The following is a 72,089-nucleotide window of genomic DNA, read 5'->3' as shown; positions in this document are numbered from 1 at the left end:
TCTGTTGACTATGTGGATGTATCCCAGGGGCGGTTTCCTCCGGTCATACTGTGGGTTGCCCTTTCTCATTCCCTCTGTGTGTATTGTCTTGACCCATGGATAAATTGCCCCTTAAATTCCTAGTTTCCATCAAATATTCTTTAACTATGTTGCTAGAGTCAACACAAAAGGCCAGATTCTCATGTTGGTAAAATCTAGTGTGTGGATGTTGGTTTATAGATATTGGTCCTGTTCTATCACATAAATCTTCCCTTTGTCTTGTTTGTTTCCATGACCAATTTTATTAATTTATTTAATTTCCCATTTAAATTATAGTCCAAACGACTTATGCAGTCCCGTAACTGAGTGATTTCATTCTTAAAGGATTGTATCAGTTAAAAAGGGGGAATACTCTCTCTATTGGGGTGATGCCTAGGCGTGGCAGTATCTGCCTCAATGTGCTCCATGGTGTTCAATACTCCCTATCAATTGGAGCATTCCACAGTGTTAATTAAAGATGTTATAGCTGTACCTTGCTCAGACACGCAATCAGAAGCTAACATTTCATGGGATGTCAAATTGAGCAGTGGGGGACATGTTCCTGCTTGATTGGACCTTGCTGTTAGAGTACCTCACATTTTTGGTTTAATGAAGAAAGGGCGTAATGTCCTTATGGGGCAGCCCTTTGCTTTTAGCCTTGGAAGCAGACCCGTTACCTAGCTTCCAATAGTGATTGTCTTTATGAACAGGTAGCCCCTCCACTTCCTCGATTAGCTCATCAATCTCAGCCAAAGTACAATTCTCTGCTGCATGTTGAGGGATTTTCTTCACACTTCCTTGCCTTGAGGGTCCATCTGTTGCTTTCCAGTTTACCATGGTAATTCCCTTCCCTTATAGCAACTGCACTCTAGTTATCAATGTGGCATGTGTGATTGGATACAGATAACCTCTTGGTTTTATCTATGAAAGCTTATACAATAAAATTCTAAATATCTGTGCAAAATCTAAAAAAGCACTCCGGACTATTGTATTAGCTTGTTTCAGTTGCACTGGACACTCCAGGCCAGTGGTAAGAGGCCCCATATGTCAGGCTGGGCATGTACTTCAGTTGTGGTAGGATTGGATTGGTTAGCATGCGCATAGACGCCCAAGATCATGAGGCTTCCGAGCCTTTGGTCAGGGGGGCTGGGGGACAACCAACCAAGGGGGGTGGCCCTGCCCTGGCTCTTCCTGATGATGATGGGTGCGGCCGGTGCTGCGTGAGTGAAAAGCCCACTATCTAGTGCCAACAACACAGCACAGGTGAGTTGGAACCTTAAGCCACCTCCAGGGACCCAAGAAGAATGCTGGGACCTGTAGTCCCTCCGCTGCCTCCCGATGTCTCACTGTCCCACGCTGCAGGAGTAAAGAGCATGCTATATAGTCCCAGCAACACAGCACAGGTGAGTTGGAGCCTTGGGCCCCCTCCAGGGACCCAAAAAGAATGCTGGGACCTGTAGTCCCACTGCTGCCTCCCAATGTCTCAGTGTCCTGCATTCATCTGTTATTGTTGTTATTCTGCATTGTGGTTCTTGAATGTTTAATGATAAATATTCTGTCCAGATTGAGATTCTTCCGATGATTTGGCCAGCCTGTATTGTTCTCGTATCTCTAGCACTTGTTTTTGTGTTTGATTTAGAAAATCTTAGCATTGTTAATCTAAAGGGCAATAGATATTTGAACTTTTGTAACTGGTGTGGTGATTCATGGTCACATAGATCATGGTGCATATAAATTACTGACTCCAAAATTGAAATTTGATCTCTATTGATTTGATATTGTCAATGTTGATTGCTAGGATGCTATCACACTCCTATCTGAGTCATAAGGTTCAGGCTGACCTCTAAGGTAATAGATAGTTACCCTATACATGTCACCTTATGAATAAAATATCAAAATAAGTACAAGGCTAGACACGCCCACACCTGCTAGACAAAAAAAAGGAAGCATAGGCACAGAATGGAGACAGGCATTGTCTCTCAAATCTCCTTGAAGTGATTTTGTGGGGTTAGGGGGGCTTCTTCAATTCACACTGGTCCAACTCCAACCCAGCCATACATGCGCCTCAGACGGTTTCAGTTCATTAGTCATTTAGACAGAAACAAACAATATAAAATAATAAAGTTCTCCCAGCTAGCTATATTCTTTTTTTTCCCTCAAAGCAGTTTTTCAAAAGAAGGAAGTAGAAAGTTCTATGGTGCCCCTGAGCTAGTCAGGGAAGTATAGTTTGTCCTCAAACTCAGGTGGTTCACCCAGAAGTTGGTCAGCTAACACTACCATGACCTGAGTCTGACCAATTACCCTCATCCGTCACCTACTGTACTTCAGGTATGCTGCAATTCAGGGGTATAAAGTGCTGATTCATTTTGATCATGGTCAATCTCTCGACATTTTGGAGTGAGAGACTGGTCATACTCACTAAGACAACCACATAAGCTGCACTGAACACACGCTCAGCAGGCACACTGGCTACAGGGCAACCCAGATACTTTATTCCCAGCCTACTGAACACTAGCCAATAGCACCTCTTCCCATACCGATACACCAATGGGTTTTGATCCAGATAGGCCTCTGTTGGGTCATCCTGGTAGGCCCGGACCATCCTCCCAATAGTCATTGGTACTCCACCTTGCTTGACCCCTTTTGCCTTCACCTCAGTGGACTTAAGCCCTGCCTTTAGAAACCAATCTAATGCAGATTTTAGGGCTACTGCTCCTGTTGTTGTTGCTGGTGTTGATTTTGGCTGCTGTGAGCCAACAGCACTGTCCACAGGCTCTATTGAAGTTGTAGGCTGCACCCCAGAATGTCTACCAATGAGTGGGCCTGTAGTTTCCAGCTATTCTTTTAATAAGTCTCTGGCTTGCTCAGAAATTCATGTTTGATAGGGTGAAACATCCCAGTCTGAAAAAGGAATGAAAGTGATATGTAATTGCTTTTACAGTGGGTCCAGAATTGTGACACAGATGTAATCTTTGGATTAAACAATGTCTCTTTGCAGCCTTGTATTAACAGGTAAGTTAAGGATTAAGGTCTCCTCCAACTCCTGCACATCTGTTTTTTCACCACACCTGCGTACATTTCAGATACCTCCGTTAGCTGTTGCTGCAGCATATGCACCAATGGGATAGCTCGGCCAAATGGTACAGTCCTCCTTGCTAACTTCCTGTTTGAAAATTTCATAAGGAAGCAGCATCTGTATCAGGCATTTTACCAGACCCCATTGGTCTATCTCAATGATCATGCATTTCACAGTTGCAGCCCCTCTTTTGCAAGACATTCATTGATTGGTCTGTACTGCTCAAACACATGTTGCAACATGCAATAAGTTAAATTCCAACACGTTGGACACCCTATATGAGGGCGGTAAGTGTCATTCTGATATCACTCTGGATAATCCCCAACAGCTTGTGGGCTTTAAAAGAATGGCTAAAATGAGTGCAAAATCTTCTACATGTGGATAGTAAGTTGCAGACTCAGGGTTCTTTTTTGAGAAAGTCCTATACAATGATGTTAATGTAGTGCGCCAAACACAGGACACTGAAATTGTCACCATCTGACATGGCCTTAACTATAGTACTGCCATTGTCCGTGGCAACAAATCCAATGCTAAGCCCTCTGGGGCGCAACCATTCAAATACCTTGTTGAAGTCATCCAAGATGTTTGCAGCTGTATGGGATTTCTCCATGGCAAACATAGCTACAGTTGCATGCTTCCGACCACAATTAAAAATGCCAAGTGTCAACACCTGCAGCTATTATTTCTCTAACCCCCACAAGAGAGATGCAGTGATGCACATGTAATCAGTGGCTTGGCAACTGGTCCACATGTCTGTCGTCAGGTGGATTGTGTGGACAGCACTCTGCTGCAAAGCTTGTCCAACCAATTTCATCACATCGTGATGTAACGTTTGAGCAGCAACTCTTGCAAAATAGGTCTGGCTAGGAAGCTCCCATTTTGGGCACGTGGGCAGCACAAATTCTAGAAAGCCCACTCCTTCCACAAAAGAAAAAGTAAGGAAGTCCAACAACAGCATTTTAGCCAGCTTCCCGTTGTACAAATGTGCCATTGACGGGTTGCATTCGTACTGCCCCTCCTGCCTAAACATGGAAGTAACCTGGATATTTTTTCCTCACTGGTGCCACTGATGCAGGCAACTTCAAAGCAGAAGGTGGTGGTAGGCTCAATGTGCGTCTCAGGGGGGCAGCCACTGTATGTTCCTGCCTTGGTGTTTTGACCTGAGTCTGAGTCTTCCTGTGCCATTACAAAGTTGCTAATGTGGGTGACGATACTACTGCACTGCTGGGGTCAGGCCTGATTTGTTTAATGAAAATATCATCCTCTTCTTCACTTTCCACCAGGATTGGATCAGAATCCCTGCTTTCAACACCAACACCAGATGCAGCGTTTTTGCTGCTAAGGTGCGCCTCCCAGTGGATTGCGTGGTGTTTTCTCAAATGGGTTGTTTGGCCTCCAGTTCCACAGTTTGTACCAAGCTTTCCATGACTAACACTTGCTCAGAAAATGGAGCCTTAACCTTAAAGAAGTCCCAAACTGGGGAGGTCAACTTTGTAACACTGAGACCACTGCCAGTGTCTGAAGAAGTAGCGGTAGGTGAATGTTGTTTTGATGACATTTGCCTCTCTGCATTGACTATTTCTACTGAGGTAGCTGTGGATGTAGGTCGCAGCTGGGGCCTTGTAAATATGGAAGCTGGTGGAGGTGGTAGTATCTGTGCCACATCCCTCAGAGCAGGTTGAGAAAATGGGGTAATTTTGGATTCTACTGGGGCTGGGCTAACATCCATGATGACTTCCTCATCAGATTTATCATCCTCCTCTTCTTCATACATAACTAAGGCTTTCAGGAACCTTCCTTTTCACTCCTTGCCTTTCCTGGCATGTCTCAGACTGAGGTGGCATCCAAGTGGAGTCTTGATCATCAGAAGGAGGGCTTGAAAAAGAAGATGGAGGCGTTCTGGAAGACAGTGGATCTTGTGAAAGAGGGGCTTTTTCAGCTTCCTCAGCATGAAGCTCAATATCCTGATGTGCTCCTACTTTGGGAGAAACTGCTATTGCTGGCTGTGGCTGTTGTTGTCCACTGGTCTGAGTTTCCAGCAATGAGTGTTTACTATTTTGAGAAAGAGATAAGTCTAATTCAACATCACTGCCTCTGTGCCAGACATGGGCTTGGGCCTAGTTTTGAGTGGGGTCGTTGATGCAGGAGTGCTGCTCCAGGCTCGGTCCCCAGTGGCTGGTGCAGCAGGCCCACGTTTTTGCCCAAAAATGTCTGGGATGACATACTAGTGGTGGGAAACTCCTTCTTATCACTGGCCGCTTTCTTAGTAGCACCTCTCTTTGGGGCCATCTTCAAGCTGTCAGTTGTCAGTAGCACTTAGTTTCACAAGCTGGAGGGATATCCGTGTGGTCACGCGTCACTTCGTGCACAGGCCTCCTTACTGGCAGCACTGTGGGTGATGTCTTTCTCTTTGTGCACCTAAAAGCAAACATACAAGAAGGATATCAGTGAAATGTGTCATTGTTGCAGTTGCATTAATAGTAGAAACAATATAATTTAATGGTTACTTAACTTATACATAATTATGAAATAATACAGTGTATCCATTCGTAAAACCACACCAACATTAACTTTAACTATCATGGACGCTCAAGAAAGATAAGAAAGAGCAATAACTACAACATACAGAATGTAACTGTTAGCTGTATGTGCATCAATTTGGCATGTGGCACTCAGGGAGGTGCTGGTGACATTATTCAAGGCATAATCCTTGAATAATGTCATGTAGTGCAACAATACACCTAGATCAGACATAGGGCTAATGGGGAATTTGGAAACAAAAATATTTAAAAATTAAAATAAAAAAACATTTTTTTATTTATATTAAAAAATCTAAAAACAAGAATTATTAAATATCATTATATTAAAATTAAATTAAAATAAATAAAGTTTGTCAAATAAATTAAAAAGAAAAAGAATAAAATGTAAACAAGATTGAATTCAATTGCTGATGTAATAGGAGAAGGGGACTACCATGAAAAACCCCAGGGATTTGTGAGACAAGGAGCGGTGGAGGTGAAAAATCCCCAAAAAAGTATATAATAAAATATAAAACACTGCTCATACAGTACATTTAGTAATAAGCATTGACCTACTAGGCCACCAGCCACATGGTCAAACAACAACCAGCAAGGAAGCATGACCATCACAACAAAGAAGAACACATTCAGGCCTACTGGCCGCCTACACAAAATGGTCAGCAGCCACATGGACAAACTACGAGAAGGATGAATAGAAAACAAAAAAAAACATATGGATATAGGGCTGTAATTGACTAGACAAAAATGGCCTCTGGCCACACGGCATGGGGAACAAAGACAAATGGTGGCCTATAACAAACACTCTCACACACTGGCCAGACAAAGAAGGCATTGGTACAGGAGAGAAAAAATAAGCATTAAGTCAGAAAATACAAAAACAAAAATTAAAGGAGCTAAAACTTTTACAACAACACACATCATACAAAGCCATTGAGTATTACCCCACCATATACTCTTTGCAGAACAAAAAAACATGAAATACCACCTAACAACATTTTGTTCTAGTTAATCCAATTCCATCAATGCTGTTTCAGTTAAACAGACACCACAAACAGTTGTTTCATCATGCCCCCATGACTAGTACTGAGCCTATAGCTGGAAGGCCTATTCCATTAGCAGACTGTGCCACTTAACATAATGAAATAAATTAACATTGCAAATTTACAAAACATGGAGAAAATGCACTGCACTGTAAAACATTTTTCCTTTATAGAACAAAAATTACAAGTAAAATCATAAATAAGCCCCAAATGCAGGCCACCCACCACAATAAATTTAAAAAATTGAATAAAAGTACAAATATATCCTGGTGCATTCCCTCTATCAAACATACAAGTTATACAACAACCTTATACAAGTGTTTTTTAAACTTACTTGTGAAATCTCAAATTATCCTTAAATCCAATAATACATCCAGGAGACAGAAAAGCTTGCACTCCAAGTGAAAATTGACCAGGAGGTGGACCAAGCACTGGGAGGAGCCTGCTGGACAGGAACAGGAAGTTGGAGTCTCTGGAGCACTTCCTGTTGTTGGGGGATAAAAAACAACGCAAACAGTCCATTAGAGAAGATTTTTAACTCAAAGTTGTCCCTTTGAGGATATTTTGGCTGCTTGAGCTTAACCAGGTTGCAGCTGTGGTCGACCACGCTCGCCTACGTTACAGAAGACGTGCCAGAAGACACAGCTCTAAATCTTGCGGGCAGGTAAAATAAAATCTTTTTTGTACTTGCGAGTGACCGGAAGTATCTCGTCTCACTTCCCTCATGTGCAAAATGACATTAAGTGTGCGCCAAAGGGGGAAAACAGAAAAAAAGCTCCACTACGTTGCAGAGTGAGGAGTCAATCAGTAACTCCGCATTCTCTGCGGAACATGGAGTTGCCAAATTCCATAAACTCCACCAGTGGAGCAGAGTTTTTTTTACAAAAACAAGACACACTGTTCCAAAGAGAAAAAGGAAATGAAGAACAACACAGGGCAACCCTCTTGCTAGAAGCAAATGCCCTCACACATCAAATTGGATGTGTGAGGGCATTTGCTTCTAGCAAGAGTGTTGCCCTGTGTCGTTCTTCATTTCCTTTCACTTCCTTTCCTTTTTCTGTTTGTGAGGATTATGAGGCTGTACACTGGACCATTAATCTCCCTGCCCCTTGTTTGGAGTATGTAGAGTTTTTTTTATCCAGGCCTAGCTGTAATGTCAGGTGCAATGTGGTGGAACAGCCGTATAATAGACTCCCACTTTAGATGGTACAGTCTGATTACCTCTTCCTCACTGAGGCCAAGGATGGATACACACATGTGGAAGATTCTCTCCCTCCTTCTCCGCTGCCTTTGTGACTGCAGTTGTGGTGGTTGAGGTTGCTGCAGTGGTGCTGGTGGCACTTGGCATTGTCGTCATTGCTTTTGTCTTCTCTGGGTGCCAAGCTCTAGGAGTAACAGGCCCACGTTGTCCAGTTGCTTGCCAGGGTTATATACTTGTGGCTGGGCCTCTTTTTAAAACCTGGTCTTACCAGGAGTTACATTTTTGATGCTTATTGGAATTTGTGTACTTTTTGGGCCCGATCCTAGACGTCCTTTGTTTTTCCGTCAGCTTGTAGATATGGTGCTAGTGGGCTAGCGTCATTTTTTTTTTTTAGGAGGGAACCCTTACCTTGCAAATCATTGTTGTTAAACGACGCAAGGTGAGGAGGCGCTCCTAAAAAATGATGCAAAGTCAGGAAATTTGTTGCTAGACTGCTCTAGTGACAATATTTAAATATGGTGCAGGTTAGCACCACTTTTGCATTAAACAAAATTGGGCAAAGACGGCGCTAACGTTTCTTAAATTTGGGCCTAAATATACGGGAACCACATGAGATGGTCACTGCGTTTATGCAGACCTTGTTTTTCCTCTTTAAACCAGTAACTCTGCTATGGCATCATCAAGAATTCTGGGCACCTGATCCTGAAGCCCATCATGCTCATTTATCTGTAAAATGCCCAGCCATACACTTTGTTTTGTGTTACAAGGCTAAAATAATAAAAGGAAACATTCTATAAACGTTCTTGATTTCTGCCTAAATGTCTGCCTTACCTCCTGTTTCCCTCTCCAAATTAATCCTGAAAACTTAAAACTCTCAGTCACCGAGTCAGTTTTGCAGGCGAAACACACCATTGGCATTCGGGTATCAGATTAGGAAGTGAGTGCATTATTTTATGATTTAACACACCCACCAAAAGGAATGGACATATAAAAAGTCATCCAACAGACTCATTTCTCCTAATCCTCACTTGTAGCTGGAGTAAAGGTGAATCATATCGGACCAGAAGCTGAAGGATAAAGAAGTGACAGATCACAGCTTATAAGGACCATGAAAAGGCACTATCTGCAATTCAAACAAGGGCTTAGTGGAGAAGAGTTGTTGATTGACCAATTTTGTAGGAATCTGCAGTTTCTACAAAGGTCTAACCATGATACGGCTAATTGGTCAAAAACTATTAAGATGCACCCTCAGGGGGGTAGCTTCCATTGGCACAGCAGGGGCAGTTGTACCGGGTCACCAAGGCCTGGGGGCACTTTGAACCGTAATTATTGCTGTATTTCACAGTTTAACCAGTGGTTAAGGGCCCATTTATTCCTTCACTAGGGAGCTTTGCAGAGAATTTTGAGTAAGGAAAGTGGTGACATCCACACAGGTCACATTACCTAGCACTCCCATGGTGTTTGTGTTTAGAAATGTTGTATGATTGGCAGGTTTCTCTAGGTTCTGGGAGAACCCAGGTCCATATGTGTGTTTCTGTGCCCTAGCAAGAAGCCAGACACTGTTTGGATACTTTTAGGAAAAGTTAGTAAGGACTGTCACACGGGACTACAGTGAGGCTCTTTGTACTAAGCCCGCACATTTTGTGGCTTGCTCTCGTATTAAAACATGTTTTTAAAATATAAAACAGAAGGGCTGACCTGTTTGCTCTTAATACAGCTAACATGGTAGCACCTCTGGAATGCACCACATACAAGCATGTCTTCCTTTTTACATACGGCTTTTTGGATCACAAACCTAAGGGAGGCCTCACAAAGAGTTTGGTCCCAGTACCAGGGAAAGCTTTTGACATGCTTGGCTTGGGCATAGCCCTCAGTGAATGTGCCCCAGAAGAGAGAGACACTGTTTGGATTTTTTCCTAAGGAAAAAATAGCTAAATAGTGTCTGTCTCTTTGTTGGAGCACAGAAACACAACTCCTTCGTTTCACAATGCTCCTCTTGCACAGAGATTACTGGAAGAAAGGATGCTGGGCCAATGTAAAGGTTCAAGTCATAGGCCCAGGTCATTGATAAAAGTAAAGCAATGCAATTATTACTTACAATATGATCTGTGTTAACTTACCACACCAGATTTATGAATAATAATGTGGCTTTTATCCACATACTCTTAAACTCATAGATTTGTTACTTAATGGACCAAAATTCACAACAAGGTGACTAGATGCAAAAAATATATCAATAAGTAATTAATTATGCAATTATTTACAGACAACAGTGCCAATTATCCATGAACCTTGTTATGTGACAATAAGGTACCATCACCTGTGATCAGAGAAGTGAACATAAATGAACTGACATCTTTATTTAAGTTTAGAAGTCCATATTAAAGACATAGGTACAAAGAAAATGCAGTCTGTTTTATAGATATATCCTGGAACTATGAACAAGATTGTTTAAGGCTCCCTCTTAGATACTTGTTTCAGGGTCATGCAATATGAGCAGACATGGTAATTTTCCAATCCAGTTTAAGTCCCCATTGGTCATTTCTCCATAATAACTTCTGAATGAGTCTCGATTCTTTGGTAAACAACACGTTTCACCCTAGAGATACTTGGAGGGTCTTGTCAGGACTTTGAATGACCTAATGAGAAAAGGTGAGAAATAGAGAAAGAATTCACGTACACAGAATGGTGATAAGGTGGAATGCTCCTCTTGCTGGATAATGCACACATAACTTTGTCTTTGTAAATGCAATAAATAACAAAGCAATTTCAAATTACTGACATAAAAACAGGGAGTTAACTGGTAACAAATCTTATCTGGGATTCAAAAAGCTTCACCTTTTTTTATCCAAATGGTCGTGTAGGAGCTAAAATAGCACCTGATGTTTTCCTGTTATGACGACATAGGCTGTCATCTTCCAATGCGTTCCATGCTGGCTGTATTAGTTCATTCTGTACGGCACCCCCACACAAATGCTAACTTGACCGTGACTGACTTGCGGATCGGCTCGATAGCAGGGTGGTACCTTGTGGTGTTCCCTGAGAGGTGATGCTGCTGAGGTTAAAATAATGCTGCGGCTAGGGGCGTGGTCTAAGCACATGTAAAATGGCTGCCTAGTTTGGTGGCTCTGCTCCGTGCCCTGCATATTTACAGATACAGGCTACCGAAACACTGGAATAATGCATGCTATCAAGCCAATATAACAGGGACATTCATGCATTTCTGCGTATCAGGTGAAGAAAGCAAGCGCTGACAAGATTGATGGAGATTACTGTCCGGACACTAACATCGCGGCTGGAAAGATGGCAGCAACCTGAATAATATCGCGGGCAGACTTCAACTACTGTAAGTCACAGATTAACCTGCGCTAATGTTACAACACTGGGCCAACAACCTACCAAAGAAAGTTGTTTTACCAAGACTACCAATGCTCATATAATTGCCAGCAACCAAGCGCCACTTTCTCTACGCCTAGGCCCTTCAGCGACACCAATATAATACGTTCCGACCCCCGCGAAACACACTTCCATCTGCCAGTAGTAGCACTAGATGGCTCGACGTTTCGTTGGAATCCCTCGCCGTTTTGGTGGCTAAGACTGTAGAGGGTGGCGCTGAAAATACCGGGAGAGGCCAGTGCACATCCTTGAGTGCCCCGGCAGTGACGGGTTGATCACGGCAATGGTTAAGTGCCCTAATGTGTGTCAAATTGCACTTTCTGCACAGTCACTGTTGGCTCATCTATCTTAAGTCCCTAGACACCTGAAAAACCTGACCAAGAATATCCGCTGCACAGGTATGCCTCCCGCAGCCGAAGTTTCTTAACAACGAGGATACACAACTCTATGGGCCTTCACACACACGAGCTTTGGTGCTTACGCCCGGATCATCCCTCAAACCTCTTCGAACTACATTGATACCGCATACCACATATGGACCAGGACATGCACTTAGTGGGCAGATAGTAAGCAAGCATTAACCTAGGGATGAGCATGTAGTCCTGGCAGAGCACAAACGCTGTCAGAATTCGGCAGAATGCACGAATTGTTTTACAGGAGAATCTGGGAGAAAGAATACGTGAGGAGGTCCATGAGTTGAGAAATGTGAGCAGGGGTACATGAGAGTATCAGGAGAATTGTGAGACAGTAATGTCAATTAGAGTAACAGCCAATTTGAGGACGATACCCCTGCACAATACCCAACCCCAGTCTACAATCCTCAAACAATAGGACACCTCCCTCTTTGCACTGATGTTACTCACTCCATAGAACCAGGAACAGTTTGAAATTTGTGGTAAACCAGCTACCATTCTCTTGGGATGACACCTACTGTATCTATCCACATACCTCAAAGGGGTACAGCACGATGGCTGACCACAGGAATAAAGAAGCAAAGGACTTCCGAGACAATAAAACGTTCTTAAAAGGCTCGAAGGCTGATCCACGGCTACCAGATTTGCCTGTCAAAACAAAAGCATATTTCAAATGCCCGTATGGAGATGATCATACAGTGTCTCAATGCTATGCATGAACTTGTGCAAGACACTAAGAAAAACATTTAGGCCCTACACCTGGATATACAGGCTTTAAGGAATGACTTCCAGAATATGTCCAGCAAGGTCTCAGAGGGAGAAACCGGAATTGGATTGTTGGAGGACTCTGCATCAAATGAAAAAAAAACCAACAAACTCTAACTGGATAAAGCTACTTGCAAGATCAAAGCTCTCACAAGACACATTACAGAATTGGAAGATCGTAGCTGCAGAGGAAATCTGCGTATCTTTGGACTACCTGAAAAATCTGAGGATAACGCAAACTTGTGTCGAGTTCCTGGAGGCATGGCTACCTCGCACGCTCAGCATCAAATTCAACAAGGACTTTGAAATAGAACGGGCACATAGTGTACGTATGGATAAACCTCACTCCAAATCTCTACACCTACATCCCTGAGCAATGATTTTTAGACCATTACTTTATCGTCATACGGAAATCATGTGCAGACTTCTTGCATACCAAGTGTGGGGTGGTGGGTGGGTAAATAAGGGGTTTGTTGATTGTGTTATATTCTTTTCTCAAGTTTCTGTTCCGCTGGTCTATTATTTCTCTGTGCTCACCACAACCTTTTCTATAACCTCTTCTTTCTATAACTTTTTTCTCTCTTTGGTATGGCTTCTTGGACATACTTTCCTCACCTCCTCCCTAAACACAATAATTTACATATGCTGGAAAGCTATCGTAATACAGATTATGGACACAGTATGGAAACCCACTGACAATATGTTTCCTCTTTACACCATCCTCTCACAAGGCCCAAAACTTATTTAGCATTAGATGCCATCTTCCAATAGTCTGAGAAAATATAATTTTACAGCATGTCACACACTCTAAATATTCTCTCACTGAACACAAAATGCATCAATTAGGCAGTCAAACATAAAGTTATAGGCGATTACTGTAATAAAGTAAAGGGCATTAAAAGGGCATTAAAGGGCATTCCAACTAACCTTGTCAGTGCACTACTTCCTTTTTCTGTGCAGTTCCACCTGGTAGCTTCTGTCCCCTTCACGGATTCTGACCCTCTGGTCTGTGTTTGAGGCCCTCCTCCACCCCAGGCTCCCACCTGTGCCTCATCCCTGGTGGTCCAGTGGAAGAGCTTCCTTGCTCTGCCCTCTGCTCTGCCTTTTCTCTTTGCTGTTCTTTCTCTTTTTTCATCTTTTTCCCTCTGCCCTTTTGCCTCTTTCCCGCCGCCTTTGGCATTTTTTCTCTACCACTTCTCTGCCCCTATGATTCCCCCAACCCCGCTCCCCTTCAGGACCGCTTTCCTGCTTTTTCTGCTCCCCGTGTTTCCCACCTCCCATCTGTCTAGCCCACTCGCACACTATTTAATGACTGTCGCTGCGCAATGAAGTGGCATTCTAACTGACCTGATCAGTGGACTTCTCCCTTTCCCTGCCCAGCTCTGCCTGATAGCTGCTGTCCCCCTCACTAATTCTGACCCTCTGGTCAGTGTAAGATGCTCTCCTTCACCCACAGGCTCCCACCTGTGCCTCATCCCTGGTGGTCCAGTGGAAGGACTTCCTTAATCTGCTCTGCCTTTTCTCTTTGTTTTTCTTTATCTTTTTTCTTTTTTCCCCTCTGCTTTCTTGCCTCTTCCCTTGCACCTTTGGCATTTTTTCTAGCCCCCTGTGATCCCCCGTGGCCCTGTCTCCATCCAGCACTGCTTTCCCACTTTTGCCGCTCCCCGCATTTCCCACATTTCCCACCTTCCAGCTGCCCAGCCTGCCCTGAATACTACTTAATGGTGGGTGCTGCGCAGCTGGACGTGCCACTGGTGCACCAAAGACAAGCCTGTCAGTGCCTGTCTGTGCCTGGACCACACCCAGCACCACGGACTCTGGCCCTCTGACTCCCCACCGCTATGATGCTAGCACCCTCCACACCCTCAACCCTGAATGCCATACCACCTGCTGCCTCGCGACACAAAACAACACCCAGGGCCCTGTTTCGTGCTGACACTGCCACTGCACCTTCTCCAACCACCACTTTCCACACCTCCCACCTCTTGTACGACAAAGACCGGACCCAACTGCTTCGCTGTATCCTGCTCAACACCCACTCCCTCCACAAACATGCCATAGAAATCTGGGACCTTTAAGGCACCGTCTCCCCCAACATTAAATTTCTCACAGAAACCTGGATGAATCCCAGTAGCCGCACACCATCTCCTCATCAAAACAACTAAGAAAATGATCCTTCAATAGAGGATCTATGCCAATATACACAACAGCAAAGAACTCTTTGCAGTGGTCAAAGAATTCACCAAACCCAACAGAGACAACAGACATCCCACCTTCCCAAGTCCTCTGCAACAGGTTGAGCACCTTCTTCCACCCCAAGAGCAAGTAGATCCATGACAGTTTTGACACCCAAGACCCCTCCTCACCACCCGCGATCACCACACCAAACGACACTGGACCCCACCAGATCATGCTAAAATAGACCCCCCTCATCACAGTCAACATTCTCAAGATCATGAATAGCATCCACTACTGATTCCCCTTGGACTTTGCCCGCCTCACATCTTCCACAGAGCTGCCACGACCATTGCCACCAAGCTCCGCCTCACCATCAACTGCTGCAATGAGACTGCCACCTTCCCTGAAGGCTGGAAACTCACTGAGGTTAACCCCTTGCTGAAAAAGCCCTCTGCCGACCCAACGGACCTCAAGAACATATGTCATAGCTCTTTCCGCGGCAAGTTCAGTATCCATCAGGAGTATAGCCCCTGTGAAGTTTGTCAGCATGTTATCCACAATAGTAGACAACTTTTGAATCTTTATGGAGTTTAAGATAACCCCTACTGAAGGAATTATGGCTCCAAATATGTCACCAACGACAGCAGCTGCTATCTCTCTCTTTTGTCTAGCATGTTGTAATTCAGACATTTTAGGTATTTGTTCTAACAACATTTTGTTCTAGTTAATCCAATTCCATCAATGCTGTTTCAGTTAAACAGACACCACAAACAGTTGTTTCATCATGCCCCCATGACTAGTACTGAGCCTATAGCTGGAAGGCCTATTCCATTAGCAGACTGTGCCACTTAACATAATGAAATAAATTAACATTGCAAATTTACAAAACATGGAGAAAATGCACTGCACTGTAAAACATTTTTCCTTTATAGAACAAAAATTACAAGTAAAATCATAAATAAGCCCCAAATGCAGGCCACCCACCACAATAAATTTAAAAAATTGAATAAAAGTACAAATATATCCTGGTGCATTCCCTCTATCAAACATACAAGTTATACAACACCCTTATACAAGTGTTTTTTAAACTTACTTGTGAAATCTCAAATTATCCTTAAATCCAATAATACATCCAGGAGACAGAAAAGCTTGCACTCCAAGTGAAAAATGACCAGGAGGTGGACCAAGCACTGGGAGGAGCCTGCTGGACAGGAACAGGAAGTTGGAGTCTCTGGAGCACTTCCTGTTGTTGGGGGATAAAAAACAACGCAAACAGTCCATTAGAGAAGATTTTTAACTCAAAGTTGTCCCTTTGAGGATATTTTGGCTGCTTGAGCTTCACCAGGTTGCAGCTGTGGTCGACCACGCTCGCCTACGTTACAGAAGACGTGCCAGAAGACACAGCTCTAAATCTTGCGGGCAGGTAAAATAAAATCTTTTTTGTACTTGCGAGTGACCGGAAGTATCTCGTCTCACTTCCCTCATGTGCAAAATGACATTAAGTGTGCGCCAAAGGGGGAAAACAGAAAAAAAGCTCCACTACGTTGCAGAGTGAGGAGTCAATCAGTAACTCTGCATTCTCTGCGGAACATGGAGTTGCCAAATTCCATAAACTCCACCAGTGGAGCAGAGTTTTTTTTACAAAAACAAGATACACTGTTCCAAAGAGAAAAAGGAAATGAAGAACAACACAGGGCAACCCTCTTGCTAGAAGCAAATGCCCTCACACATCAAATTGGATGTGTGAGGGCATTTGCTTCTGTGGTTCTAAAAATTCTGGACCCATGTAATTTACTTTGCCACAGCAGTACGATTTTAGTATCAAAAGACCGATAATGACTAGTACACTAAGCATGAGCATTTTCGCTCAATTCCAGCAGCGTTTTCACCTCGAAATCGCCATTTTCGTCCTGCACTCGTGGCTCCCATTTTATACACGGCAGCCATTTTAAAAGTTGCCCTCACATAGGCTTATAATACAGTCATATTTGATTCCAAGGACACGTACACCTTGATTGACTTTTCTCTCACCTGGGCAAGCTGGAACCATTGCCTCAGGCCAAACCTGTTTGGTCAGTCCCTCTCCCAGTGGCCGAATCAGATAGCATCAAGGCACACCAGGCCATAAAACCCTTATTATCGCTCACACACCCTGCCTAACTTGCTCACACCTGCACCTGCTCTTTTCTTCTTCTTACTTTACGAGGGGGAGGTTCCCGTTTTTATTAGGGGTCCACACTTATCTGATGTAAAATACTAGGCCTTGCCGGGTAATTTATTATGGGTTGGATGACATGAAATATGAGGTTTCATCATGACACTGTTTTTTCCTTTGTAGTGAAAAACATGTGAATGACCAACCAAAATGTCAAGAATGTTTGCCTGAAGCTTAAAAAACTGTATATAAGGAAACCTGACTTTGCATTGAAACACAGTCTCCTGAGAACATACAAATCGTGCTGTTGTACTTCTAGGACACTTGTCAATTGGTTGCAGCCAATAAATTCGATCTTTGACTTCACCTAGAAGACTCTGAGTTTCTGTAGTCTGAATCAGGAAAGTACCCGAGGTCTTTGGGTGTACCCTGGCACCGCTGGGTTACCGCATCAGTACCGGTTCTGAAAAACCCAGTACCTCAATTGGCGCCCAAACGTGGGGCGATACCAGCGGTACCGGTCCAAGCCTGAGGTCCGTGGGGAGCTTCGTGTGAAAATTCTGGAGGAAGGCCGCCACTTCATCGACCCCTGCATGTCGACGTGGTCCGAAAGTCTTTGTTGCGAGGTTCCCCGCTTCCCGACGGCTATGAAGGACTGCTGCCCTGGCTATCGCCCTGATTTGGACCCTTGATTTTTGGTAGAGCGAAACGATAAGACGAGTCTTCTGGTGACGTCATTGATATTTTCAGTTAAGTATAAGTGGAGCGTCTCCCAGTCCTTAGTTGGACACTTGGTTTGGTCCTTAGTTGGACACTTGGTTTGGTCCTTAGTTGGACATTTGGTTTGGTATCCCTTTGGGATTACTTTGATTTGGAACTTGCAAGTACCAAAGCCGAAGGACTCGTGTATTCACGAGACTATCGTAAACGATAATCCTTTGAAGTTTGAAGCTAGACTAGTGAGCGAAGATGCCTGGTCTTAGCAGACTTGGAAATTTGTTTTGTCTTGGTTGTAAAAGGGACTCCCGGTTGGAGGACTCATGTCCGGTTCCTCCGATTGGAACTCCAACCTATGAACTATATGTGAAGCACGGAGTGGGCCCCATCACGTTTAATAAAGTATGGGTCCGCTATTCTTGGAAATAATTGAGAAAAGTTTTCTTTTTTTTCTTGTAAATATGACTTACAACTAGGATCTGCAAACGGTTCTGTAAGTAAATTGCGACGGCGCTATTTATGAAAAATGGCTAAAGCGCGCTGTATTATGTGTACTGAGTGTTTTCTGTTTATATCTGAAATTAGTTCAATGTGTGTTTGTGGGTCTTCTTGATGTTTACAGTTTGTTAAGTAAAATGTTGGTTAATTAATATTAAGTAGAAACTTAGAAAAAATCCAGAAATGAACCATGTGATGAGCTAACATAGCTATATGTTGCTCTTTAATTTATAGAATGAGCAATTGTGCACATATACAAAACTGCCGTTAAATGCTTAATAAATTAGAAAACACATTCAATAGATATAAATAGGGCCCCCCCCCAAAAAAAAAACGAAATTATCTATTTTCAATTCAGCCAGCACTTTCCCAGTTAAACATGGGTGGAATTTTGCATAACCTTCCTTTTAAATGAAAGTGGCGCAAAAATGTGACGCTTTCAAGTTAGGCTTATGCGCTTAGGCTTGTGAGTTAATGTATCCCAAATAATAGGCAAGGGATGCAGCTTGCTTTTATATGTGGAATTATCACAAAAAAAAGAATAATTGGGTTTTTATTTTTTTTTAAAGAAAATTATTAATTATGGAAAAATTATTTAAAAAAATAAGTGCCTTTCAAAATCGTTTTTTAATATTTATAAAGCTTAATACCTATACTATGACCTCCTAACATTAAAATTTAATTCAAGTTATGTTGCACCACTAAAATGACATTTGTGTGTGCAATTTTCCCTTGGCGCAGGAGCAAACAAGCTCATTTCTATAAAGTATATGTTAATATTTTCAATGGCTGACTCATGGATTGTGTAATAGATATTCTGGTAATGCATATTATGCAAGAAAATTGTAGGATATTGATTTTTTAATGCCTAAAATATCAAAGTCGATTTTGGGCAAAAGCACTGTTTAAACTGCATTTTCTTTCATTCAGAGTACTTTTTAAAGTGTCTCAGGCTTCAGTAAATGCATACATTTAGGTTTGATATATATTTGCAGGTTGTGCCTTCTTATGATTCAATGAGTCAATGTGCCAGTACAAAGGCTTGTTTTAATATCAAGGTTGAAGGTTCTAACTTCAGCTGGGCCTACTGAGACGTTCATTCATTCGAGGTTGATGAAATATGTACCATTGCATGGGATTGCAACAAGCATTTATTCTAACAACTGGTATGTGTGTTATTAAGGTTTGTGAATTATTCACAGTAAATGTAGTTTAATAATCTGGAAATAGAGATAGTTTTTTTTTAAGCGCCTAAAAAGGAAAAAAAATGTTTTTAAATAGAGTGAATTATTGCAGGTTAGAAGGAAAATAGAAAGGCCTACTGTCTTTGACAGATTCAGAGTGGCAGAAGCTAGGAGAGCTACAGAGGCTGGCTCAAGTCATGCTGCTGAGATGCTATCTTTAATTTTCCCATAGACAATGGAGGAGGCGGTCGTGTTGACACTTGTGACCTTTTAAATTAGGGCCTTGTCTCTGTAAAAGGCAGAATGACCCTACGGGCCTCTAAAAGTGGGATTTCTGGTTTCTCCAGAAGAACATCAATACAATTAAAGAACTTAATTCCAAAGGGAAAATATAAAAAAAAGGGGTTTCTTCGAAAGTCCCAACATCATGTTAAATGCTCTGCAGAACTGATACACTTGTGTCTCCGCTCTAAAAAAATAAAACGATGCCTGCTAGTTGCTTTTATTTGACAGAAAACGAAGTGTTGCATTAAGTCTTAGACAGAAAATAAGATGCAGCCCTTTTCTCAAATTTTGAAGGCTACATGCCTTAATGAGAACGATTTGCTAATTAAGACTTATTTTTCACAGTGGAAATTGTAGGTGCCAAATTAATATGGAGTGTCAGTGTAACAATTTTTACTTTTAGAAAGGTAAAACTAAGGTGGCTTGATGTTGCGAAGTAACTGACAAGAGGGTAACAGTTAAGTAATGGAAATTTATTTTCATGTATTTGGTCCTATCATGAATTGTTCTTGCTGGTCCTGTATGTTAGAAGAGAAACAGTAAAGTTATATTTGACAGCAGATTTCCATTGCCTGGTGATCTACTGTCAAAAGGAGGGTAAGGATTTTAAACCTGACAAATTAAACAGGCCCAAATATTGGGTTTTGGGCTGCAGGTTTACAGTGCATAAAGTACATGACATGGTGTTGTGTGTCACCGCTTATTCACACATGCTATTGTTTTGTCTATGCCTTTTGTGCTTGATACACAGCAAGTATATCTGATGGCTTGACGTTTTGTGCGTTTTTATTATTTTTTATTTGTTTTTTGCATGTTTGTTGCTGCTTTTGATACTATTACAAGCTCCCCTGTGTTGTGAGGGGATGGTCATGACGATGCCCATCGCTACGCAACAGTTGGTTGAACTTGTTCTGGTTACTAAATTCCACAGATAATGATATTTCATGCTGTGAACATAAAAGACAACACTTCACCAGTGAATGTCTATTTGGCTATAATGGTATTGAAGGAAAATAAAAAGAGATATACAGGATCAAAGTGTGTCACCTGCAGTTAGTCACGTTACTGCCCCTTCCCTTAAAGGAACAGGCAGCCCTACATTTATGTATCCTTGATTGGACCTAAGGATGAAATTATAGATCTGTGACTCAAGGTGGCCTAATTTCTATATTACATTAGTTAATGATGTTGTGTTTCCTAAGTAGCATATGGCTTTCGTTCCTTAAAAGAAAACCAGGTTTTCATTTTTTCCTGAAGAAGGAACTGAAACATTAGCTAAGAGTACCGTATATGTTGTAGTCGCCAACGGTAGAGTTAAAATTTGTGTAACTTTGGCCTTTGTGTATCACCCGTACTCTCGGTGTTGTGTCACATGCCTGACTATCACCCAAATAATTTTTTTTTGTTCTTCCTATAGATTTTTTCTTTTGTTACTTCCCCTGACCAATGTCGCATCATGCTTAGTTATTGAGATTTTAGCTATGTCCTAGTCCCATTTCTCTTTTTCGAATTCCTTTCACCAGTCAGCCCTTTTATTATTATTGATGTATTGTTCAGGTTCACATTTCCAGACTGCAGTGATATACCAGGGACCCCCATGTTATGTATAATTCCCTTTGGTATGACCAGACTGGTTTTCAAGAATTTGCCTTAGGCCTGCTTCAATGTTTTCCAGCCTGACTGTCAGGGTAGCGATAGACTGGTTAACTGACTCAATATTATAGTAAGACAAGTTTTCCATCTCAATAGGAGATATCTTATGTTTACCTTTTTGAACATGACGAATTTTCAATGTCTATTTTAATTTGGTTTTCGGTTCCCTTCTGTTCCTGCTACTTTAATTTTTTGTGGGATCAGATGTGTCCTAATCATGCAAATATCAGGACCCTCTAGTTCTGGTCTTTTTGTTTGCACATTTGACTATTAGCCTGTGTATTGCATAGTGCACCTGATGCACAGTTTTTAAAGGAAGGTTTCTACATGTCCCTGATAATCGGTATCATGTGATTTCTCTATTGAGATGTTCTAAGGTAAGGAGGAACACCTAGACTTAATCATTGAGGCAAATATGTGTTTACCCCATTATACAATGCCACTGTGTGAGGAAATCCATTCAGATAGAATTCTCATGTAGCTATAGATGGCAGAGAATAATGGAGAGAACTGAATTAAAGATGCTACAGACCCTGTTTTGCCCTTCTGCCTTTGTCTTTGTATTTTATGCCCATGGTGTATGGCTACTCCTTTGAAGATTGCAGACCACCTGCTTGCAGTCCCCTTGTTAAAAACCATGAACTGTTTTTGTACTAAATTGAAGGAAACTAACAGCTGTGGCACACTTCCTACGTCACTAGATTCTGCAGGTATCAAGTCATAATAACCTGCAGGACATTGATTTAAGCCTAATTCCCATCAGTGACAGCTACAGATGAAAGACGGACGTCTTGGCCCTACAGTCTCAGCACCCAGGAAGTAGCAAAGCTGGACAGCGATCGCCAGCGCATGGTATCGTACTTGCTCCATCAGACGGCGTTGGACATCACAAAACCAAAGTTTCAGTGTAAAAGAGCTAAAGAGAAGGATTCCTGTTGTTGATGGCAGAGCTGTTTTGAGGTTTCATTTCTCTACCTGTCATGTGCTGGTAACCTCTGACAGTGTGCAATCCCTTGAGCCCCTTGGCCTGAGTTTTGGCCACACCCCCCCTTTTCTTTGCTCCAACGGAAGAAGGGCAGTGCACCGGAGATTTCAAGTTTGGAAAAAGGCACTATATTTTGGTGCCCATGAAAGAGCAGCTTGAGCGTCCTCTGACACTAAATAATGAGTGTTGGAGTCTGAAAGTGCTGCTGAGCTTGAGCTATTTCCCAATTAATGGTGCTTGGGTCTGCACAAGATGATTTGTGCCCTTGATCAATGAAGAGCACATTGTTTGTAGTATCTGCCACAGAGGAGAGACACTGGTGCATTGCTTTAAGACATTGAGACTTTCGAGTGAGCTGTGGGTGTTTGCCAGGAGGGCACTCCAACTAAGCAGTACTTTTCTCACGAAGAGGCCTGAATTGAGAGGCCCATGCGAAAGAAAACAACAAAAGAGAATTTGATGGACAATAGAAGCCTGCCAGAGAGGCTTTTTGAACGGACTCTGGGCATAGTTGGTTTCACAAGAGGTTTCCGTGTGATTGTATAGACTAGGTGTTAGGAGACTGATTGTTTTGCTGGCATTGTTTTAAAGTACTATTCTGTTTAGTAAAAGCAGAATAAAGTCCATTTTCTGTGGAAAGAGTACCCCCTTTTCACCTTAAAGCATTGATGAGAGTCACCACTGTTCCAACTGAACATACAAAAATTACTGAAATGCAGAGGAGCCCTAAAAATGTTACTAGATAATTTTAGGATTTGCTTTTTGGTTAGGGTTGTGAAAAATTATTATTTCATTTGTAAATAGTGGTCACTACTTTCTCCCGTTGTCTATATGTTCTTAATAACGTGTTTTCTAGTGTCTTTTAAACATGACGTTGTCATTTATGGGTGGGATTGTTTTTCTCTACTCAATTGACTTCTGCACCCACTTCCCAACCTATGTCTTTTCCTACTATTGTTTCTTTGCACTCTTTTCACCCTTTTCCTGAACATGAGCAGGTTAGAAGATCAGAATTTGTAAGCAATTCTTTTGTACAGCAACACTAGTTAGTAGTGAACATCACTAATTGTTGGGTGTGTGATCTTATGCCACCTAGCGCAGATAGAGGTATTCCTTATTTTGTCCTGCCATATGTGGCCTTTTGTGCTACTTCATGTTCGAGGAGACCTGTCCAGAGAGAGTTACCAAGTACTAGAATTTTGCTCCAGCAACATCTCCATGGCCTTATAAACATAGACCTGGACTCAGATTAGCATGAGAATAGGTTTATTGCCTATGTAAGGGCAAAAGGAGGGTTTGTGGTTCTAAAAATTCTGGACCCATGTAATTTACTTTGCCACAGCAGTACGATTTTAGTATCAAAAGACCGATAATGACTAGTACACTAAGCATGAGCATTTTCGCTCAATTCCAGCAGCGTTTTCACCTCGAAATCGCCATTTTCGTCCTGCACTCGTGGCTCCCATTTTATACACGGCAGCCATTTTAAAAGTTGCCCTCACATAGGCTTATAATACAGTCAGATTTGATTCCAAGGACACGTACACCTTGATTGACTTTTCTCTGACTTGGGCAAGCTGGAACCATTGCCTCAGGCCAAACCTGTTTGGTCAGTCCCTCTCCCAGTGGCCGAATCAGATAGCATCAAGGCACACCAGGCCATAAAACCCTTATTATCACTCACACACCCTGCCTAACTTGCTCACACCTGCACCTGCTCTTTTCTTCTTCTTACTTTACGAGGGGGAGGTGCCCGTTTTTATTAGGGGTCCACACTTATCTGATGTAAAATACTAGGCCTTGCCGGGTAATTTATTATGGGTTGGATGACATGAAATATGAGGTTTCATCATGACACTGTTTTTTCCTTTGTAGTGAAAAACATGTGAATGACCAACCAAAATGTCAAGAATGTTTGCCTGAAGCTTAAAAAACTGTATATAAGGAAACCTGACTTTGCATTGAAACACAGTCTCCTGAGAACATACAAATCGTGCTGTTGTACTTCTAGGACACTTGTCAATTGGTTGCAGCCAATAAATTCGATCTTTGACTTCACCTAGAAGACTCTGAGTTTCTGTAGTCTCAATCAGGAAAGTACCCGAGGTCTTTGGGTGTACCCTGGCACCGCTGGGTTACCGGATCAGTACCGGTTCTGAAAAACCCAGTACCTCACTTCTAGCAAGAGTGTTGCCCTGTGTCGTTCTTCATTTCCTTTCACTTCCTTTCCTTTTTCTGTTTGTGAGGATTATGAGGCTGTACACTGGACCATTAATCTCCCTGCCCCTTGTTTGGAGTATGTAGAGTTTTTTTATCCAGGCCTAGCTGTAATGTCAGATGCAATGTGGTGGAACAGCCGTATAATAGACTCCCACTTTAGATGGTACAGTCTGATTACCTCTTCCTCACTGAGGCCAAGGATGGATACACACATGTGGAAGATTCTCTCCCTCCTTCTCCGCTGCCTTTGTGACTGCAGTTGTGGTGGTTGAGGTTGCTGCAGTGGTGCTGGTGGCACTTGGCATTGTCGTCATTGCTTTTGTCTTCTCTGGGTGCCAAGCTCTAGGAGTAACAGGCCCACGTTGTCCAGTTGCTTGCCAGGGTTATATACTTGTGGCTGGGCCTCTTTTTAAAACCTGGTCTTACCAGGAGTTACATTTTTGATGCTTATTGGAATTTGTGTACTTTTTGGGCCCGATCCTAGACGTCCTTTGTTTTTCCGTCAGCTTGTAGATATGGTGCTAGTGGGCTAGCGTCATTTTTTTTTTTTAGGAGGGAACCCTTACCTTGCAAATCATTGTTGTTAAACGACGCAAGGTGAGGAGGCGCTCCTAAAAAATGATGCAAAGTCAGGAAATTTGTTGCTAGACTGCTCTAGTGACAATATTTAAATATGGTGCAGGTTAGCACCACTTTTGCATTAAAAAAAATTGGGCAAAGATGGCGCTAACGTTTCTTAAATTTGGGCCTAAATATACGGGAACCACATGAGATGGTCACTGCGTTTATGCAGACCTTGTTTTTCCTCTTTAAACCAGTAACTCTGCTATGGCATCATCAAGAATTCTGGGCACCTGATCCTGAAGCCCATCAAGCTCATTTATCTGTAAAATGCCCAGCCATACACTTTGTTTTGTGTTACAAGGCTAAAATAATAAAAGGAAACATTCTATAAACGTTCTTGATTTCTGCCTAAATGTCTGCCTTACCTCCTGTTTCCCTCTCCAAATTAATCCTGAAAACTTAAAACTCTCAGTCACCGAGTCAGTTTTGCAGGCGAAACACACCCTTGGCATTCGGGTATCAGATTAGGAAGTGAGTGCATTATTTTATGATTTAACACACCCACCAAAAGGAATGGACATATAAAAAGTCATCCAACAGACTCATTTCTCCTAATCCTCACTTGTAGCTGGAGTAAAGGTGAATCATATCGGACCAGAAGCTGAAGGATAAAGAAGTGACAGATCACAGCTTATAAGGACCATGAAAAGGCACTATCTGCAATTCAAACAAGGGCTTAGTGGAGAAGAGTTGTTGATTGACCAATTTTGTAGGAATCTGCAGTTTCTACAAAGGTCTAACCATGATACGGCTAATTGGTCAAAAACTATTAAGATGCACCCTCAGGGGGGTAGCTTCCATTGGCACAGCAGGGGCAGTTGTACCGGGTCACCAAGGCCTGGGGGCACTTTGAACCGTAATTATTGCTGTATTTCACAGTTTAAACAGTGGTTAAGGGGCCATTTATTCCTTCACTAGGGAGCTTTGCAGAGAATTTTGAGTAAGGAAAGTGGTGACATCCACACAGGTCACATTACCTAGCACTCCCATGGTGTTTGTGTTTAGAAATGTTGTATGATTGGCAGGTTTCTCTAGGTTCTGGGAGAACCCAGGTCCATATGTGTGTTTCTGTGCCCTAGCAAGAAGCCAGACACTGTTTGGATACTTTTAGGAAAAGTTAGTAAGGACTGTCACACGGGACTACAGTGAGGCTCTTTGTACTAAGCCCGCACATTTTGTGGCTTGCTCTCGTATTAAAACATGTTTTTAAAATATAAAACAGAAGGGCTGACCTGTTTGCTCTTAATACAGCTAACATGGTAGCACCTCTGGAATGCACCACATACAAGCATGTCTTCCTTTTTACATAAGGCTTTTTGGATCACAAACCTAAGGGAGGCCTCACAAAGAGTTTGGTCCCAGTACCAGGGAAAGCTTTTGACATGCTTGGCTTGGGCATAGCCCTCAGTGAATGTGCCCCAGAAGAGAGAGACACTGTTTGGATTTTTTCCTAAGGAAAAAATAGCTAAATAGTGTCTGTCTCTTTGTTGGAGCACAGAAACACAACTCCTTCGTTTCACAATGCTCCTCTTGCACAGAGATTACTGGAAGAAAGGATGCTGGGCCAATGTAAAGGTTCAAGTCATAGGCCCAGGTCATTGATAAAAGTAAAGCAATGCAATTATTACTTACAATATGATCTGTGTTAACTTACCACACCAGATTTATGAATAATAATGTGGCTTTTATCCACATACTCTTAAACTCATAGATTTGTTACTTAATGGACCAAAATTCACAACAAGGTGACTAGATGCAAAAAATATATCAATAAGTAATTAATTATGCAATTATTTACAGACAACAGTGCCAATTATCCATGAACCTTGTTATGTGACAATAAGGTACCATCACCTGTGATCAGAGAAGTGAACATAAATGAACTGACATCTTTATTTAAGTTTAGAAGTCCGTATTAAAGACATAGGTACAAAGAAAATGCAGTCTGTTTTATAGATATATCCTGGAACTATGAACAAGATTGTTTAAGGCTCCCTCTTAGATACTTGTTTCAGGGTCATGCAATATGAGCAGACATGGTAATTTTCCAATCCAGTTTAAGTCCCCATTGGTCATTTCTCCATAATAACTTCTGAATGAGTCTCGATTCTTTGGTAAACAACACGTTTCACCCTAGAGATACTTGGAGGGTCTTGTCAGGACTTTGAATGACCTAATGAGAAAAGGTGAGAAATAGAGAAAGAATTCACCTACACAGAATGGTGATAAGGTGGAATGCTCCTCTTGCTGGATAATGCACACATAACTTTGTCTTTGTAAATGCAATAAATAACAAAGCAATTTCAAATTACTGACATAAAAACAGGGAGTTAACTGGTAACAAATCTTATCTGGGATTCAAAAAGCTTCACCTTTTTTTTATCCAAATGGTCGTGTATGAGCTAAAATAGCACCTGATGTTTTCCTGTTATGACGACATAGGCTGTCATCTTCCAATGCGTTCCATGCTGGCTGTATTAGTTCATTCTGTACGGCACCCCCACACAAATGCTAACTTGACCGTGACTGACTTGCGGATCGGCTCGATGGCAGGGTGGTACCTTGTGGTGTTCCCTGAGAGGTGATGCTGCTGAGGTTAAAATAATGCTGCGGCTAGGGGCGTGGTCTGAGCACATGTAAAATGGCTGCCTAGTTTGGTGGCTCTGCTCCGTGCCCTGCATATTTACAGATACAGGCTACCGAAACACTGGAATAATGCATGCTATCAAGCCAATATAACAGGGACATTCATGCATTTCTGCGTATCAGGTGAAGAAAGCAAGCGCTGACAAGATTGATGGAGATTACTGTCCGGACACTAACATCGCGGCTGGAAAGATGGCAGCAACCTGAATAATATCGCGGGCAGACTTCAACTACTGTAAATCACAGATTAACCTGCGCTAATGTTACAACACTGGGCCAACAACCTACCAAAGAAAGTTGTTTTACCAAGACTACCAATGCTCATATAATTGCCAGCAACCAAGCGCCACTTTCTCTACGCCTAGGCCCTTCAGCGACACCAATATAATACGTTCCGACCCCCGCGAAACACACTTCCATCTGCCAGTAGTAGCACTAGATGGCTCGACGTTTCGTTGGAATCCCTCGCCGTTTTGGCGGCTAAGACTGTAGAGGGTGGCGCTGAAAATACCGGGAGAGGCCAGTGCACATCCTTGAGTGCCCCGGCAGTGACGGGTTGATCACGGCAATGGTTAAGTGCCCTAATGTGTGTCAAATTGCACTTTCTGCACAGTCACTGTTGGCTCATCTATCTTAAGTCCCTAGACACCTGAAAAACCTGACCAAGAATATCCGCTGCACAGGTATGCCTCCCGCAGCCGAAGTTTCTTAACAACGAAGATACACAACGCTATGGGCCTTCACACACACGAGCTTTGGTGCTTACGCCCGGATCATCCCTCAAACCTCTTCGAACTACATTGATACCGCATACCACATATGGACCAGGACATGCACTTAGTGGGCAGATAGTAAGCAAGCATTAACCTAGGGATGAGCATGTAGTCCTGGCAGAGCACAAACGCTGTCAGAATTCGGCAGAATGCACGAATTGTTTTACAGGAGAATCTGGGAGAAAGAATACGTGAGGAGGTCCATGAGTTGAGAAATGTGAGCAGGGGTACATGAGAGTATCAGGAGAATTGTGAGACAGTAATGTCAATTAGAGTAACAGCCAATTTGAGGACGATACCCCTGCACAATACCCAACCCCAGTCTACAATCCTCAAACAATAGGAAACCTCCCTCTTTGCACTGATGTTACTCACTCCATAGAACCAGGAACAGTTTGAAATTTGTGGTAAACCAGCTACCATTCTCTTGGGATGACACCTACTGTATCTATCCACATACCTCAAAGGGGTACAGCACGATGGCTGACCACAGGAATAAAGAAGCAAAGGACTTCCGAGACAATAAAACGTTCTTAAAAGGCTCGAAGGCTGATCCACTGCTACCAGATTTGCCTGTCAAAACAAAAGCATATTTCAAATGCCCGTATGGAGATGATCATACAGTGTCTCAATGCTATGCATGAACTTGTGCAAGACACTAAGAAAAACATTTAGGCCCTACACCTGGATATACAGGCTTTAAGGAATGACTTCCAGAATATGTCCAGCAAGGTCTCAGAGGGAGAAAACGGAATTGGATTGTTGGAGGACTCTGCATCAAATGAAAAAAAAAACAACATACTCTAACTGGATAAAGCTACTTGCAAGATCAAAGCTCTCACAAGACACATTACAGAATTGGAAGATCGTAGCTGCAGAGGAAATCTGCGTATCTTTGGACTACCTGAAAAATCTGAGGATAACGCAAACTTGTGTCGAGTTCCTGGAGGCATGGCTACCTCGCACGCTCAGCATCAAATTCAACAAGGACTTTGAAATAGAACGGGCACATAGTGTACGTATGGATAAACCTCACTCCAAATCTCTACACCTACATCCCTGAGCAATGATTTTTAGACCATTACTTTATCGTCATACGGAAATCATGTGCAGACTTCTTGCATACCAAGTGTGGGGTGGTGGGTGGGTAAATAAGGGGTTTGTTGATTGTGTTATATTCTTTTCTCAAGTTTCTGTTCCGCTGGTCTATTATTTCTCTGTGCTCACCACAACCTTTTCTATAACCTCTCCTTTCTATAACTTTTTTCACTCTTTGGTATGGCTTCTTGGACATACTTTCCTCACCTCCTCCCTAAACACAATAATTTACATATGCTGGAAAGCTATCGTAATACAGATTATGGACACAGTATGGAAACCCACTGACAATATGTTTCCTCTTTACACCATCCTCTCACAAGGCCCAAAACTTATTTAGCATTAGATGCCATCTTCCAATAGTCTGAGAAAATATAATTTTACAGCATGTCACACACTCTAAATATTCTCTCACTGAACACAAAATGCATCAATTAGGCAGTCAAACATAAAGTTATAGGCGATTACTGTAATAAAGTAAAGGGCATTAAAAGGGCATTAAAGGGCATTCCAACTAACCTTGTCAGTGCACTACTTCCTTTTTCTGTGCAGTTCCACCTGGTAGCTTCTGTCCCCTTCACGGATTCTGACCCTCTGGTCTGTGTTTGAGGCCCTCCTCCACCCCAGGCTCCCACCTGTGCCTCATCCCTGGTGGTCCAGTGGAAGAGCTTCCTTGCTCTGCCCTCTGCTCTGCCTTTTCTCTTTGCTGTTCTTTCTCTTTTTTCATCTTTTTCCCTCTGCCCTTTTGCCTCTTTCCCGCCGCCTTTGGCATTTTTTCTCTACCACTTCTCTGCCCCTATGATTCCCCCAACCCCGCTCCCCTTCAGGACCGCTTTCCTGCTTTTTCTGCTCCCCGTGTTTCCCACCTCCCATCTGTCTAGCCCACTCGCACACTATTTAATGACTGTCGCTGCGCAATGAAGTGGCATTCTAACTGACCTGATCAGTGGACTTCTCCCTTTCCCTGCCCAGCTCTGCCTGATAGCTGCTGTCCCCCTCACTAATTCTGACCCTCTGGTCAGTGTAAGATGCTCTCCTTCACCCACAGGCTCCCACCTGTGCCTCATCCCTGGTGGTCCAGTGGAAGGACTTCCTTAATCTGCTCTGCCTTTTCTCTTTGTTTTTCTTTATCTTTTTTCTTTTTTCCCCTCTGCTTTCTTGCCTCTTCCCTTGCACCTTTGGCATTTTTTCTAGCCCCCTGTGATCCCCCGTGGCCCTGTCTCCATCCAGCACTGCTTTCCCACTTTTGCCGCTCCCCGCATTTCCCACATTTCCCACCTTCCAGCTGCCCAGCCTGCCCTGAATACTACTTAATGGTGGGTGCTGCGCAGCTGGACGTGCCACTGGTGCACCAAAGACAAGCCTGTCAGTGCCTGTCTGTGCCTGGACCACACCCAGCACCACGGACTCTGGCCCTCTGACTCCCCACCGCTATGATGCTAGCACCCTCCACACCCTCAACCCTGAATGCCATACCACCTGCTGCCTCGCGACACAAAACAACACCCAGGGCCCTGTTTCGTGCTGACACTGCCACTGCACCTTCTCCAACCACCACTTTCCACACCTCCCACCTCTTGTACGACAAAGACCGGACCCAACTGCTTCGCTGTATCCTGCTCAACACCCACTCCCTCCACAAACATGCCATAGAAATCTGGGACCTTTAAGGCACCGTCTCCCCCAACATTAAATTTCTCACAGAAACCTGGATGAATCCCAGTAGCCGCACACCATCTCCTCATCAAAACAACTAAGAAAATGATCCTTCAATAGAGGATCTATGCCAATATACACAACAGCAAAGAACTCTTTGCAGTGGTCAAAGAATTCACCAAACCCAACAGAGACAACAGACATCCCACCTTCCCAAGTCCTCTGCAACAGGTTGAGCACCTTCTTCCACCCCAAGAGCAAGTAGATCCATGACAGTTTTGACACCCAAGACCCCTCCTCACCACCCGCGATCACCACACCAAACGACACTGGACCCCACCAGATCATGCTAAAATAGACCCCCCTCATCACAGTCAACATTCTCAAGATCATGAATAGCATCCACTACTGATTCCCCTTGGACTTTGCCCGCCTCACATCTTCCACAGAGCTGCCACGACCATTGCCACCAAGCTCCGCCTCACCATCAACTGCTGCAATGAGACTGCCACCTTCCCTGAAGGCTGGAAACTCACTGAGGTTAACCCCTTGCTGAAAAAGCCCTCTGCCGACCCAACGGACCTCAAGAACATATGTCATAGCTCTTTCCGCGGCAAGTTCAGTATCCATCAGGAGTATAGCCCCTGTGAAGTTTGTCAGCATGTTATCCACAATAGTAGACAACTTTTGAATCTTTATGGAGTTTAAGATAACCCCTACTGAAGGAATTATGGCTCCAAATATGTCACCAACGACAGCAGCTGCTATCTCTCTCTTTTGTCTAGCATGTTGTAATTCAGACATTTTAGGTATTTGTTCTAACAACATTTTGTTCTAGTTAATCCAATTCCATCAATGCTGTTTCAGTTAAACAGACACCACAAACAGTTGTTTCATCATGCCCCCATGACTAGTACTGAGCCTATAGCTGGAAGGCCTATTCCATTAGCAGACTGTGCCACTTAACATAATGAAATAAATTAACATTGCAAATTTACAAAACATGGAGAAAATGCACTGCACTGTAAAACATTTTTCCTTTATAGAACAAAAATTACAAGTAAAATCATAAATAAGCCCCAAATGCAGGCCACCCACCACAATAAATTTAAAAAATTGAATAAAAGTACAAATATATCCTGGTGCATTCCCTCTATCAAACATACAAGTTATACAACACCCTTATACAAGTGTTTTTTAAACTTACTTGTGAAATCTCAAATTATCCTTAAATCCAATAATACATCCAGGAGACAGAAAAGCTTGCACTCCAAGTGAAAAATGACCAGGAGGTGGACCAAGCACTGGGAGGAGCCTGCTGGACAGGAACAGGAAGTTGGAGTCTCTGGAGCACTTCCTGTTGTTGGGGGATAAAAAACAACGCAAACAGTCCATTAGAGAAGATTTTTAACTCAAAGTTGTCCCTTTGAGGATATTTTGGCTGCTTGAGCTTCACCAGGTTGCAGCTGTGGTCGACCACGCTCGCCTACGTTACAGAAGACGTGCCAGAAGACACAGCTCTAAATCTTGCGGGCAGGTAAAATAAAATCTTTTTTGTACTTGCGAGTGACCGGAAGTATCTCGTCTCACTTCCCTCATGTGCAAAATGACATTAAGTGTGCGCCAAAGGGGGAAAACAGAAAAAAAGCTCCACTACGTTGCAGAGTGAGGAGTCAATCAGTAACTCTGCATTCTCTGCGGAACATGGAGTTGCCAAATTCCATAAACTCCACCAGTGGAGCAGAGTTTTTTTTACAAAAACAAGATACACTGTTCCAAAGAGAAAAAGGAAATGAAGAACAACACAGGGCAACCCTCTTGCTAGAAGCAAATGCCCTCACACATCAAATTGGATGTGTGAGGGCATTTGCTTCTGTGGTTCTAAAAATTCTGGACCCATGTAATTTACTTTGCCACAGCAGTACGATTTTAGTATCAAAAGACCGATAATGACTAGTACACTAAGCATGAGCATTTTCGCTCAATTCCAGCAGCGTTTTCACCTCGAAATCGCCATTTTCGTCCTGCACTCGTGGCTCCCATTTTATACACGGCAGCCATTTTTAAAGTTGCCCTCACATAGGCTTATAATACAGTCATATTTGATTCCAAGGACACGTACACCTTGATTGACTTTTCTCTGACCTGGGCAAGCTGGAACCATTGCCTCAGGCCAAACCTGTTTGGTCAGTCCCTCTCCCAGTGGCCGAATCAGATAGCATCAAGGCACACCAGGCCATAAAACCCTTATTATCGCTCACACACCCTGCCTAACTTGCTCACACCTGCACCTGCTCTTTTCTTCTTCTTACTTTACGAGGGGGAGGTTCCCGTTTTTATTAGGTGTCCACACTTATCTGATGTAAAATACTAGGCCTTGCCGGGTAATTTATTATGGGTTGGATGACATGAAATATGAGGTTTCATCATGACACTGTTTTTTCCTTTGTAGTGAAAAACATGTGAATGACCAACCAAAATGTCAAGAATGTTTGCCTGAAGCTTAAAAAACTGTATATAAGGAAACCTGACTTTGCATTGAAACACAGTCTCCTGAGAACATACAAATCGTGCTGTTGTACTTCTAGGACACTTGTCAATTGGTTGCAGCCAATAAATTCGATCTTTGACTTCACCTAGAAGACTCTGAGTTTCTGTAGTCTGAATCAGGAAAGTACCCGAGGTCTTTGGGTGTACCCTGGCACCGCTGGGTTACCGCATCAGTACCGGTTCTGAAAAACCCAGTACCTCAATTGGCGCCCAAACGTGGGGCGATACCAGCGGTACCGGTCCAAGCCTGAGGTCCGTGGGGAGCTTCGTGTGAAAATTCTGGAGGAAGGCCGCCACTTCATCGACCCCTGCATGTCGACGTGGTCCGAAAGTCTTTGTTGCGAGGTTCCCCGCTTCCCGACGGCTATGAAGGACTGCTGCCCTGGCTATCGCCCTGATTTGGACCCTTGATTTTTGGTAGAGCGAAACGATAAGACGAGTCTTCTGGTGACGTCATTGATATTTTCAGTTAAGTATAAGTGGAGCGTCTCCCAGTCCTTAGTTGGACACTTGGTTTGGTCCTTAGTTGGACACTTGGTTTGGTCCTTAGTTGGACATTTGGTTTGGTATCCCTTTGGGATTACTTTGATTTGGAACTTGCAAGTACCAAAGCCGAAGGACTCGTGTATTCACGAGACTATCGTAAACGATAATCCTTTGAAGTTTGAAGCTAGACTAGTGAGCGAAGATGCCTGGTCTTAGCAGACTTGGAAATTTGTTTTGTCTTGGTTGTAAAAGGGACTCCCGGTTGGAGGACTCATGTCCGGTTCCTCCGATTGGAACTCCAACCTATGAACTATATGTGAAGCACGGAGTGGGCCCCATCACGTTTAATAAAGTATGGGTCCGCTATTCTTGGAAATAATTGAGAAAAGTTTTCTTTTTTTTCTTGTAAATATGACTTACAACTAGGATCTGCAAACGGTTCTGTAAGTAAATTGCGACGGCGCTATTTATGAAAAATGGCTAAAGCGCGCTGTATTATGTGTACTGAGTGTTTTCTGTTTATATCTGAAATTAGTTCAATGTGTGTTTGTGGGTCTTCTTGATGTTTACAGTTTGTTAAGTAAAATGTTGGTTAATTAATATTAAGTAGAAACTTAGAAAAAATCCAGAAATGAACCATGTGATGTGCTAACATAGCTATATGTTGCTCTTTAATTTATAGAATGAGCAATTGTGCACATATACAAAACTGCCGTTAAATGCTTAATAAATTAGAAAACACATTCAATAGATATAAATAGGGCCCCCCCCCCAAAAAAAAACGAAATTATCTATTTTCAATTCAGCCAGCACTTTCCCAGTTAAACATGGGTGGAATTTTGCATAACCTTCCTTTTAAATGAAAGTGGCGCAAAAATGTGACGCTTTCAAGTTAGGCTTATGCGCTTAGGCTTGTGAGTTAATGTATCCCAAATAATAGGCAAGGGATGCAGCTTGCTTTTATATGTGGAATTATCACAAAAAAAAGAATAATTGGGTTTTTATTTTTTTTTAAAGAAAATTATTAATTATGGAAAAATTATTTAAAAAAATAAGTGCCTTTCAAAATCGTTTTTTAATATTTATAAAGCTTAATACCTATACTATGACCTCCTAACATTAAAATTTAATTCAAGTTATGTTGCACCACTAAAATGACATTTGTGTGTGCAATTTTCCCTTGGCGCAGGAGCAAACAAGCTCATTTCTATAAAGTATATGTTAATATTTTCAATGGCTGACTCATGGATTGTGTAATAGATATTCTGGTAATGCATATTATGCAAGAAAATTGTAGGATATTGATTTTTTAATGCCTAAAATATCAAAGTCGATTTTGGGCAAAAGCACTGTTTAAACTGCATTTTCTTTCATTCAGAGTACTTTTTAAAGTGTCTCAGGCTTCAGTAAATGCATACATTTAGGTTTGATATATATTTGCAGGTTGTGCCTTCTTATGATTCAATGAGTCAATGTGCCAGTACAAAGGCTTGTTTTAATATCAAGGTTGAAGGTTCTAACTTCAGCTGGGCCTACTGAGACGTTCATTCATTCGAGGTTGATGAAATATGTACCATTGCATGGGATTGCAACAAGCATTTATTCTAACAACTGGTATGTGTGTTATTAAGGTTTGTGAATTATTCACAGTAAATGTAGTTTAATAATCTGGAAATAGAGATAGTTTTTTTTTAAGCGCCTAAAAAGGAAAAAAAATGTTTTTAAATAGAGTGAATTATTGCAGGTTAGAAGGAAAATAGAAAGGCCTACTGTCTTTGACAGATTCAGAGTGGCAGAAGCTAGGAGAGCTACAGAGGCTGGCTCAAGTCATGCTGCTGAGATGCTATCTTTAATTTTCCCATAGACAATGGAGGAGGCGGTCGTGTTGACACTTGTGACCTTTTAAATTAGGGCCTTGTCTCTGTAAAAGGCAGAATGACCCTACGGGCCTCTAAAAGTGGGATTTCTGGTTTCTCCAGAAGAACATCAATACAATTAAAGAACTTAATTCCAAAGGGAAAATATAAAAAAAAGGGGTTTCTTCGAAAGTCCCAACATCATGTTAAATGCTCTGCAGAACTGATACATTTGTGTCTCCGCTCTAAAAAAATAAAACGATGCCTGCTAGTTGCTTTTATTTGACAGAAAACGAAGTGTTGCATTAAGTCTTAGACAGAAAATAAGATGCAGCCCTTTTCTCAAATTTTGAAGGCTACATGCCTTAATGAGAACGATTTGCTAATTAAGACTTATTTTTCACAGTGGAAATTGTAGGTGCCAAATTAATATGGAGTGTCAGTGTAACAATTTTTACTTTTAGAAAGGTAAAACTAAGGTGGCTTGATGTTGCGAAGTAACTGACAAGAGGGTAACAGTTAAGTAATGGAAATTTATTTTCATGTATTTGGTCCTATCATGAATTGTTCTTGCTGGTCCTGTATGTTAGAAGAGAAACAGTAAAGTTATATTTGACAGCAGATTTCCATTGCCTGGTGATCTACTGTCAAAAGGAGGGTAAGGATTTTAAACCTGACAAATTAAACAGGCCCAAATATTGGGTTTTGGACTGCAGGTTTACAGTGCATAAAGTACATGACATGGTGTTGTGTGTCACCGCTTATTCACACATGCTATTGTTTTGTCTATGCCTTTTGTGCTTGATACACAGCAAGTATATCTGATGGCTTGACGTTTTGTGCGTTTTTATTATTTTTTATTTGTTTTTTGCATGTTTGTTGCTGCTTTTGATACTATTACAAGCTCCCCTGTGTTGTGAGGGGATGGTCATGACGATGCCCATCGCTACGCAACAGTTGGTTGAACTTGTTCTGGTTACTAAATTCCACAGATAATGATATTTCATGCTGTGAACATAAAAGACAACACTTCACCAGTGAATGTCTATTTGGCTATAATGGTATTGAAGGAAAATAAAAAGAGATATACAGGATCAAAGTGTGTCACCTGCAGTTAGTCACGTTACTGCCCCTTCCCTTAAAGGAACAGGCAGCCCTACATTTATGTATCCTTGATTGGACCTAAGGATGAAATTATAGATCTGTGACTCAAGGTGGCCTAATTTCTATATTACATTAGTTAATGATGTTGTGTTTCCTAAGTAGCATATGGCTTTCGTTCCTTAAAAGAAAACCAGGTTTTCATTTTTTCCTGAAGAAGGAACTGAAACATTAGCTAGGAGTACCGTATATGTTGTAGTCGCCAACGGTAGAGTTAAAATTTGTGTAACTTTGGCCTTTGTGTATCACCCGTACTCTCGGTGTTGTGTCACATGCCTGACTATCACCCAAATAATTTTTTTTTGTTCTTCCTATAGATTTTTTCTTTTGTTACTTCCCCTGACCAATGTCGCATCATGCTTAGTTATTGAGATTTTAGCTATGTCCTAGTCCCATTTCTCTTTTTCGAATTCCTTTCACCAGTCAGCCCTTTTATTATTATTGATGTATTGTTCAGGTTCACATTTCCAGACTGCAGTGATATACCAGGGACCCCCATGTTATGTATAATTCCCTTTGGTATGACCAGACTGGTTTTCAAGAATTTGCCTTAGGCCTGCTTCAATGTTTTCCAGCCTGACTGTCAGGGTAGCGATAGACTGGTTAACTGACTCAATATTATAGTAAGACAAGTTTTCCATCTCAATAGGAGATATCTTATGTTTACCTTTTTGAACATGACGAATTTTCAATGTCTATTTTAATTTGGTTTTCGGTTCCCTTCTGTTCCTGCTACTTTAATTTTTTGTGGGATCAGATGTGTCCTAATCATGCAAATATCAGGACCCTCTAGTTCTGGTCTTTTTGTTTGCACATTTGACTATTAGCCTGTGTATTGCATAGTGCACCTGATGCACAGTTTTTAAAGGAAGGTTTCTACATGTCCCTGATAATCGGTATCATGTGATTTCTCTATTGAGATGTTCTAAGGTAAGGAGGAACACCTAGACTTAATCATTGAGGCAAATATGTGTTTACCCCATTAGACAATGCCACTGTGTGAGGAAATCCATTCAGATAGAATTCTCATGTAGCTATAGATGGCAGAGAATAATGGAGAGAACTGAATTAAAGATGCTACAGACCCTGTTTTGCCCTTCTGCCTTTGTCTTTGTATTTTATGCCCATGGTGTATGGCTACTCCTTTGAAGATTGCAGACCACCTGCTTGCAGTCCCCTTGTTAAAAACCATGAACTGTTTTTGTACTAAATTGAAGGAAACTAACAGCTGTGGCACACTTCCTACGTCACTAGATTCTGCAGGTATCAAGTCATAATAACCTGCAGGACATTGATTTAAGCCTAATTCCCATCAGTGACAGCTACAGATGAAAGACGGACGTCTTGGCCCTACAGTCTCAGCACCCAGGAAGTAGCAAAGCTGGACAGCGATCGCCAGCGCATGGTATCGTACTTGCTCCATCAGACGGCGTTGGACATCACAAAACCAAAGTTTCAGTGTAAAAGAGCTAAAGAGAAGGATTCCTGTTGTTGATGGCAGAGCTGTTTTGAGGTTTCATTTCTCTACCTGTCATGTGCTGGTAACCTCTGACAGTGTGCAATCCCTTGAGCCCCTTGGCCTGAGTTTTGGCCACACCCCCCCTTTTCTTTGCTCCAACGGAAGAAGGGCAGTGCACCGGAGATTTCAAGTTTGGAAAAAGGCACTATATTTTGGTGCCCATGAAAGAGCAGCTTGAGCGTCCTCTGACACTAAATAATGAGTGTTGGAGTCTGAAAGTGCTGCTGAGCTTGAGCTATTTCCCAATTAATGGTGCTTGGGTCTGCACAAGATGATTTGTGCCCTTGATCAATGAAGAGCACATTGTTTGTAGTATCTGCCACAGAGGAGAGACACTGGTGCATTGCTTTAAGACATTGAGACTTTCGAGTGAGCTGTGGGTGTTTGCCAGGAGGGCACTCCAACTAAGCAGTACTTTTCTCACGAAGAGGCCTGAATTGAGAGGCCCATGCGAAAGAAAACAACAAAAGAGAATTTGATGGACAATAGAAGCCTGCCAGAGAGGCTTTTTGAACGGACTCTGGGCATAGTTGGTTTCACAAGAGGTTTCCGTGTGATTGTATAGACTAGGTGTTAGGAGACTGATTGTTTTGCTGGCATTGTTTTAAAGTACTATTCTGTTTAGTAAAAGCAGAATAAAGTCCATTTTCTGTGGAAAGAGTACCCCCTTTTCACCTTAAAGCATTGATGAGAGTCACCACTGTTCCAACTGAACATACAAAAATTACTGAAATGCAGAGGAGCCCTAAAAATGTTACTAGATAATTTTAGGATTTGCTTTTTGGTTAGGGTTGTGAAAAATTATTATTTCATTTGTAAATAGTGGTCACTACTTTCTCCCGTTGTCTATATGTTCTTAATAACGTGTTTTCTATTGTCTTTTAAACATGACGTTGTCATTTATGGGTGGGATTGTTTTTCTCTACTCAATTGACTTCTGCACCCACTTCCCAACCTATGTCTTTTCCTACTATTGTTTCTTTGCACTCTTTTCACCCTTTTCCTGAACATGAGCAGGTTAGAAGATCAGAATTTGTAAGCAATTCTTTTGTACAGCAACACTAGTTAGTAGTGAACATCACTAATTGTTGGGTGTGTGATCTTATGCCACCTAGCGCAGATAGAGGTATTCCTTATTTTGTCCTGCCATATGTGGCCTTTTGTGCTACTTCATGTTCGAGGAGACCTGTCCAGAGAGAGTTACCAAGTACTAGAATTTTGCTCCAGCAACATCTCCATGGCCTTATAAACATAGACCTGGACTCAGATTAGCATGAGAATAGGTTTATTGCCTATGTAAGGGCAAAAGGAGGGTTTGTGGTTCTAAAAATTCTGGACCCATGTAATTTACTTTGCCACAGCAGTACGATTTTAGTATCAAAAGACCGATAATGACTAGTACACTAAGCATGAGCATTTTCGCTCAATTCCAGCAGCGTTTTCACCTCGAAATCGCCATTTTCGTCCTGCACTCGTGGCTCCCATTTTATACACGGCAGCCATTTTAAAAGTTGCCCTCACATAGGCTTATAATACAGTCAGATTTGATTCCAAGGACACGTACACCTTGATTGACTTTTCTCTGACTTGGGCAAGCTGGAACCATTGCCTCAGGCCAAACCTGTTTGGTCAGTCCCTCTCCCAGTGGCCGAATCAGATAGCATCAAGGCACACCAGGCCATAAAACCCTTATTATCACTCACACACCCTGCCTAACTTGCTCACACCTGCACCTGCTCTTTTCTTCTTCTTACTTTACGAGGGGGAGGTGCCCGTTTTTATTAGGGGTCCACACTTATCTGATGTAAAATACTAGGCCTTGCCGGGTAATTTATTATGGGTTGGATGACATGAAATATGAGGTTTCATCATGACACTGTTTTTTCCTTTGTAGTGAAAAACATGTGAATGACCAACCAAAATGTCAAGAATGTTTGCCTGAAGCTTAAAAAACTGTATATAAGGAAACCTGACTTTGCATTGAAACACAGTCTCCTGAGAACATACAAATCGTGCTGTTGTACTTCTAGGACACTTGTCAATTGGTTGCAGCCAATAAATTCGATCTTTGACTTCACCTAGAAGACTCTGAGTTTCTGTAGTCTCAATCAGGAAAGTACCCGAGGTCTTTGGGTGTACCCTGGCACCGCTGGGTTACCGGATCAGTACCGGTTCTGAAAAACCCAGTACCTCACTTCTAGCAAGAGTGTTGCCCTGTGTCGTTCTTCATTTCCTTTCACTTCCTTTCCTTTTTCTGTTTGTGAGGATTATGAGGCTGTACACTGGACCATTAATCTCCCTGCCCCTTGTTTGGAGTATGTAGAGTTTTTTTATCCAGGCCTAGCTGTAATGTCAGGTGCAATGTGGTGGAACAGCCGTATAATAGACTCCCACTTTAGATGGTACAGTCTGATTACCTCTTCCTCACTGAGGCCAAGGATGGATACACACATGTGGAAGATTCTCTCCCTCCTTCTCCGCTGCCTTTGTGACTGCAGTTGTGGTGGTTGAGGTTGCTGCAGTGGTGCTGGTGGCACTTGGCATTGTCGTCATTGCTTTTGTCTTCTCTGGGTGCCAAGCTCTAGGAGTAACAGGCCCACGTTGTCCAGTTGCTTGCCAGGGTTATATACTTGTGGCTGGGCCTCTTTTTAAAACCTGGTCTTACCAGGAGTTACATTTTTGATGCTTATTGGAATTTGTGTACTTTTTGGGCCCGATCCTAGACGTCCTTTGTTTTTCCGTCAGCTTGTAGATATGGTGCTAGTGGGCTAGCGTCATTTTTTTTTTTTAGGAGGGAACCCTTACCTTGCAAATCATTGTTGTTAAACGACGCAAGGTGAGGAGGCGCTCCTAAAAAATGATGCAAAGTCAGGAAATTTGTTGCTATACTGCTCTAGTGACAATATTTAAATATGGTGCAGGTTAGCACCACTTTTGCATTAAAAAAAATTGGGCAAAGATGGCGCTAACGTTTCTTAAATTTGGGCCTAAATATACGGGAACCACATGAGATGGTCACTGCGTTTATGCAGACCTTGTTTTTCCTCTTTAAACCAGTAACTCTGCTATGGCATCATCAAGAATTCTGGGCACCTGATCCTGAAGCCCATCAAGCTCATTTATCTGTAAAATGCCCAGCCATACACTTTGTTTTGTGTTACAAGGCTAAAATAATAAAAGGAAACATTCTATAAACGTTCTTGATTTCTGCCTAAATGTCTGCCTTACCTCCTGTTTCCCTCTCCAAATTAATCCTGATAACTTAAAACTCTCAGTCACCGAGTCAGTTTTGCAGGCGAAACACACCCTTGGCATTCGGGTATCAGATTAGGAAGTGAGTGCATTATTTTATGATTTAACACACCCACCAAAAGGAATGGACATATAAAAAGTCATCCAACAGACTCATTTCTCCTAATCCTCACTTGTAGCTGGAGTAAAGGTGAATCATATCGGACCAGAAGCTGAAGGATAAAGAAGTGACAGATCACAGCTTATAAGGACCATGAAAAGGCACTATCTGCAATTCAAACAAGGGCTTAGTGGAGAAGAGTTGTTGATTGACCAATTTTGTAGGAATCTGCAGTTTCTACAAAGGTCTAACCATGATACGGCTAATTGGTCAAAAACTATTAAGATGCACCCTCAGGGGGGTAGCTTCCATTGGCACAGCAGGGGCAGTTGTACCGGGTCACCAAGGCCTGGGGGCACTTTGAACCGTAATTATTGCTGTATTTCACAGTTTAAACAGTGGTTAAGGGGCCATTTATTCCTTCACTAGGGAGCTTTGCAGAGAATTTTGAGTAAGGAAAGTGGTGACATCCACACAGGTCACATTACCTAGCACTCCCATGGTGTTTGTGTTTAGAAATGTTGTATGATTGGCAGGTTTCTCTAGGTTCTGGGAGAACCCAGGTCCATATGTGTGTTTCTGTGCCCTAGCAAGAAGCCAGACACTGTTTGGATACTTTTAGGAAAAGTTAGTAAGGACTGTCACACGGGACTACAGTGAGGCTCTTTGTACTAAGCCCGCACATTTTGTGGCTTGCTCTCGTATTAAAACATGTTTTTAAAATATAAAACAGAAGGGCTGACCTGTTTGCTCTTAATACAGCTAACATGGTAGCACCTCTGGAATGCACCACATACAAGCATGTCTTCCTTTTTACATAAGGCTTTTTGGATCACAAACCTAAGGGAGGCCTCACAAAGAGTTTGGTCCCAGTACCAGGGAAAGCTTTTGACATGCTTGGCTTGGGCATAGCCCTCAGTGAATGTGCCCCAGAAGAGAGAGACACTGTTTGGATTTTTTCCTAAGGAAAAAATAGCTAAATAGTGTCTGTCTCTTTGTTGGAGCACAGAAACACAACTCCTTCGTTTCACAATGCTCCTCTTGCACAGAGATTACTGGAAGAAAGGATGCTGGGCCAATGTAAAGGTTCAAGTCATAGGCCCAGGTCATTGATAAAAGTAAAGCAATGCAATTATTACTTACAATATGATCTGTGTTAACTTACCACACCAGATTTATGAATAATAATGTGGCTTTTATCCACATACTCTTAAACTCATAGATTTGTTACTTAATGGACCAAAATTCACAACAAGGTGACTAGATGCAAAAAATATATCAATAAGTAATTAATTATGCAATTATTTACAGACAACAGTGCCAATTATCCATGAACCTTGTTATGTGACAATTAGGTACCATCACCTGTGATCAGAGAAGTGAACATAAATGAACTGACATCTTTATTTAAGTTTAGAAGTCCATATTAAAGACATAGGTACAAAGAAAATGCAGTCTGTTTTATAGATATATCCTGGAACTATGAACAAGATTGTTTAAGGCTCCCTCTTAGATACTTGTTTCAGGGTCATGCAATATGAGCAGACATGGTAATTTTCCAATCCAGTTTAAGTCCCCATTGGTCATTTCTCCATAATAACTTCTGAATGAGTCTCGATTCTTTGGTAAACAACACGTTTCACCCTAGAGATACTTGGAGGGTCTTGTCAGGACTTTGAATGACCTAATGAGAAAAGGTGAGAAATAGAGAAAGAATTCACCTACACAGAATGGTGATAAGGTGGAATGCTCCTCTTGCTGGATAATGCACACATAACTTTGTCTTTGTAAATGCAATAAATAACAAAGCAATTTCAAATTACTGACATAAAAACAGGGAGTTAACTGGTAACAAATCTTATCTGGGATTCAAAAAGCTTCACCTTTTTTTTATCCAAATGGTCGTGTATGAGCTAAAATAGCACCTGATGTTTTCCTGTTATGACGACATAGGCTGTCATCTTCCAATGCGTTCCATGCTGGCTGTATTAGTTCATTCTGTACGGCACCCCCACACAAATGCTAACTTGACCGTGACTGACTTGCGGATCGGCTCGATGGCAGGGTGGTACCTTGTGGTGTTCCCTGAGAGGTGATGCTGCTGAGGTTAAAATAATGCTGCGGCTAGGGGCGTGGTCTGAGCACATGTAAAATGGCTGCCTAGTTTGGTGGCTCTGCTCCGTGCCCTGCATATTTACAGATACAGGCTACCGAAACACTGGAATAATGCATGCTATCAAGCCAATATAACAGGGACATTCATGCATTTCTGCGTATCAGGTGAAGAAAGCAAGCGCTGACAAGATTGATGGAGATTACTGTCCGGACACTAACATCGCGGCTGGAAAGATGGCAGCAACCTGAATAATATCGCGGGCAGACTTCAACTACTGTAAATCACAGATTAACCTGCGCTAATGTTACAACACTGGGCCAACAACCTACCAAAGAAAGTTGTTTTACCAAGACTACCAATGCTCATATAATTGCCAGCAACCAAGCGCCACTTTCTCTACGCCTAGGCCCTTCAGCGACACCAATATAATACGTTCCGACCCCCGCGAAACACACTTCCATCTGCCAGTAGTAGCACTAGATGGCTCGACGTTTCGTTGGAATCCCTCGCCGTTTTGGCGGCTAAGACTGTAGAGGGTGGCGCTGAAAATACCGGGAGAGGCCAGTGCACATCCTTGAGTGCCCCGGCAGTGACGGGTTGATCACGGCAATGGTTAAGTGCCCTAATGTGTGTCAAATTGCACTTTCTGCACAGTCACTGTTGGCTCATCTATCTTAAGTCCCTAGACACCTGAAAAACCTGACCAAGAATATCCGCTGCACAGGTATGCCTCCCGCAGCCGAAGTTTCTTAACAACGAAGATACACAACGCTATGGGCCTTCACACACACGAGCTTTGGTGCTTACGCCCGGATCATCCCTCAAACCTCTTCGAACTACATTGATACCGCATACCACATATGGACCAGGACATGCACTTAGTGGGCAGATAGTAAGCAAGCATTAACCTAGGGATGAGCATGTAGTCCTGGCAGAGCACAAACGCTGTCAGAATTCGGCAGAATGCACGAATTGTTTTACAGGAGAATCTGGGAGAAAGAATACGTGAGGAGGTCCATGAGTTGAGAAATGTGAGCAGGGGTACATGAGAGTATCAGGAGAATTGTGAGACAGTAATGTCAATTAGAGTAACAGCCAATTTGAGGACGATACCCCTGCACAATACCCAACCCCAGTCTACAATCCTCAAACAATAGGAAACCTCCCTCTTTGCACTGATGTTACTCACTCCATAGAACCAGGAACAGTTTGAAATTTGTGGTAAACCAGCTACCATTCTCTTGGGATGACACCTACTGTATCTATCCACATACCTCAAAGGGGTACAGCACGATGGCTGACCACAGGAATAAAGAAGCAAAGGACTTCCGAGACAATAAAACGTTCTTAAAAGGCTCGAAGGCTGATCCACTGCTACCAGATTTGCCTGTCAAAACAAAAGCATATTTCAAATGCCCGTATGGAGATGATCATACAGTGTCTCAATGCTATGCATGAACTTGTGCAAGACACTAAGAAAAACATTTAGGCCCTACACCTGGATATACAGGCTTTAAGGAATCACTTCCAGAATATGTCCAGCAAGGTCTCAGAGGGAGAAAACGGAATTGGATTGTTGGAGGACTCTGCATCAAATGAAAAAAAAAACAACATACTCTAACTGGATAAAGCTACTTGCAAGATCAAAGCTCTCACAAGACACATTACAGAATTGGAAGATCGTAGCTGCAGAGGAAATCTGCGTATCTTTGGACTACCTGAAAAATCTGAGGATAACGGAAACTTGTGTCGAGTTCCTGGAGGCATGGCTACCTCGCACGCTCAGCATCAAATTCAACAAGGACTTTGAAATAGAACGGGCACATAGTGTACGTATGGATAAACCTCACTCCAAATCTCTACACCTACATCCCTGAGCAATGATTTTTAGACCATTACTTTATCGTCATACGGAAATCATGTGCAGACTTCTTGCATACCAAGTGTGGGGTGGTGGGTGGGTAAATAAGGGGTTTGTTGATTGTGTTATATTCTTTTCTCAAGTTTCTGTTCCGCTGGTCTATTATTTCTCTGTGCTCACCACAACCTTTTCTATAACCTCTTCTTTCTATAACTTTTTTCTCTCTTTGGTATGGCTTCTTGGACATACTTTCCTCACCTCCTCCCTAAACACAATAATTTACATATGCTGGAAAGCTATCGTAATACAGATTATGGACACAGTATGGAAACCCACTGACAATATGTTTCCTCTTTACACCATCCTCTCACAAGGCCCAAAACTTATTTAGCATTAGATGCCATCTTCCAATAGTCTGAGAAAATATAATTTTACAGCATGTCACACACTCTAAATATTCTCTCACTGAACACAAAAGGCATCAATTAGGCAGTCAAACATAAAGTTATAGGCAATTACTGTAATAAAGTAAAGGGCATTAAAAGGGCATTAAAGGGCATTCCAACTAACCTTGTCAGTGCACTACTTCCTTTTTCTGTGCAGTTCCACCTTGTAGCTACTGTCCCCTTCACGGATTCTGACCCTCTGGTCTGTGTTTGAGGCCCTCCTCCACCCCAGGCTCCCACCTGTGCCTCATCCCTGGTGGTCCAGTGGAAGAGCTTCCTTGCTCTGCCCTCTGCTCTGCCTTTTCTCTTTGCTGTTCTTTCTCTTTTTTCATCTTTTTCCCTCTGCCCTTTTGCCTCTTTCCCGCCGCCTTTGGCATTTTTTCTCTACCACTTCTCTGCCCCTATGATTCCCCCAACCCCGCTCCCCTTCAGGACCGCTTTCCTGCTTTTTCTGCTCCCCGTGTTTCCCACCTCCCATCTGTCTAGCCCACTCGCACACTATTTAATGACTGTCGCTGCGCAATGAAGGGGCATTCTAACTGACCTGATCAGTGGACTTCTCTCTTTCCCTGCCCAGCTCTGCCTGATAGCTGCTGTCCCCCTCACTAATTCTGACCCTCTGGTCAGTGTAAGATGCTCTCCTTCACCCACAGGCTCCCACCTGTGCCTCATCCCTGGTGGTCCAGTGGAAGGACTTCCTTACTCTGCTCTGCCTTTTCTCTTTGTTTTTCTTTATCTTTTTTCTTTTTTCCCCTCTGCTCTCTTGCCTCTTCCCTTGCACCTTTGGCATTTTTTCTAGCCCCCTGTGATCCCCCGTGGCCCTGTCTCCATCCAGCACTGCTTTCCCACTTTTGCCGCTCCCCGCATTTCCCACATTTCCCACCTCCCAGCTGCCCAGCCTGCCCTGAATACTACTTAATGGTGGGTGCTGCGCAGCTGGACGTGCCACTGGTGCACCAAAGACAAGCCTGTCAGTGCCTGTCTGTGCCTGGACCACACCCAGCACCACTGACTCTGGCCCTCTGACTCCCCACCGCTATGATGCTAGCACCCTCCACACCCTCAACCCTGAATGCCATACCACCTGCTGCCTCGCGACACAAAACAACACCCAGGGCCCTGTTTCGTGCTGACACTGCCACTGCACCTTCTCCAACCACCACTTTCCACACCTCCCACCTCTTGTACGACAAAGACCGGACCCAACTGCTTCGCTGTATCCTGCTCAACACCCACTCCCTCCACAAACATGCCATAGAAATCTGGGACCTTTAAGGCACCGTCTCCCCCAACATTAAATTTCTCACAGAAACATGGATGAATCCCAGTAGCCGCACACCATCTCCTCATCAAAACAACGAAGAAAATGATCCTTCAATAGAGGATCTATGCCAATATACACAACAGCAAAGAACTCTTTGCAGTGGTCAAAGAATTCACCAAACCCAACAGAGACAACAGACATCCCACCTTCCCAAGTCCTCTGCAACAGGTTGAGCACCTTCTTCCACCCCAAGAGCAAGTAGATCCATGACAGTTTTGACACCCAAGACCCCTCCTCCCCACCCGCGATCACCACACCAAACGACACTGGACCCCACCAGATCATGCTAAAATAGACCCCCCTCATCACAGTCAACATTCTCAAGATCATGAATAGCATCCACTACTGATTCCCCTTGGACTTTGCCCGCCTCACATCTTCCACAGAGCTGCCACGACCATTGCCACCAAGCTCCGCCACACCATCAACTGCTGCAATGAGACTGCCACCTTCCCTGAAGGCTGGAAACTCACTGAGGTTAACCCCTTGCTGAAAAAGCCCTCTGCCGACCCAACGGACCTCAAGAACTTCAGACCCATCTCCCTGCTCCTCTACCCAGTTAGAGTCATCTAGAAGGCCATCACCACCCAACTTTCCGATTTAAGTGCAGCCAATCACACTAAGGACCTCTCCCAATCTGGCTTCTGAAGCAACCACAGCACCGAGGCTGACCTCCTTGCTGCTACAGACGACATTCGCTCTTTTTTAGACAGAGGTGAAAGAGCAGCCCTCATCTTCCTTGATCTCTTGGGCGCCTTCAACACCATCTTCCATCATACTATGCTCAAGACTCCATTACGCTGGCATCCCCGAAAGAGTCCTGGAATGGATTTACCCCTTCCTCACTGGCTGAACTCAGAGAGTCAAACTATCACCGTTCCACTCCTAACCCACAGAAATTAGCTGTGGAGTGCCCTAGGGCTCCTCCCTGAGTTCCACCCTCTTCAACATCTATATGGCCCCACTTGCAGCTATCGTCCGGAAGCACAACCTCAACATTGCCTCCTACACTGATGACACCCAGCTGATCCTCTCCCTCACCAACGAACCCACAGCCGCCAGGAGCAACTTCCACAATGGGATGAAGGCTGCCATCACCTGGATAAGGGACAGCTGCCTCAAGCTCAACTCGATCAAGACCGATGTCCTGATCCTGGGCTACGCCCCATACATTGGGAATGACTACTGGAGGCCCAATGCACTGGGGATTTCCACCCCCCACACCAGTGGACCACACACAAAACCTCTGCATCATACTGTACTCCTCGCTCACCATAAACCACCAGATCAACGCCATCTCATCATCCCTCTTCCATACACTGTGCCTGCTCTGAAAAATCTTCAGGTGGATCCCCACAGAGTCCAGAAAGATGGTCATCTACACACTCATCAGCAGAAGACTTGACTACAGCAATACACTCTATGCCAGTATCACCCAGAAACTTCTCAAGAAACTGCAAAACATCCAAAACACAGCTGCCAGATTTGTCCTAAACGTTCCCCACCGCAGCCACATCACTGAGAGAACTCCACTGGCTTTCTATCAACAAAATAATCACTTTCAAGCTCTTCATACATGCCTACAAAGCCCTCCACGATGCGGGACCTGAGTACCTCAACCATTGCCTTTTTACACGCGCCCACCAGACACCTCCGCTCCACTGAGCTGGCCTTGGCTACCGTCCCATGAATCCATAAGACCAGGACCGTAGGAAAATCTTTTTCTTACTTGGAACACCGTGCCACTCCACAGGAAGAAAGCAATCACTCCCCCAATTCAGTAAAGACCTCAAGAACTGCCTCTTCGACTGAAACCCAGCTCTCAGTCAAATCAGCAGCCCCTACCCTCCAGTGCCTTGAGACCCGTATGGGTGAGTTGTTGCGCTATATAAACTCCTGATTCTTTATACAGTTGCAGAAGACCCACCTTAGGTCGATACAAGATGCAAAATTCTACAGCACTTAGATTGCTGATATTGGTATTTCTCCTGTCCCACAAAAGAAAAATGATAGTGATCTCCCGCACACAAGACAAATCGGGTAGATGGCTGATTTCCAAAATGAAGGGGGGGACTCAGTTCTTCGATGTGTACATTTATGCGCCGAATGGCAGCGCTTTCAAATTCTGGAAAGACCTTGACCACCAGCTCTCAGACCTCCCCAATAATATAGGTATTATCCTGGGTGATAATTTCAATCTACCTATGGAGGTCAATTTAGACGCTTACCAATTAATAGGTACCAAATTGCATAAACAAATGAGGATCTGCTGTAAAAACAACAATATGATAGATGTTTGGTGTCTCCACAACCCCACGGGGAGGGACTATACTTTCTGCTCCTCTCCACACAACTTGTTCTCGTGTATTGATTATATTCTAGTGAGTTAACCAATTCTCCACTTTGGAGAAGTGTGGCACAATGGTTAGAGCGGCATACCCTGATGCAGAAATCTGGCCCAGGACCAGGGTTCAATTCCCGCCTCAGCGGGTCTTGGACTCAATTCCCCTGGACCAGATAATTCTTGCCTCAGTGCCTAATCTAATTAATGGGTCCCACTCTGTAACTCTGGGCAATAGCTTGCTTAATCTCCACAACGGCCCTGACAGCGCTTGGATGCCTGGCTTTACCCTGGGGGTTGCCCAGGAGTGGGCGCCTCACAGGGAAAAGCCAGGAGGGGTTCCACAGCTGTAGCCGTACAGCGCCTTGAGACCCTAACGGGTGAGTAGTGTGCTATACAAGTGCGAAGTTTACATTTACGTTCACTTTACTCAAGATCCCAAAATAGAGCTCATTGTGATCTCAGATCACGCATGTATATCCATTCAATTAGTTCTTAACAATGCATCCCAGCCTCACCGACAACGGCAGCTCAAAGATGATCTTCTTGACGATCCCATCTTAAAAAAAAAATGCCCTAGACAACTTTCTCAATAAAAATCATCCAAATGACACGTCCGCCATGACCCTCCGGGATGCCTTCAAAGCTAGACTGAGAGAGACTCTAATCCAGATGGCCTCCTCAAAAATAGATCCAATAACAGCCATCTAAAAGAGCTTGAAAACAGTCAACTTTGGCATTACAAAGGCTCCTTCCTCAATTACGCTCATTGCAATATGAATACAATCAAATTCTACATCAGAGAGCCCAGAAGTGGATTGGCATCATCAAAGCAGGGAGGCTCAGTAACAATAACAAACCCGGCAAGGCTCAAGCTAGCTATCTAAAATATACAAACACATCTTATAGCAGCCATAAAAACCTAGTGCAGAGGTATCAGCATCGCAGCAGCTGACATCATAGAAAAATTCAATTAATTTTACAAAAATCTATATAGCTAATGTTAATGTCTCCCTCAAAATAATTAATGAATACCTTGATTCCTGTATGCTCCCCTCACTATCAGCGCAAGACTCTATTGCTCTCAACAGACAAATCATAAAGGATGAGATCAATAGCTCTACATGTTCCCTGAAATTCGGAAGGCCACTCACCCAGAAGACTATACAGACAAATTTTACAAAATGTTTGCAGATAAGATTTCTAACCCACTGCATGTCGTCTTCCACCAATTTGTGACCACGGGCCGTATATCTGGCTCTGCCACTGAAGCCACCATCATAGTATCACCCAAAGAAGGGAAAGACCATCTAGATGTTAAAAACTATAGGCCAATATCCCTATTAACATTGACTGCAAAGTCTGTGTAGAAAATTGCTGCCCACAGGCTTAAATACGTTTTTCCTCTACTTATCCCATACTCCAAAACAGACTTTCTCAAGAGAAGATTGGCCGCAGACAACATTAGAACCTTCTGTCATGTTTTAGAAAAAGCCAAATCAATTCTATCTCTAATCGCAGCCTTAGCTAGCTCTAGACACAGAGAAGGTCTCCTGGCCTTTTCTGAACACCACTCTGCATAAGTTTCATCTGGGCGAGGATTTCATTAGGATGGCAATTGCCCTATATTCCAGCCTGACCGCAATGGTAAGGGTTGAACGGCATCTCTCATCCCTGTTCTCTATCTCAAGTTGCCTGACAAGGGAGTCCATTATCTTCCGTACTCTTTCTCTTAGTGATTGAACCGCTGGTATCAGCTTTCAGAAACAATCTGGAGATTCTGGCCATACAGTTCAACACAAGTAAATATGTTGCAGCTGCCTACGTGGATGATATCTTGTTATTTACAGAGAATGCCTCCCATGCCATTCCAATCATTATGACAGAATTAGACAGATATTCCCAGGTTGCGGGGTACTCACTAAAAAAAGATAAGACAGGGGTTTTCCCACTAAATGTACACTGCACAGCTACAATCATTGATGGGCTAGGCTTAAAATGGCAACCGACAGCCATCAAATATCATGAAATCTGAATCTTATCAGATCTCAAACAATTAGTCATCCTCAATGAATAAAAAACCCTTTAGAAAATGAAAGATTTCCTCTCCATGTGGTCTTCAAAAACATCACCTGGTGGGGTGGTGAAAGTAAGGGAAAAATGATGATAGCTCCACTGATCAATTTTCTACCCAGTATGCTCCCGGTATCCACTCTAGTACCTTCCTTAAATCTGTTGACATTGCCTTATGTGAGTGTATTTGGAAAGAGAAAAAAGCAAGAATCGCTATGAAACTTCTGAAGAGGAATAAACGCTCTGGTGGTATAAATATTCCTGATTATGCCTGCTACCAAAGAGCATTGATAATAGCGCAAGCCGCATGGTGGATCACTTCTCATAATCCAAATCCTCTGGTGTGGCTTTCCTTCGAGATAGGCCTGGTTGTACCTGTATCCCTGTGCTCCATTCTCACTATTCATAATCTATCCAAGCTCCAGATAGACTTCCCATCAAATTTTGTTAGTTACATCATCTTTTTTTCAACTTCTTGACAAACGCCTAAAGTACAGGTTACAGGGATTGACCCTCACTTCTCTCTGGTTCAGCCATCAGATTAAAGTAAACAGAAAAACAGTATTTTGGCTAACTTGAGATCATAAAAGTATACACAACATGAATAATTTGGGTTCGGGTTCCAACCTTCTCTACCCTACAACTGAATTATGACCTTTCTAACATTGATTTTTATAATTGTCTTTACCTCAAAGGTACACTGAGAAAGCTGGAACCTCCTCATGAACTAGACCTCACAAATGTACTCCATACTAACAAAAAAAAAGACCACATTGCCTCTCATTTATACAAACTTCCTAACATGGACAACAGCCAATCCTGGAGTTCTTTTACCAGAAAAGGAAAACATACATCCCACCTGCAAAGGGCACACACTTCAACTAAACGACTTGGCAAAAAATTTGGAAATTCTCCTTTGACCCCAACATTTTTCCCTCCTTAGCCCAAACCAGATTCTGTTCCATTCATAAGACCTACTGGACCCCTCAGATAGATAGCATAGATTAGGTATGAGGGATTCCCCCCACTGCTGGTGACGCAACAAGAACACAGGGGATCTTCACCATGTTTATTTTGTGTGAAATGACACATCCGTTCTTGGGAAAAATCCAGGATCTATTACGGCAGCTTGTAGGATGCCCAATAGTAATTGACTTCCTGTCAACCACCCTAGGTTTCCATGCTAATCCCCAAGCAGCACTACTGGACAGTCACACAACATCACTAGTTGATCTTCTATTATCCTTAGGTACAAAAGTGTTCCTTTCTGATTGGAAGTCAGCATTTGTCAGGTGCTTTGAGAAGTGGTGGAACTTACTCTGCTCCATCAGGAATGCAGATACTACCCTGTATTCCAGCATTCAGGACTCCTCCCGCCCAAGACAATTTTTGGATGCTCTGGACACTTTTCTTCAGGGACACAAACCCCCATAAGCACCCCTTTGCCTGTCGGTGGTCTCTTTGAAGGAATATTCCCTTCGGTCCCGGGAAGACATGCCGTCCTTGTATCCCCTCCTTTTCCATTATTTACTCTCTATTGCTTCCGTTCTTTTCTTTCCTCTTCTTTCTCTTTAGACCAGTGGATTAGTTTCTGTCCTACTAGTTCTACATATATACAGATGTGTAGTGATATGTCTATTTCCAGGCTCACATACATAAAAGTTGAGTATGAGTGTATACATTGTAATGACATCTAGATTACCATTGTTCAGCACTACAGATAATATGTTAATATTGTTCCTACTACTACATTATATGGAGTGATGGAGTGTCATGGTTTGCTGTTTACTTCTGTTAATATGAGCATAGAAATTTATAAAAACTACCTGAAATCGAAAAATAATGCTGTGGCCATATTGCTGTGTAACTGCAGAAGCCCATGAATGTTTAATGAGTGTGCTGCCAATGCACCAATGTTAACAGACTAGATATTGGCACAGATTTAGATGTAGCCTCAATACAAGGCTAGGCAAAATATGTGCATTTAGAAATCATAATTCAAAATATGCCTGGAGTGTGTGTATGAGATTCAGGAAAGTTATTTGTAAATCTGAAAAGAGCAAACAAATAAATGTGTTGGTGCAATTCTGTAAATGCATGCATGCTGACCACCACACATAGTAAGCTCAGGGGCAGTTAGCAATATGATATTATACAGTTGCATTATAGTAATTAGATAAGAAATTATGTATATTTTTGGTTTGCATATTTAGGTGAAACGTGGTGGAAAGTGTTTGAAAGGGCATGTGTATGCCACCTGGGGGTTGCTCATTTTCCCTATTTTTGTACTCTCAACCTACTTCCAGTTTGTGGTCAAAACCAGTGTGAAACCCATGGGCGTGAGAAAGGGTCTCTTATGACAAGGTAGCCCCCAAAACTGTACTATGTTTGGCACTTCAGCCACCTGTGTAAGTCCCTAGTAAACAGTACCCCTGGTACCTAGGGTATGGGTACTGAAGAGGGCCTCACAGAGCTGCAGCACCAATTGTGCCACTCTGAGAGGCCCTACACCAGCCTCCTGCAGACAGCCAATGCAAGTGTATGACAAGGTAAGCCTAAAAGTTGCAAATTCAACATGGCACTCACCCAGAGTACCCCTAATACTGCATGCAATATAGTTGTCAACCCTCTGGTAGGTCTTATAACTCAAAGGCAGGGTGCACTATAATGTATGTGAGGGTGTATGTCTGCATGAAAAAATATGCCCCTACTGTGTCTTTTCAAAACCTTAAGACATAATAAGTGTACAGGGAAGCAATAGCATATACATTTGCTGGACACTGGGACTGTTCCCCAGCTACATGATGGCCTCTCTGAATACTGGGTTGTTTGGTATCAAACAACTCAAAAATAAACCAACACTGATGCTAGTGTTAAATTTATTATAAAATAAATCCAGAGGGCAATTTAGAAGTGCCCCACTGAAACCTAACAGCCCTGGCATGGTTGCTGACAGGTCTTAGCCAGCCTGCCACCACCAAACAGAAGACTGGACCTCAGGGGTGAGAGCCTCTGCTCTCAGGAGCCAGAACACAAACCTTTTCTGGGTGAAGGTGTTACACTTCCTCTCCCATGCAGGCACCCTGCACCAATGGTCAGCTTCAAAGGCTTTACAGCCTTTGAAATCTGGCCAGACTCTGCTGGTAGCATCAGATGCCCCCAACTATTTTTCCCCAGTGTGAGTAGGAAAACTGGCAGGAAAACTTTGCCAGAGTAGGCGGAGTGGCGCCCCTGAGCCTGCATCAACTCTCAGGTGCGGCAGGTGAGGCGACCACTCTATTTCCCTCCATTTTGGATGGCAAGAAAATAGAAAGTCAGGGTTAGGATTGTGACCTCTTCCCACAGGAAGGGGTCACTTAGTGGGTGTAGCCACAGTAAGGTAGTTGGCGCATTGGGAGATTATACAAGACCTACATTGGCTCCTTTTATTTTTTTACTGCAACTCAGCTGAAGCTGAGTCCCAACATGGCTGCCAACACTTCCTTGTTCAAGGGTTAACAGCCAATCAGATCTCAGCACAAGACTGGGAGTGTTCACAGAGGGTTTGCATCTCTATAAATATATACACACACACAAAGTTGGAATTTCTATAATTTCTTTAAAACTACTGATTGAATTTACACCAAATTACCAAAAGGCCTCTTTCTGGCCCAAGAGTTACCTTTCTGCCAAATTTAGTGTAAATATATCCAGTGTTTTCTGTACCATTGCAGTTCAAAACCCCTACTGAAAAATGAATGGGTGACAAAGTGTTTTGGAACACCCCCTCTTTCTCTCAGCCCCTGCTTGAAAGATCACCCAGAAACTTTCCAGACAGATGTTGAAGTGAGCATCGTATTTTCTGGTTAAATTTTGTGAAGATTCAAACAGTGCCAAAGTTATTAGCAAAACAAAACAAGCTTTTTCTATAGAAACTAGGTCCCAACTTTGTACAACAAATACTGTATTTCTTTATACAGTAAAATACAGTCAACACATGTTTCGTGTGCATTGCACTTCTTCAGGGCCGTTAACAAAAATAAAGAGATTTTACATCAGTATATATTTATAAAAGCAGTAATCTTCACACATCAAACATTGTGAGAAGTAGAACCATTTACATTGCCAATACACCCACTAATAATTTGTATTGCTTTATCAATAACAGTATATGCAAAACCTTCATATTTTACACGTTGTAATCTGCATTCACAACAATGAAGCATAAGATATGCTGGCTTTCCCAGGGGATCTCCAAACTCCTAGATACACTAGGGAATAGCAGCAGTTGCTCACGACTAACAAATTCTTACATTTTACCTCTTACACACATCAATATTTATATCTGGCAACAGGTAATTACCTAAAAAAATAATGCTTCTTTCTTTCTATATGTTTATTCTATGTAAAACAACTGTACATCTTCCATCCATAAAATATGACACACATATGTTATCCTAAATTCTGTAACACAAATCAGAAGGTACTATAATTTCCTGTGGCAACTTTTATCCTGGGAGTTCTACAGCAGCACAATGCCCATAGGGCTGAAAGGGCTCTAGCCTTCTGTCGTGTTTCTTAGCCCGGGCTGATTCAGCCTCCTGTCCAGGCTAAGAAACAGGGACTGCTGCTGTGGGCTGCGTGAACAGTGACTGCTGCCTTATATCAGCCTCAGCTAAGAATCTCACAGGTCTTTAAAAGACCAATTTACTTGTTAACTAGGCTTTCTTGTTTTTTTACACCCATTGCCAGACCCCCTGCATCCCCACTCTGCTTAATCCTTACATTTGTAAATTACATTTCCTGCCACAGTGGACATTTGGGAGGGTGGGATGGGGGGACAGGATAACTATCTACAGGCAAACCAGAATTTTACAAGTAAGCAAAATTACCAAATGTAGTTACAGAAAGCACCTTCAAATGTGTTCTAGAGCAGAAAACTCATCTTACAAATGAACACATACCGTATTGTGCAGGACTTGTTGAAGTTTAAAACAACAACAAATTGCCAACATTTTTCTCTTGGAAAGGTGGCAACCCTATAAGCAGAGCCCCTAGAAATATGCAGCAGCGGAGGGCCATATTAGGTGGCAGTCTTGAGTAAAATATGCAGCAAGAAAAGGCAAATTATGCAGCACATTTTGTGATGAAATGTTTTCAATATTTCAATATTTTCCAATTTTTTAACTTGTTAACACTGTCTTGGCATTAGTTCCAACTCTTTAGTACTGGTTTATGACCCAAATATAGCAATAAGCTTCAGAAAAAATTACTAGTCAACTTTTGAAAAGGACCTTCCACTGTGCAGAAACATTTTTAGTAACATTTGAATCGTTTACCCTACAGTTTAACCCTGCACTCAGTGACCACACTGTACTTACACCTCTCACCATGCCCTCCTGCATTTCACCATGCACTCCTGCAGTTCACACTCCTTTTACCCTGTACTCACCTAAGCACACCGCTCACCCTGCAAACACATGACCCTCCACTCATGCACTCTCACCCTATATTCTCACTATGCACTTGCTAACGCGTCCCTTTATGATAAATTATTACACAATGGGACTCGTTTTAGGCCAATGAATCTTTTGACCCTGTTGAGAGACACCTTAGGACGTGATAGCTAATCAGCATGTCAATTAATACGTCAATAATGTCATCAATGTTTATTACAACAATGCATTTCACCTTTGTCAAAGACATTAATCAAACTCAAGACACCACCATGACCTTGCAGTCATGAATAACCACACCAGTTTAGTATGAATTTAGTGATATTTATTCCCTATTGATTACAATACTACTAGCAAGTTTATTAGTCTCAAAACCAAGAAGCACAATAGCATAGTCACAATATGGCAACTCTGATAAGATTTCATCAAAGCAAGAATCACAAACATTAGAATATAGCACGGCGTGAACATAGACTATCATTAGCAGAGTATAATCAGCGCATTGTTCAACAAAGCATAGATTCAGTCATTTGTCTATTGACGTCCGCTTAATGAACCCCTCTCAACTAACCTCTAATTAGCATTGGCATGTTGGGCTTCATGCAAAACAATTTAGTAACATCAATTTGGAAAACATCTAACAATGGCTCCTGTCAAAAGAAAAGCAGTTGGTACCTAGAAAGGAAAAGCAAACAGACAATCACAATTTCATTATCATATAGTTACCCTCCAAGTTTGGTCGGCACTCAGGTTCTGTCTTCGTCTTCAGGACATCAGTTGATTCGCCATCAAAAGGGATTCAGCTCCAGCAAAAGGGGAAAAGGGGCACTTCCCTCATAAGGAGGTAATGTGTAAATGGGCAATCTAAGGACAGTATGGTTTTTAAGAACCAAACAGCAAAGTCTCTATGCAGAGTGACAAAGTGTCTGTGTCATAGCAAATAGCATCAGCATCTCCCCCTCTCTTAGTCTCCTGCTCCTTAATTCTAATTTACTTCCTGGTGACAAGGGTTTTTATCCCCTTTTCGTGGTACATTCCCCTAAAATCTATTTGGACGAGGGGTTGCACCCCACTATCTTTAACCAATTAAAAACACATTAGCTCATCAAATGTGTTATCCCATAACAGTTCTCACGTATTGTTTTGGTGCTTATGATTGACGTCTTTAACGGGTGGAATGTCCGGTATGATTTCATCGTCTTGTGGTCCTTTGCACATCTTCGGTCAGTGGCTCCATTGTCCGTACCGGTTTAGGTGACCTTGTACATAATGTTAATCTACACTGTTGCATTCAGCTAAAAATGTTACTACAGGCAGGGTGAATTTCATGAGAACGGATCTACTACAGTTACATTCAGCTTCTCACTTTTGGAAAAACAAGAGTTCATGTCCTTTAGCAAGTCAGCTAGGCCTCGACTCATGCTAACTAAGGCCTACTGTTTTATTAGCAAGAATCTAATACATTTAGCCTTTCAACATTAATGTAAAAGCACAATTTTAATAAAACATTTCACCATTATTAGTCAGTTTCATAAGTCCCCGTATACATTGGCGGCCACTCCCTGTGGGCACATTTCAAGTGCACGTTTTAGCAAAACATGTTAATACAGTTTCTATGCGGCATCGTTATACATTAGTTCATAAACATTTCATGTTAATATAGATTATATAAACTATGCTCTCTTAGTCCCTCCTCTGATGACCTTTGTCATCACACAAACCTTTCCCTTTCAACCTTTCACTTTAAATTTTTCACTTTGCGCATGATGCGCATTTCAACATCTTGCCCTTTGTGTGAGCTTTCCCAAATTTCATTAAACATTTTCTCCCTTTCATTTTCTTCATTTCTTTTGCTTTGTTTTGTCAAATTTCTTTTAATTCTTTCATTAATTTTGCATGCTCCCCATAATCCCAATAAACAAATCAGAACAATTAATAGACCCCCTAATATTTTTGCAAGTGCCCCATTCCAAATATTACTAAACCAATTCCCTACTTTGGTAATTCCTTTCCCAACTTTCTCCCAAACTCCAGGTTCCTTCAGCTCCTTTAAATCTGCACTTTCTCTTGTTAGGTTAGTAAGCATACTTCTAATCTTTTTGCTATTATCAGGCATGGTCGAGCAACAATGACGCTTGTTAAGCATCTTACAGACTCCGCCACTCTTCACTAAAGGATTGTCTACAGCAAGCTGTTTTTGAAGAGTCATAGCTCTTTCCGCGGCAAGTTCAGTATCCATCAGGAGTATAGCCCCTGTGAAGTTTGTCAGCATGTTATCCACAATAGTAGACAACTTTTGAATCTTTATGGAGTTTAAGATAACCCCTACTGAAGGAATTATGGCTCCAAATATGTCACCAACGACAGCAGCTGCTATCTCTCTCTTTTGTCTAGCATGTTGTAATTCAGACATTTTAGGTATTTGTTCTAAGTCATCAATCTGGTAAATCTTGGGGAAAACTATTCCCAAATAACATGTCCCATACCATCCCTTTGGAAGACGGTAGTAAGCATTTAGTCCACATATGTAATAGATCCCAGGGATCGCTGGATCCTGTCTATTTAACATGAATGTCCATTTACTCTGAAACAAAAACACGTGCCTGCATTCATTCGTTCCCACAAATAAAGTGACATGCTCAGATTTTGGCCTATATATACAAAGCCTACCTACATGAAATGCATCTATAGCTAATTTGCCCTGCGTCTTTATTGCGGTGTAAGCATAATCATTTGCATATGTGCGTTTTTCTAGTCCTTTTTCTAGTCTTTCTTTCAGTGCTTTGCGTCTCTCATCAGTGTGATCCAAAAAGCTCTTCTCTACAGGTGTTAGTAAACAGGTCAAATTATTGCCGTGCGCATATTCTGTGCCAAAGGTTAGTGTCGGCTCAAGGAATCCCCTAACTAATTTTATGCTATGCTCTTTAGCTAACTTGTTCGGAAATTCAATCACAGGCACAAAAGAAAACACTACATCTGAATTAGAGTAAAAATATTGCACATGTTCCTGGTCATAGAATCTTATTAACAGCAAACTACAGCTTATCCCATATGTTAGAGGCAGACTATGGTAGGTGACCCCTTCTTGTACTGATGAAGGAATCTTTGTGCACACATAACAGTTACTCGCATCCATAGTATCAACATACTCATTCAGCAAGCGATAGAAGACATTAGTAGAAAGTTCCCCTTTTGAATTAGTTCCCTCATGCAAGTATTTTGTATCCTGCTCAAACTTTTCCCACGGTGTTAGTGTAGCGGTCTCAGGTTTTGAAGCATTGTTAGTCAACTTTTTATCCAACCAAGGCATTCCCACAATCACACCTATAATTATTATTGCACACACAATACCTAAGATAACACTTAACCAACCACATACCTTACCCTTTTTGCTACTACCTCTAGTGTAAGCCATGATCTTTAAAGAATCAGACAGCAGAAGACACAAAACAAACAATCAACTTGAGGACGATTTAAAAGCTCTTTTTTTTCTTTTTTTTTCTTAATGCTAAGTCTCTTTTTCTTTCTGCAAGTATTTACAGCGTTTCACTCACCCCAGGACCCTTTTGTCAAATCAGGTTAACAGCTTGTCATAATCGGTTTTCAGTGTCAATTCAGGTCATCAGTGTCACATCCGGTAATTTTTTGTCAGTCTCCTTTCTCAGCTTTTCAGCTTTCAATTTAAATTTTAACACAGTCTCTTTCTGTAGTTGATTTCAGGTGCCGTAGCATTGGCCTGGTACCTCTCGATCAAAACAGAACGCTAAGAATTCTTGTTGCCATTCAGATGTCATTGCATATGCCCATTCAGGACCTGCGTACCTTCTGTTCGCGACTCTTTTTCTTTTCAGTCTGCGTTCGCTTTGCAACTCTCCTTCACTGAGATCTTCTTTTCTAGTTGTATCAATTTCTTCCTCTATTGTGTCACCCGGGATCACTTTCTCCCTTGCAGCTTGCTTCTTTGGCCAGTCATCACCTTTATGTGTTTTCTTTCTGCTTGGCCTTTCAGGACGTTGAACCGCACCCTCATCTTATGGTATGGTGTTTTCTCCTGACAGACCTGCAAGTGGCTCAGGAGGAGTCGGTGTACCTTGACCTCCTTCTGCTCCTTCCCCTTCTTCTTCAAGGTCTGTAACGGGCTCAAGTTCAAACCCGTATCCGTCTACTTCTGGGAGAACCTCTCCTTGTCTTGGTTCTCCTGCTGCCTCCGCTGAGATAGGCTCACTGTCACCTCTCTCGAACTCGTTTACTGTTTGAGGGACAAAGCCGTCCTCAGCGGGCTCTCCTTCAGTCTCAGTTCCCCTTTGAATACTCTCCGGCCCTGAGACTTCCTTCTCTGCGGTTGTTGTTTTGCAAACTTCAAGTTCCTCATCAGTCGGACATGTCACCTTCTTTGTGTGACTGGCATTTATCCAGTTTGGAACACCTGCGCATTTCACAGCAGTGGTTGTTGTCAGTATTACTTGATATGGACCCTTCCAATGCGGCTCCAGACACAACTTCCTCACGTGTTTCTTGGCAATCACCCAGTCACCGGCTTTCAGGGTGTGACCTGGATCACTGATCGGTGGCAATGTGTTAGCCTCCACCTGGTGAGAAAAAGAGCGGACCACATCAGCCAGACCCTTGCAGTAGTCCAACACCATATCATCCGTGATATTCAAAAGAGCATTTGTAGGTACTGCGGGCACCCTCATAGCTCTGCCCATCAAAATCTCGTGGGGGGATAGTCCTGTCTTCTTATCAGGTGTGTTTCTCATTGTCATCAGCACTAAGGGCAATAAATCTGGCCACTTCATATTGGTAGCTGCACACATTTTTGCCATTCTCGACTTCAAGGTACCATTCATCTGTTCCACTAGTCCTGATGCTTCAGGGCAGTAGCTACAATGCAGCTTCTGCTCAATGTCCAATGCAGGACACAAGAGCTTAATCACCTCATTATAGAAGTGTCTGCCCCTATCTGATTCTAAAGAGACCGGAAATCCGAACCGTGGCATTAATTCTCTAAGCAACAGCTATGCTACTGTGAGACTGTCATTTCTACTTGTAGGGTAGGCTTCAATCCAGTGACTGAAAACGCATGCAATCACCAACATGTACCTCAAGCCTCCACACGCAGGCATTTCAATGAAATCCATCTGCATCTTGCTAAACGGACCTCCAGCTCTCCCTATGTGGCTCAAAGCCACCACAGTCCCTTTTCCTGCATTCATCTGTTGACAGATGATGCACCTGTGACAGGTAACCTCTGCGGCTTGTCTGAATTTTGGATTGAACCAATCAATTTTGAATAATCTGATGATTGCATCTCTCCCAAGGTGTGCATGACCATGGTAAAGCCTTGCAAACTGTGACAAAAGACTGTTTGGCAAAACCAACTTCCCCTCCTCTGAGACCCACAAGTCATCAGACCTCTGTACACATTGCATTCTTTGCCAGGAGCGTTTTTCCTCTCTGCTAGCACGGCCCTGCAGTGATTTTAACTCATCTAATGTATCAACCACTCTTAATGCAAAGTTCAAACATGTTTCATTTTCAGTTTCAGGTAGTAGTTCCCACTGTTCCTTGAACGATATACAGTTCAATGCGCAAAACCTTGCGACTTGATCTGCATAGCCGTTTCCCATTGACACAAAGTCTTGTGACTTGATAAGCATTGCATTTCACCACGGCAATTTCAAGAGGTAACTGAATCACATGCAACAAATCCTTAATCTTTTCACCATTTTTCACTGGTGAGCCAGAAGAGGTCATGAAACCCCTCTGTGACCATAATTGGCCAAAATCATGTACAATTCCAAATCCGTATCTGCTGTCAGTATAGCTAGTGACTTTCAGGTTTGCAGCTGCGTGGCATGCCTTAGTATGGGCAATTAATTCAGCCACTTGTGCGGAATACACTCTTTCGAGCCAGGAAGCTTCTAGGATACCGGTGATTGTACACACGGCATAACCAGCTCTCAGTATTCCGACTGAGTCTCTTAAGCATGAACCATCAACAAACATGATGTAATCATTTTCTTCTAACTGTGTATCCTTAATGTCAGGTCTGGGTTTGGTGCATAATTCTGTTACCTCAAGACAATCATGCTCTACTTCCTCAGTATTATTATCTCAGCATTTTCAAAAGTAAGTAAAGTTGCCGGGTTTAATACGGTACAACTCCTTAGAGAAACATTAGGAGACCCCAGTATAATGGTCTTGTATCTCGTCAGCCTAGCATTTGTCATGTGCTGAGTCTTGGTTCGGGTTAACAGAATTTCAACTGAATGTGGGACCATTACTGTTAAGGGATGTCCCATCACTATGCCTTTACACTGAGTGAGGCTCTGATCAACTGCTGCAACTGCACGCAGACAACCCAGTAAGGCTGCTGCGACTGGGTCCAAAGTAGCTGAAAAATATGCTACTGGGCGGTCTACACCTCCATGGACCTGTGTTAAGACAGACAAAGAACAGGCATCACGTTCATGACAAAACAGTAGAAAAGGCTTCGTATAATCAGGCATACCCAAAGCTGGCGCCCCGCACATACACTCTCTCAATTCCATGAATTCCTCAAGCTCTTCCTCGGACAAGATTATGGCACCCGGGTCATCCTGAACTTCCTTGCCTGTCAGTTTTATCAAGGGTTTAGAGATAATCGAGAAGTTGGGAATCCACTGACGACAGTAGCCCACCATTCCCAAAAACATCCTGACATCTCTTTTTGTTGTCTGGGGATTCATCTGCAGTATGGCTGTCACCCTTTCTTTGGATATTCTCCTGGAGCCCTTTTCAATCAAGTTACCTAAATACTTCACCTCTTTCTAACAGTATTGCAGCTTCTTTGGGGACACTTTATGTCCGTTCTTTCCCAAATGGTTCAGTAAGGCAATTGTGTCATACCTACAGTCATCTTTTGTTCTGGATGCAATCAGCAAATCATCAATGTACTGCAGCAGAGTCGAACTGAAAGGCAGTTCCAACGACTCCAAGTCCTTCTTTAATATCTGATTGAAGATGAACGGTGACTCAGAAAACCCTTGAGGAATTCTGCACCAACTATACACCTTATCCAGGAATTTGAAACTGAAGAGAAATTGGCTGTCCTCATGAAGAGTCACCGAAAAGAATGCTTGAGACAGGTCCACAACTGTGAACCACTCTGCATCACACGGAACCTGAAACATGATCACTGCTGGATTTGGAACTATGGGGCAACACTTTACCACAATCTTGTTTATTTTTCTCAAATCCTGCACAATTCAGACCTTTCCACAAGGCTTTTTCAGACCCATTATTGGTGAATTACACGGGCTGCTCATCACTTCTTTCAGAACTCCTTGCTTTACAAAGTCTGCAATTATCTGTGAAACCTGGATGAGGACATCTTGTGCCATGTGGTACTGCGGTACCTGAGGAAACACTACGTTCAGCTTAACCTGTACCTTAACCGGTTCTACTCCCTTTATCAGTCCTACTTCTTTTCCTGTCAGGTCCCACACCTTCTCTGTCACTGTTCCCTGTAATTCAGGTGGCAAGTCAGTCACTGTAAGCATTGGGAATAAGGTTATCAAAGGGTATTCCTCATTTGTACTTTCCGTCTCTAGATCTGTAAATTGTCCATCATCCCCTTCATCATCACTGTTTGTCTGCACTTCAATCCCTTCATTAGAATAAGTAATCGAACATTTCGTTTTGCACAGTAAGTCTCTTCCCAGTAGGGACACTGGACTAGAGTCACAGACTACAAATGTATGTAATCCCTGGAAGTTGCCAATCTCAACTTGAAATGGGTCTGTAATTGGGTTTGTCAGATACTGATTTGCCACACCAACCACCCTTATGGTACGTCCTGAAAGTGGTAATTTCAGAACTTCTGCACTTCTGACTGTAGAGCGTGTAGCTCCTGTGTCAACCAGAAATAAAACCTTGTGTCCCATCACCTTTCACTCTTCATAGGGTCCCCTCTGATCTACTTTTAGGGACGCTGCAATCCTGCACTCCTCACTGTCAGAACTATCATCCGACCATTCATCATTTATCCCATCCTCACCACGCAATGGGAACTGTTGTACTGTATTGTTTTGACTCATTGTTTGGCCTGTGACCTGCTGAGGAAGCATCACCTGTTGCTGTCCCATCGGAGCTAATGGTAATTGCATTTGCTGTCAAGGTACCATAGGAACCTGCTGTTGTACCTGCTGCATTTGTGCTGGTTGAACACGCAACATTTGTATTTGCTGCATGGGCTGTAACCCCTGCAACTGAACCGTGTTATTCTGGAAGTTTTGATTTTGGCCCCTCACCTTTGGACCCCTCACATTTTGAAATGTACTGACATCACTGCTTTGTTGAACAGCACCATCCTGCACCACATTTGGGCATTCCCGCTTCCAATGCCCCACGCCCTTGCACACATGACATGGTGACATCTTTTTCATCCCCTGTACATCATTTTGAACCACTACAGTATTCAAGTCTGGACCACGATTCACAAAACCTCAACCTCGACCTCTCGGTTGTGGCTGAAACATGTCATTCCCTTGCGGTTGCTGCTGTACCATCTGCTGTATTCCATTTCCCTGCATCCCTGCCTGCGCTGCCTTAATCTGCATCACCATCACTTTCTCCTTCAACTTTTTCTGCTTCAACTCAATCTCATCACCACAGTATTTTGCACACTGCAACACCTCATCAATCGGCTTTGTCTGCCAACAGGTCAAATGATTCTTAATCATCTGGCTAATCTCTGGTCTCAGCCCTTCAACAAATCTGAACACAAGATGGTTCATGTCTTTCGGCTCAATAGTCTCAGTGTCACTGTAATGCTTGAACGCTTTCAACAATCTCTCATAGTAAGCATGTATAGACTCTTTAGCCTCCTGTGAGCTTCGATCAATTTTCTGCCAATCAGTCACTTTCGGCGACACTTTCTGCTTCAAAAACTCAATCACTTTATGATAGTACTTCATCACCTCCTCAGATGGTGCTCCAGTCACCTTATCCCTTGCCGGCTCCTGTGTCGGCCAGTCCACACCCCTCTCACACTCAAGCCTTAGATCAGGTGGAACTATAATCTCAAACAGGGTATTCAAGTCCTCCCAGAGGCATTTTGCAAGTTTCACAAACCTATCTGTCTGCTGGTACCACTCTATCGGCTTCTCCCTCAATCTGGGATAATCATTTGTGAATGACAGAATGTCTCCCCTGGGCCACAGCACATGGACTAGAACCCCTCCAGCTGTTTCTCTCATTGGCAACATCTTTACTGTCCCCGTGTCCGGTGCGGTTTTAGCCTGATTTGGTTCCGGACTTTCACCCTTCTCTTTATCTCTTTTCTTTGCCCATCTGCCTTCCCACTTCTCTAAGGTTCCCCAGATTTGCGCACTGTGCAGTATCTCTTTAAGATGCGCTTTCATTCCGGTAGATCTCATGTGCTCAAAATCTTTATAATCAAAGTCTAATCTGTAGCTTCTTTTCAAATGTTTAGTATTCGCAATGTCTATGTTGTATTTGTCTGCCAGATTTGCCAACCTCTGATGCACCTTGTCCACTTCTTTAGTGATCTTGGGGCACAGATACCTCAATTCTGCTTCTGTGTATGACTCTAATCTGTTTACACCCATTGTCCCTTCCACTAGTTCCGCAGCTTCTACGCCTAGTCTCACAAAATTCAGGTATTCTTCCTTTTCTGGCGTATCTGCGGTTACTGCAGTATTTTGGGAAGCATAAGTCTTTTCTAACCACTCATTTAATTGTTGCGCAGAAAAACCTTGCAACGGAATGTTCCCTGAATGCATCAGTGGTGACTGTGATGTATTTGTACTCATCGTTTGTGGGGCTAGCACACTTAACCCTGCTTGTCTCATTGCCTCCAAAGGAGCCCCAATCGGACTGAGGTCTAACAAGGACCGGAGTCCTTCTGCTGATTGTTCTCTTGGTGTTAGTGGCTGGGGAGTTCCTGCGAACCCTCCTCTTACTACCTCTAGGGTTTTCACGCTCTGATCACACACATCAGGCATACCCTGCGCATACAATGGTACTGGGGGACCAACAGTGATTGATAATGATATGGCAGCTGGTGTCTGACCTGGTCCCAAACCCCATGGAGCTGTAACTCCCAAGGCTTGACTCACTGTAGCTGGTGCAGGTACTAACGGAGGCCCTGCTGCTGGATTATAACCTGGAATCAGCTGTTGCTGCAGCAGCAATTGCGGAGTTGGCTGAATCTGCACTAGCTTTGATCTGGTACATATCGGATCAGGCGGCACCATTAGACTCGTGTTTGTTTCTAGTACTGGGACGTCTGGATAAATCCTCTGTATCTGTGGCGGAGGTTGCAACTGTATCTGCGCGTCTGGTGCAGTGGGTACACTGACACCATCCTGCATCGAAACCGTATCACTTGTCTGCATTTTATTTGTAACTTCCTTACTCTGTGTCTAGTTTCCAGGACCCGCACTAGTGCTTGAGGCAGTGTCATTTATGGCAAATGGTGGCGGGCGATCATGTAACAACTGATTAAGAAACTCTTCATCGTCTGAGTCATCTTCGTCTACCCAAGACCTCTGATTCTCCTTAGACTTATTAGAGCCCTTGTCTGTCTTACAGGCGGCTTTCTTTCCCTGTGTCTCATCTTCTTCTGTAATTGCCGGAAACAATTTAGGTCTGTCAACTATTCCCCTTCTCGACATTTTGCTCTCATTGTCCCATCTAACCTCGGCTAAAGTCTTTTCTGCCCTTTTTATTCTCCTTTCGAGTTTTTGCTGTCTTTGTCGTATGGCCATTAAATCCCAAACTGTTAATGCCTCATACTGAGCTAGTCCCGGAGGCGGCTTTTGTACACTCAACATCCACCTCAAATTTTCTAAAATTCTTGTATTGAACGTCCCATGCTCCGGAAAAGCTAAACATCCCTCCTTCTCTGTTAATTTGCGCCACTGCTTCATCCAAAGACAAGGCACAACTCCCTTTTCTTCCATTATTATATAAGCTGGAGTACCCTCAGCCAGTGTAGGCTCCCCCTCACTCGCCATAATGTATGCGTCTCCTTTCAGAGCGCTCTTTAAAGCTTTGAAAAAATTCATTTTTGCATCTTTTATTTTTGTTTTGAATCTTAATCAGGAAGTGACTTTAATTCCCAGAACACTCTTCACCTGCCTTTCTCAACCTATTGCCTCTCACGGACGTCTGCCAATCCGTGCGCGACCCCTCTTAGCAACTGACCAATCACAGCGCAGCACCACTGACGTCACACTCACACACTGCAGCTGACAAAGTCTTGCGGCTTGTCCTCCTTACACTGGATTCACACCAAACTAATGCAAAATTACTGCGAGCACCTTTAACAACAACAACTCAAATTTGCCGGTTTACTACAGGAAGGGTACACAATCGCTTCAGAATTTTACAGAGATTTCACTTGAAGCCTCGGCCACTATTCTCTCCTTCTGTCAGAGTCACCAGATCCTCGGGGTCCGTGCACGTTCCCAACACTTCCACCACAAGACAGCTCCAATACTCTGATTAGATTTATCACAGAGTCTAAGAGAGTCCAAGTGGGGAAAAGGGGATTAGGACGGGAACAGCTGGGAAGGAGACCTGTAGGAAGCAAAAGGTTAAAACACAACAGCAAAATTACATCTCATGAAATCAGTACCATGCTACAACTCTAAGCTTGGTCTTTTCCGAAAAACATGAACAACCCTGGAATAATCCTAAAACTGACTAGGCTTTAGATGACCGAATACCTGAGGAGAAAACAGGAAAAGTTAAATAGGACTTTCAGATTCAAGTACTTTCTTTAGCATGAGAATCAGGAAACACCTTGAGCAATTTCTAAACAACCATATGAATCTCCTTTTATGAATACATATCAGGAACACACAGCATTACATCTAGAACTCTGGTATTGTGTTCATCTCAGAAAAAACATTTGCGCACATTGCAGATTTTTATATGAGTATTAAACACCATAAAGGTTTGTGCACCATGAAATCACACAACGTAGATTCAAGGAATAAATCATGCGACGTGTCAACTTGAAATGCTACCAAGAAAATATCTTAGAATGGTAGCGCACAGTAACTTACATTATTTATACACGAGGAAAGAATTGCGCGTCTTGCCGATTCAAATGCCACCATACAAATGCCAAGAAATAGTAGCACACAATGAACAACATGAAAAGCACTCAGGGAAAGAATCGTGCGTCTTGTCGATTCAAATGCCACCATACAAATGCAAAGAAATGGTAGGGCACAATGAATAACATGAAAAAACACTCAAGGAAAGAATCATGCGTGTTGCCGATTCGAATGCCACCATGTAAATGCCAGAAAAGGGTAGCGCACAATGAACAGAATGAATTACACACGAGAAGTGAATCGCGCGTTTCGCCGATTCGAATGCCACCAGGTAAATGTCAAGAAAAGGTAGCGCGCAATGAACAACAAAGGTAAATGCTCATGAAACGAGTTGCATGTCTTGCCAACTCGTAAAACATCATGTAAATGTCAAGAAATATCAGCGCGCAATGAACAATAATGTAATAACGAAGTCAAATCTTTATGGAATAAATTGCGCGTCCTCCCTATTTGCAAACCACTATACAAATGTCAAAAAATGGCAGCGCACAAGTAATCTGTTATTCATTTAAGAATTAAAAGCAAGAATATGAAGATTCTCAATTACGGTGTTGGGAAATGTCCAAACACCATCTTACCGCCTGGAAACAGTGATCACCAATGAGAGATGAGTGCAGAAGACTGGAAAATACAAATAGGCCGCCGGGACAGGAGCTCAGGAAGAAGCTTCTGCTTTGCACCGGGACCTCTGAATAGTGAGCACTGGAAGTTGGGCTGACTCTCTTTTATAGAGTCTTGGCCCAGCCTAGAACCACGCCCAGGCATGTTGCAGGGAAAGTCTCCAGAAGGCCCTGGAAAGGGACCACACCCTAACACACTCTGAATGTCTGCAGCAATACATTGTAAATGAACAGTATTTACAAGCACCTTAAAAATTAATCTTTTGGAGGGAATTCTGCAATGCAAAAGGTTAAACAATAACATATCATCACAATGCATAAATTACTTTATCTTGCAAGTGTTGGGTTTTTGCATTCTAGATGCCCGTAGAGCACGCACTGTCCTGGTGTTGACAGTACTCCCCTCTCCCAGGCGCGCTCTAGGGCCTGGTTTATCTGGATTGAGACGATGAAAGCGTCTCACAAGTACTGGAGCATGAACATCAGATGCCGAAACCCATTAATTACTTTCAGGGCCATAACCTTTCCATGAGATTAAGTACCATAGGTTACGCCCTCTCAGTTTAGAGTCCAACACTTTCTTGACTTCATATTCTTCTTCCCCCTGTACTAGAACAGGAGCTGGATGAGAGCGGACCTTTTGGACTGCCTTTTTTAAGAGGGAAGTATGGAACACTGGATGAATCCGTAATGATTTTGGCAATTGTAGTTTATAGGTCACAGGATTGATTTGCTGAAGAACAGTGTAAGGACCTATAAATTTGGGGTTGAACATGTGCTTCGTCTTGAAGTCTATATGTTTTGTGGAAAGCCACACTTTGTCACCAGGTTGATACTGCGGTCCCTCACAATGTTTCTTGTCATAATGCTTTTTGTATTTTTGTTTGGCTTTTTCTAAATGTTGTTGAATCGATTTCTGAGTTTGATGCAAATGTTGAATGATTTCTGACACAGCTGGAGTGAGAGAGCTTTCCTGAGGAATTGTGATGGGCAAGGTGTCAGGATGATAGCCAAACAAACCAAAGAAGGGTGTAACGCCAGTAGAAGTGTGGAAGGAGTTGTTGTAGGCTAACTCAGCTAACCAGAGCATTGATGTCCATGAATTAAGTGCTTTTTCAGCGTAAGCACGTAGGTATTGCTTCAAAGTTTGATTTAGTCTCTCCGTTTGACCATCTGTTTGAGGATGGTGGCTAGTAGATAGGGTAGATGTCACTTGGAGTGTTTTACACCATGTCTTCCAGAAGTTGGAGGCAAATTGCGATCCCCGATCGGAGAGGATCACTTTTGGCAGTCCATGATAACGAACCACTCTATTCAGTAAGATAGTTGCCAGTTCACTAGAGGTGGGTAATTTCTTATAGGCAATGAAATGTCAATATTTCGTGAGACTATCTACTACCACCAGAATTACTGAATGCTGTTGAACCACTGGCAGACCAGTAATAAAGTCTAAAGAGATGTGTTCCCACGGACGACTTGGGGTTGGGAGTGGGGGTAACAACCCTTTCGGTTTTGAATGACTTGTTTTAGTGCGAGCACAGACTTCGCAGTTGTTTACCATTGTGTTTACATCCTTTGTTAAGGAAGGCCACCAAAAATAGCGTTGGATTAATTCAAGAGTTTTAGGAGTACCAGGGTGACCTGCTGTAGGTATAACATGCAACCAATGAAACACTATCTTGCGAAGTTTGGTA

This window comes from Pleurodeles waltl, chromosome 12, assembly GCF_031143425.1.
Source record: "Pleurodeles waltl isolate 20211129_DDA chromosome 12, aPleWal1.hap1.20221129, whole genome shotgun sequence".
NCBI classification, from domain to species: Eukaryota; Metazoa; Chordata; class Amphibia; order Caudata; family Salamandridae; genus Pleurodeles; species Pleurodeles waltl.
The sequence above is the reverse complement of the archived record's forward strand: the minus strand, read 5'-3'. Positions refer to the sequence as shown.